Source organism: Triticum aestivum, chromosome 6A (assembly GCF_018294505.1).
Source record: "Triticum aestivum cultivar Chinese Spring chromosome 6A, IWGSC CS RefSeq v2.1, whole genome shotgun sequence".
Lineage (NCBI taxonomy): Eukaryota > Viridiplantae > Streptophyta > Magnoliopsida > Poales > Poaceae > Triticum > Triticum aestivum.
Genome location: NC_057809.1, coordinates 603,163,338 through 603,235,426, shown reverse-complemented (window position 1 = coordinate 603,235,426; position 72,089 = coordinate 603,163,338). Strand labels below are relative to the sequence as shown.

Sequence of the window (72,089 nt, the reverse complement as noted above, 5' to 3'; positions counted from 1 at the left end):
TCCTCCAAGTCCGGCAAAGCGTCAGGCCACTCCTCCTCCAAGTCCGGCACAGCTTCAGGCCACTCCTCCTCCAAGTCCGGCACAACTTCAGGCCACTCCTCCTCCAACTCAGCCACGTCAGCCGTCTTTGCCGCCTCAGCAATCATGGAAGAGAGCCGCCTCAGCTATGGTGCGTAGCGGTACAAGTCGAGGTAGTACTGGAGGTACAGGCGGAGGCAAGCGATTTCAATATGGTCCAAGCCTCGCGCCTCTTCCGCAGAGGCCTTACGACAAGTCCGAGGAGGAAAACATAGCCATATCGAAGGCCTAGGTGGAAGCCCATTTTGCACCGAAACCGCCACCGCCGCCAAGGGAAAAAGTGCCTGTGGAAAAGATTGACCACTTCATTCGTATGGCTAGAGCATCAGCTCCCAAGCCTGTTGACACAGACTATGAGCGCCACATCAAGAAGTTAAATCGAGCACGTCTACAGAAAGAGGCAAGCTCGAGCTCGAGCAAATCAGCTGGCAAAAGGAGCGGTAAAACCGTTCCCCAGCTGGGAGAACATGCGGCGCAATCAATCCCCCCGCTTGTTGTGCCAACAACACATGAGAGTAGGCGCGCCCAATATTATTGTGGGCAAACCGTTAACATTCCCGGGGTGGGCGTGTTGGGGAACGTAGCAGAAATTCAAAATTTTCCTACGTGTCACCAAGATCTATCTATGGAGAGACCAGCAACGAGTAGAAAGAGAGTGCATCTACATACCCTTGTAGATTGCTAAGCGGAAGCGTTCAAGTGAACGGGGTTGATGGAGTCGTACTCGTCGTGATTCAAATCACCGATGATCCTAGTGCCGAACGGACGGCACCTCCGCGTTCAACACACGTACAGCTCGACGATGTCTCCCACGCCTTGATCCAGCAAGGAGAGAGGGAGAGGTTGAGGAAGACTCCATCCAGCAGCAGCACAACGGCGTGGTGGTGAAGGAGGAGCGTGGCAATCCTGCAGGGCTTCGCCAAGCACCTACGGGAGAGGAGGAGGTGTCACGGGAGGGAGGGAGGCGCCAAGGGCTCAGGTCTGGATGCCCTCCCTCCCCTCCACTATATATAGGTGCAAGGGAGAGGGGGGAGGCGCAGCCTTGCCCCTTACTCCAAGAAAGGTGTGCGGCCAAGAGGGGGGGGAGGAGTCCATCCTCCCCAAGGCACCTCGGAGGTGCCTTCCCCCTTGAGGACTCTTCCCTCTAGGGTTCCCTAGGCGCATGGGCCTCTTGGGGCTGGTGCCCTTGGCCCATGTAGGCCAAGGCGCACCCCCTACAGCCCATGTGGCCCCCCGGGGCAGGTGGCCCCACCCGGTGGGCCCCCGGGACCCTTCCGGTGGTCCCGGTACAATACCGATGACCCCGAAACTTGTCCCGATGGCCGAAACAGGACTTCCTATATATAAATCTTTACCTCCGGACCATTCCGGAACTCCTCGTGACGTCCGGGATCTCATCCGGGACTCCGAACAACATTCGGTAACCACATACAAGCTTCCTTTATAACCCTAGCGTCATCGAACCTTAAGTGTGTAGACCCTACGGGTTCGGGAGACATGCAGACATGACCGAGACGTTCTCCGGTCAATAACCAACAGCGGGATCTGGATACCCATGTTGGCTCCCACATGTTCCACGATGATCTCATCGGATGAACCACGATGTCAAGGACTCAATCGATCCCGTATACAATTCCCTTTGTCTAGCGGTATTTTACTTGCCCGAGATTCGATCGTCGGTATACCGATACCTTGTTCAATCTCGTTACCGGCAAGTCACTTTACTCGTTCCGTAACACATCATCCCGTGATCAACTCCTTGGTCACATTGCGCATATGATGATGTCCTACCGAGTGGGCCCAGAGATACCTCTCCGTTTACACGGAGTGACAAATCCCAGTCTCGATCCGCATAAAACAATAGATACTTTCGGAGATACCTGTAGTGCACCTTTATAGTCACCCAGTTACGTTGTGACGTTTGATACACCCAAAGCACTCCTACGGTATCCAGGAGTTACACGCTCTCATGGTCAAAGGAAGAGATACTTGACATTGGCAAAGCTCTAGCAAACGAACTACACGATCTTTGTGCTATGCTTAGGATTGGGTCTTGTCCATCACATCATTCTCCTAATGATGTGATCCCGTTATCAACGACATCCAATGTCCATAGCCAGGAAACCATGACTATCTGTTGATCACAACGAGCTAGTCAACTAGAGGCTCACTAGGGACATATTGTGGTCTATGTATTCACACGTGTATTACGATTTCCGGATAATACAGTTATAGCATGAATAAAAGACAATTATCATGAACAAGGAAATATAATAATAATACTTTTATTATTGCCTCTAGGGCATATTTCCAACAGTCTCCCACTTGCACTAGAGTCAATAATCTAGTTCACATCGCCATGTGATTAACACTCACAGGTCACATCGCCATGTGACTAATACCCAAGAGTTTACTAGAGTCAGTAGTCTAGTTCACATCACTATGTGATTAACACTCAATGAGTTTTATGTTTGATCATGTTGCTTGTGAGAGAGGTTTTAGTCAACGGGTCTGAACCTTTCAGATCCGTGTGTGCTTTACAAATCTCTATGTCATCTCCTAGATGCAGCTACCACGCTCTATTTGGAGCTATTCCAAACAACTGTTCTACTTGGAGCTATTCTAAATTATTGCTCCATTATATGTATCCGGTCTCTCTACTCAGAGCTATCCGGATAGGTGTCAAGCTTGCATCGATCGTAACCTTTACGACGAACTCTTTTACCACCTCCATAATCGAGAAAATTCCTTAGTCCACTAGTTACTAAGGATAACTTTGACCGCTGTCCTGTGAGCCATTCTTGGATCACTCTTGTACCCCTTGACTGACTCATGGCAAGGCACACTTCAGGTGCGGTACACAGCATAGCATACTGAAGAGCCTACGTCTTAAGCATAGGGGACGACCTTCGTCCTTTCTCTCTATTCTGCCGTGGTCGAGCTTTAAGTCTTAACTTCGTACCTTACAACTCAGGCAAGAACTCCTTCTTTGACTGGTCCATCTTGAACACCTTCAAGATCATGTCAAGGTATGTGCTCATTTGAAAGTATTATTAAGCATTTTGATCTATCCTTATAGATCTTGATGCTCAATGTTCAAGTAGCTTAATCCAGGCTTTCCATTGAAAAACACTTTCAAAATAACCCTATATGCTTTCCAGAAATTCTACGTCATTTCTGATCAACAATATGTCAACAACATATACTCATCAGAAATTCTATAGTGCTCCCACTCACTTCTTTGGAAATACAAGTTTCTCATAAACTTTGTACAAACCCAAAATTTTGATCATCATCAAAGCATACATTCCAACTCCGAGATGCTCACTCCAGTCCTTAGAAGGATTGCTGGAGCTTTGCATACTTATTAGCATCTTTCGGGATTGACAAAACCTTCCGGTTGTATCACATACAACCTTTCCTCATTAAAATCGTCGAGGAAACAATGTTTTGACATCCTATCTGCAAGATTTCATAAATAATGCAGTAATCGCTAATATAATTCCAACAGACTCTTAGCATCGCTACGAGTGAGAAAATCTCATCGTAGTCAACTCCTTGAACTTGTCGGAAAACATCTTAACGACAAGTCGAGCTTTCTTAATGGTGACATTTACCATCATTGTCCGTCTTCCTTTTGAAATCCATCTGTACTCATTAGCCTTACGACCATCGAGCCGTTCTGCCAAAGTCTACACTTTGTTTTCATACATGGATCCTCTCTCGGATTTTATGGCCTCAAGCCATTTATCGGAATCCGGGCCCACCATCGCTTCTCCATAGCTCGTAGGTTCATTGTTGTCTAGCAACATGACCTTCAAGACAGGATTACGTACCACTCTGAAGTAGTACGCATCCTTGTCATCCTACGAGGTTTGGGAGTGACTTGATCCGAAGTTTCATGATCAATATCATAAGCTTCCACTTCAATTGGTGTAGGTGCCACAGGAACAACTCCCTGTGCCCTGTCACACACTAGTTGAAGAGACGGTTCAATAACCTCATCAAGTCTCCACCATCCTCCCACTCAATTCTTTCGAGAGAAACTTTTCCTCGAGAAAGGACCCGATTCTAGAAACAATCCATATTGCTTTCGGATCTGAATTAGGAGGTATACCCAACTGTTTTGGGTTTCCTATGAAGATGCATTTTATCCGCTTTGGGTTCGAGCTTATCAACCTGAAACTTTTTCATATAAGCGTCGCAGCCCCAAACTTTTAAGAAACGACAACTTAGGTTTCTCTAAACCATAATTCATACGGTGTCATCTCATCGGAATTACGTGGTGCCCTATTTAAAGTGAATGTGGTTGTCTCTAATGCCTAACCCATGAACGATAGTGGTAATTCGATAAGAGACATCATGGTACGCACCATATCCAATAGGGTGCAACTATGATGTTCGGACACACCATCACATTATGGTGTTCCAGGCGGTATTAATTGCGAAACAATTTCCACAATGTCTTAATTGTGTGCCAAAACTCGTAACTCAGATATTCATCTCTATGATCATATCATAGACATTTTATCCTCTTGTCACAATGATCTGCTACTTCACTCTGAAATTACTTGAACCATTCAATAATTCAGACTTGTGTTTCATCAAGTAAATATACTCAACATTTACTCGAATCATCTGTGAAGTAAGAACATAATGATATTCACTGCATGCCTCAGCACTCATTCGACTGCACACATCAAAATGTGTTACTTCCAACAAGTTGCTATCTTGTTCCATCTTACTGAAAATGAGGCTTTTCAGTCATCTTGCCCATGTGGTATGATTTGCATATCTCAAGTGATTCAAAATCAAGTGAGTCCGAACGATCCATTTGCATGGAGTTTCTTCATGCATATACACCAATAGACATGGTTCGCATGTCTCAAACTTTTCAAAAACGAGTGAGTCCAAAGATCCATCAACATGGAGCTTCTTCATGCGTTTTATACCATTATGACTTACATGGCAGTGCCACAAGTAAGTGGTACTATCATTACTATCTTATATCTTTTGGCATGAAAATGTGTATCACTACGACCGAGATTCAATAAACCATTCCTTTAGGTGCAAGACCATTGAAGGTATTATTCAAAAATAGAGTAACCATTATTCTCCTTAAATGAATAACCGTATTGCGATAGACATAATCCAATCATGTCTATGCTCAACGCAAACACCAATCTCGGTGGTAGAGGGAGCGTGCGATGCTTGATCATATCAACCTTGGAAACACTTCCAACATATATCGTCAGCTCACCTTTAGCTAGTCTCCGTTTATTCCGTAGCTTTTATTTCGAGTTACTAACACTTAGCAACCGAACCGGTATCCAATACCCTGGTGCTACTAGGAGTACTAGTAAAGTACACATTAACATAATGTATATCCAATATACTTCTATCGACCTTGCCAGCCTTCTCATCTACCAAGTATCTAGGGTAATGCTGCTCCAGTGGTTGTTCCCCTTATTACAGAAGCACTTAGTCTCGGGTTTGGGTTCAACCTTGGGTTTCTTCACTAGAGCAGCAGCTGAATTGCCGTTTCATGAAGTATCCCTTTGTTCCCTTGCCCTTCTTGAAACTAGTGGTTTCACCAACCATCAACAATTGATGCTCCTTCTTGATTTCTACTTTCGCGGTGTCAAACATCATGAATATTTCAAGGATCATCATATCTATCCCTGATATGTTATAGTTCATCACGAAGCTCTAGCAGCTTGGTGGCAATGACTTTGGGGAAACATCACTATCTCATCTGGAGGATCAACTCCCACTCGATTCAAGTGATTGTTGTGCTCAGACAATCTGAGCACAAGCTCAACGATTGAGCTTTTCTCCCTTAGTTTGCAGGCTAAGAAAATCGTCGGAGGTCTTATACCTCTTGACGTGGGCACGAGCCTGAAATCCCAATTTCAGCCCTCGAAACATCTCATATGTTCCGCGACGTTTCGAAAACGTCTTTGGTGCCTCTACTTAAACCATTTAATTGAACTATCACGTAGTTATCAAAACGTGTATGTCCGATGTTCGCAACATCGACAAACGACGTTGGGGTTCAGCACACTGAGCGGTGCATTAAGGACATAAGCTTTCTACTGATCGCATAATCGCTACTATCAACTTTCAACTATATTTTCTCTAGGAACATATCTAAACAGTGGAACTAAAGCGCGAGCTACGACATAATTTGCAAAAGGTCTTTTGACTATGTTCAGGATAATTAAGTTCATCTTATGAACTCCCACTTAGATAGACATCCCTCTGGTCATCTAAGTGATCACATGATCCGAGTCAACTAGGCCGTGTCCGATCATCACGTGAGACGGACTAGTCATCATCGGTGAACATCTTCATGTTGATCGTATCTACCATACGACTCATGCTCGACCTTTCGGTCTCCGTGTTCCGAGGCCATGTCTGCACATGCTAGGCTCGTCAAGTTAACCCTAAGTGTTTTCGCTGTGTAAAACTGTCTTACACCCGTTGTATGTGAACGTAAGAATCCATCACACCCGATCATCACGTGGTGCTTAGAAGCGACGAACTGTAGCAACGGTGCACAGTTAGGGGAGAACACTTCTTGAAATTTTGTAAGGGATCATCTTATTTACTACCGTCGTCCTAAGTAAACAAGATGCATAAACATGATAAACATCACATGCAATCAAATAGTGACATGATATGGCCAATATCATTTTGCTCCTTTTGATCTTCATCTTCGGGGCTCCATGATCATCATCGTCACCGGCATGACACCATGATCTCCATCATCATGATCTCCATCATCGTGTCTTCATGAAGTTGTCACGCCAACGACTACTTCTACTTCTATGGCTAACGCGTTTAGCAATAAAGTAAAGTAAGTTTACATGGCGTTCTTCAATGACACGCAGGTCATACAAAAATAAAGACAACTCCTATGGCTCCTGCCGGTTGTCATACTCATCGACATGCAAGTCGTGAATCCTATTACAAGAACATGATCAATCTCATACATCACATATCATTCATCACATTCTTCTTGGCCATATCACATCACATAGCATACCCTGCAAAAACAAGTTAGACGTCCTCTAATTGTTGTTGCATGTTTTACGTGGCTGCTATGGGTTTCTAGCAAGAACGTTTCTTACCTACGCAAGACCACAACGTGATATGCCAATTGCTATTTACCCTTCATAAGGACCCTTTTCATCGAATCCGTTCCGACTAAAGTGGGAGAGACTGGCACCCGCTAGCCACCTTATGCACCAAGTGCATGTCAATCGGTGGAACCTGTCTCACGTAAGAGTACGTGTAAGGTCGGTCCGGGCCGCTTCATCCCACAATACCGTCGAAACAAGATTGGACTAGTAACGGTAAGCATATTGAACAACATCAACGCCCACAACTACTTTGTGTTCTACTCGTGCAAAGAATCTACGCAATAGACCTAGCTCATGATGCCACTGTTGGGGAACGTAGCAGAAATTCAAAATTTTCCTACGTGTCACCAAGATCTATCTATGGAGAGACCAGCAACGAGTAGAAAGGAGAGTGCATCTACATACCCTTGTAGATCGCTAAGCGGAAGCGTTCAAGTGAACGGGGTTGATGGAGTCGTACTCGTCGTGATTCAGATCACCGATGATCCTAGTGCCGAACGGACGGCACCTCCGCGTTCAACACACGTACAGCTCGACGATGTCTCCCACGCCTTGATCCAGCAAGGAGAGAGGGAGAGGTTGAGGAAGACTCCATCCAGCAGCAGCACAACGGCGTGGTGGTGATGGAGGAGCGTGGCAATCCTGCAGGGCTTCGCCAAGCACCTACGGGAGAGGAGGAGGTGTCACGGGAGGGAGGGAGGCGCCAAGGGCTCAGGTCTGGATGCCCTCCCTCCCCTCCACTATATATAGGGGCAGGGGAGAGGGGGGAGGCGCAGCCTTGCCCCTTACTCCAAGAAAGGGGTGCGGCCAAGAGGGGGGGAGGAGTCCATCCTCCCCAAGGCACCTCGGAGGTGCCTTCCCCCTTGAGGACTCTTCCCTCTAGGGTTCCCTAGGCGCATGGGCCTCTTGGGGCTGGTGCCCTTGGCCCATGTAGGCCAAGGCGCACCCCCTACAGCCCATGTGGCCCCCCGGGGCAGGTGGCCCCACCCGGTGGGCCCCCGGGACCCTTCCGGTGGTCCCGGTACAATACCGATGACCCCGAAACTTGTCCCGATGGCCGAAACAGGACTTCCTATATATAAATCTTTACCTCCGGACCATTCCGGAACTCCTCGTGACGTCCGGGATCTCATCCGGGACTCCGAACAACATTCGGTAACCACATACAAGCTTCCTTTATAACCCTAGCGTCATCGAACCTTAAGTGTGTAGACCCTACGGGTTCGGGAGACATGCAGACATGACCGAGACGTTCTCCGGTCAATAACCAACAGCGGGATCTGGATACCCATGTTGGCTCCCACATGTTCCACGATGATCTCATCGGATGAACCACGATGTCAAGGACTCAATCGATCCCGTATACAATTCCCTTTGTCTAGCGGTATTTTACTTGCCCGAGATTCGATCGTCGGTATACCGATACCTTGTTCAATCTCGTTACCGGCAAGTCACTTTACTCGTTCCGTAACACATCATCCCGTGATCAACTCCTTGGTCACATTGCGCATATGATGATGTCCTACCGAGTGGGCCCAGAGATACCTCTCCGTTTACACGGAGTGACAAATCCCAGTCTCGATCCGCATAAAACAATAGATACTTTCGGAGATACCTGTAGTGCACCTTTATAGTCACCCAGTTACGTTGTGACGTTTGATACACCCAAAGCACTCCTACGGTATCCAGGAGTTACACGCTCTCATGGTCAAAGGAAGAGATACTTGACATTGGCAAAGCTCTAGCAAACGAACTACACGATCTTTGTGCTATGCTTAGGATTGGGTCTTGTCCATCACATCATTCTCCTAATGATGTGATCCCATTATCAACGACATCCAATGTCCATAGCCAGGAAACCATGACTATCTGTTGATCACAACGAGCTAGTCAACTAGAGGCTCACTAGGGACATATTGTGGTCTATGTATTCACACGTGTATTACGATTTCCGGATAATACAGTTATAGCATGAATAAAAGACAATTATCATGAACAAGGAAATATAATAATAATACTTTTATTATTGCCTCTAGGGCATATTTCCAACAGGGCGATGTGGTAATAACCGAGGAGCATATTGCGCAGGCTGAATCGATCGGGATCACTGTTGGACAACTCCTCGATATCGAGCCCATGTCTCTGACTAGAGAGGAGGAAATAAAACGGAAATATGCCCGGGGCCAACCTTTGGTCGAGCCAGAGGAGGTCAATAAGCTCCCGACGAGAATGTATGAATTGCATCAATGGTACATGGACATTACCAAGAATTCCAATCGAGAGTCCCTCATGGTTAATGTCACCAAGGATCATTACTACCATGAGAAAGCTGTGACCGTTGAGTATTCAGAACTATTTCAGCTATACAATAAAGATGCAGTCGACAAATCTATCGTCAGTTGCTATTGTTTGTAAGTGATTTCTTTCTGTAATTTAAGTGTCAAGCTAGCTGTAGTGATCATTTTGATCAATCATTACCTGTAATTATCCTCACTATATTCTTTTCTGTGGTATTATGCAGGATGAAGATTTATGAAATGAAAAAAGGTGGACGCTATGGCATTGGGTTCGTTGACCCAAATACCATTAATGAATACACATGGAAAATAGATCCATATCACGAAAAAAGTGTAGAGGAAAGCATGCTACAGTTCTTCAAGGAACTCAAATACAATGAAGATATACTACTTCCTTACAACTTCCAGTGAGTCACACTGTCTTGTACTACAAATTATGTTTTTCCCTACTAGCTAGCTACATGTTTTTGCTTACATATGCCCGCTTAATTAAGACATGCAAACGTGTGTGCATGCAGATTTCACTGGATCTTGTTAATCATTAAAGTTGATGAAGGAACAGTTGAAGTACTAGACTCACTACTTAAGAAAGCAAGTGACTACACCATCGTGAAGGGGATAGTCAACAGGTAATTTCAATCATTATTAACTATATCTCGGCCTATTTAATTAGTTCGTCATTTCCTGATAACAACTATCTAATAACCCATTTATTCATTTTCTTTGTCGGCGGGCAGGGCTTGGGCAAAGTTCATCAGGGCCACTCCAGGCCCATGGAAACAAAATCTGAAATGGTATCGACCCAAGGTAAGTAATTAAGTAGTACTAGCTAGCTGCCATCTCTTTAATTATCATGCTTGATTAATTATTATCTGATCAAATTCCATTCTCGTAAAGGCCCTGAAGCAGGCGCCGGGGAATGATCTATGTGCATACTACGTCTGCGAGAACATTCGCATGATGACGTCTGAAAGGAGCAAATCTCAAAGACAGGAGTGGGTACGATATCGATTGTCAGAACACTATTCACAATTTTTACACCATTATCGATATCTAGTCACACAACTAATACACATGCATATTGATCTCCTTCTTAACAGTTCAAAGAGGTGCGGGACAAGCTCCTAGCACAGGACCGCATAGAAGCAATTCAAGAGGAAATAGCGGGATTTTTGCTTCACCAGGTCATAGATCCCAAAGGAGAATACTATTACCCGTTACCGCCCCCATGAACCACTTCCAATTGTTATCGTGCTCCGAAGGCACCAATTAGCTAGGCTAATGCCACTGGCTCCGAAGGCACCAATTAGGAGAAATTGTATATATATATATACACACATGTGTGTATATATGTGTGAATTAATTAATGATGGTTGTGAGACATTCGAAGGTCCACAAGGACACGTTACGCACCAGAGTGGTACGGCAACCCTGTCCTGGAAATCATGTTCTTGGACAATGGTGAACCTTCGAACTATGAAGAAGCGATGGCGGGCCCAGATTCCGACAAATGGCTGGAAGCCATGAAATCCGAGATAGGATCCATGTATGAAAACGAAGTATGGACTTTGACTGACTTTCCCATTGATCGGCGAGCCATAGAAAATAAATGGATCTTTAAGAAGAAGACAGACGCAGATGGTAATGTGACCATCTATAAAGCTCGGCTTGTCGCTAAGGGTTATCGACAAGTTCAAGGGGTTGACTACGATGAGACTTTCTCACCCGTAGTGAAGCTGAAGCCCGTCCGAATCATGTTAGCAATTGCCGCATTCTATGATTATGAGATATGGAAAATGGACGTCAAAACGGCATTCCTTAATGGTTTCCTTAAGGAAGAATTGTATATGATGCAGCCGGAAGGTTTTGTCGATCCTAAGAATGCTGACAAGGTGTGCAAGCTCCAACGCTCAATCTATGGGCTGGTGCAAGCATCTCGGAGTTGGAACATTCGTTTTGATGAGATGATCAAAGCGTTTGGGTTTACGCAGACTTATGGAGAAGCCTGCGTTTACAAGAAAGTGAGTGGGAGCTCCATAGCATTTCTCATATTGTATGTGGATGACATACTATTGATGGGAAATGATATGGAATTCTTGGAAAGCATAAAGGCCTACTTGAACAAGTGTTTTTCAATGAAGGACCTTGGAGAAGCTGCTTATATATTAGGCATCAAGATCTATAGAGATAGATCGAGACGCCTCATTGGTCTTTCACAAAGTACATACCTTGACAAGATATTGAAGAAGTTCAATATGGATCAGTCCAAGAAGGGGTTCTTGCCTGTATTGCAAGGTGTGAGATTGAGCACAACTCAATGCCCGACCACGGCAGAAGATAGAGAAAAGATGAGTGTCGTCCCCTATGCCTTGGCCATAGGGTCTATCATGTATGCCATGCTGAAAGATCGTGGATGTCTCCTAGAGGGGGGGGGGGTGAATAGGCGCTTTAAAATAATTATGGTTTAGGCTTGAACAAATGCAGAATAAACCTAGCGGTTAATTTGCCAAGCATAAAACCTAAAACAACTAGGCTCACCTATGTGCACCAACAACTTATGCTAAGCAAGATAAGCAACTATGTGATAGCAAGATATATGACAAAGAACAGTATGGCTATCACAAAGTAAAGTGCATAAGTAAAGGGCTCGGGTAAGAGATAACCGAGGCACACAGAGACAACGATGTATCCCAAAGTTCACACCCTTGCGGATGCTAATCTCCGTTTGGAGCGGTGTGGAGGCACAATGCTCCCCAAGAAGCCACTAGGGCCACCGTAATCTCCTCACGCCCTCGCACAATGCAAGATGCCGTGATTCCACTAAGGGACCCTTGAGGGCGGTCACCGAACCCGTACAAATGGCAACCCTTGGGGGCGGTCACCGAACCCGTACACTTTGGCAACCCTTGGGAGAGGTCACCAGTACCCGTCAAATTGCTCGGGGCGATCTCCACAACCTAATTGGAGACCCCGACGCTTGCTCGGAGCTTTACACCATAATGATTGAGCTCCGAACACCACCAACCGTCTAGGGCGCCCAAGCACCCAAGAGGAACAAGCTCAAGGGTACCAAGCACCCAAGAGTAATAAGCTTCTCAACTTGTAACTTCCACGTATCACCGTGGAGAACTCAAACCGATGCACCAAATGCAATGGCAAGGGCACACGGAGGGCCCAAGTCCTTCTCTCTCAAATCCCACCAAAGCAACTAATGCTAGGGAGGAAAATGAGAGGAAGAACAAGAAAGAGAACACAAAGAACTCCAAGATCTAGATCCAAGGGGTTCCCCTCACATAGAGGAGAAAGTGATTGGTGGAAATGTGGATCTAGATCTTCTCTCTCTTTTCCCTCAAAAACTAGCAAGAATCCATTGAGGGATTGAGAGTTAGCAAGCTCGAAGAAGGTCAACAATGGGGGAAGAACACGAGCTCAACGGATAAGGTTGAATGGGGAAGAAGACCCCCTTTTATAGAAGCACCCAAATCCAACCGTTATGTGCTCAGTCCGCGCACGAGCGGTACTACCGCCCGGGAGGTAGAACACGGAGAGCGGAGCGAAACAGAGTGCGTGGCGGAGCTGTATGAGCGGCACTACCGCTGGAGCCAGCGGTACTACCATTGGCCGCAGCGGTAGTGCCGCTTGGGACAACGGTACTACCGCTTGTGGCGATAAGCGGTACTGCCGCTCCGGCCCGGCGGTACTACCGCTGGGACCGCGCACAACGCCTACCACAAGCACAAGGAGAAGGAATAGAGAGGAGGGTCATTGAGCGGCACTAGGGGTGGTGGTAGCCGCGGTACTACTGCACATGAGCGGTACTACCGCTCCTACTGCCGTTGAACCTGACACGAGGAAACCACGTCTCGAATCGAGGCGGTACTAGCGTGGAACCGGAGCCATACTACCGCTTATGCCCATGGGTGGTACTACCGCTGTGGGACAGCGGTACTACCGCTTGTGGCGATAATCGGTACTGCCACTCCGGCCTAGCAGTACTACCGCTGGCGCCATCCTTAAGCCACTTCCACGAAAGCAAGTAAACTCCACGGAAAACCAGAACTGCCATAACTTCTGCATATGAGCTCCGAATTGAGCAAACTCAAGCTTGTTAGATACAAGACGACGAGTAGCATCACAACAGCGATCGAGAAGGTATGCCAACAAATAGAGGAGTGAAACCTCCAACCGAGAAGAACCGGCAAAACCTCCAACATCGAAAACATCATAGAAGATGCATGTGAACTCCGTTTTCGATGAACTCGAGCTTGTCACCAAGATGACCATAAGCTCCAAAACTCACAAAGAGAAGAACAAAATAAGAACCAATAAAGATGATGCAAGGATGCAATGGTTTGAGCTCTCAACGAACGATATGATCAAGCTACTCATCGAGAGCCCCCCTTGATAGTACGACAATCGATCCTATAACCCGGTCTCCTAGCTACCATCATGAGACCGGTAAAATAGAAAACCTACCAAGGGCAAACCTTTGCCTTGCACATGGTCCACTTGAGCTAGATGATGACGATCTTGACTCCCTCAAGTTGGACCACCTTTCTTGATTAGGTTGACTCGATGAAGACTAGTTGATTGCTCCCCCATACTCCACTATGGGTGAGCCACTCTTCCGCACATCTTCACAAGTCCATTGTCACCACAAAGGATGCCAAGCTTCAAGCATTTGATCTCTTCGTGATGCTCCACTTGAACTTGCACACCGCAACCTTTCTTGATTGTGTTGACTTGATGAAGACTAGTTGATTGCTCCCCCATACTCCACTATGGGTGAGCCACTCTTCCGCACATCTTCACAAGTCCATTGTCACCACAAAGGACGCCAAGCTTCAAGCATTTGATCTCTTCGTGATGCTCCACTTGAACTTGCACACCGCAACCTAACCCCACAAAGAACCCTCACGAAGACCATGTGTTAGTACACAAAGCGTAATTGACAATGCTTACCATACCATGGGATCACTTGATCCCTCTCGGTACATCTTCTACGCTTTGTGGGTTGATCAACTTGATTCACTCTTTGACTTAGTCTTGATCAACCTCTCACAAGACCAATCTTTAGGTAATTCCTTGAATAGCACCTTGGTCGACACAAACTCTCCTTGAAACCAACACATGTACTCCAAGAAAAGCCTATGGACAAAACCTTCAAATATAACTCAAGGCAACCATTAGTCCATAGAGATTGTCATCAATTACCAAAACCAAACATGGGGGCACCGCATGTTCTTTCACATGCTGTGTACCAGACCTGATGTAAACCTTGCCGTAAGTTTGGTAGGAAGGTACCAAAGTAATCCCGGCATGGAACACTGGACAGCGGTCAAGAATATCCTGAAGTACTTGAAAAGGACTAAGGATATGTTTCTCGTCTATGGAGGTGACGAAGAGCTCGTCGTAAAGGGTCACGTCGATGCTAGCTTCGACACAGATCTGGATGACTCTAAGTCACAAACCGGATACGTGTATATTTTGAATGGTGGGGCAGTCAGCTGGTGCAGTTGCAAGCAAAGCGTCATGGCGGGATGTACATGTGAAGCAGAGTACATGGCAGCCTCGGAGGCAACACAAGAAGCAATCTGGGTGAAGGAGTTCATTACCGACCTAGGAGTTATTCCCAATGCGTCGGACCCGATGACTCTCTTCTGTGACAACACTGGAGCTATTGCCCTTGCCAAGGAGCCCAGGTTTCATAGGAAGACCAGGCATATCAAGCGTCGCTTCAACTCCATTCGTGAAAATGTTCAAAATGGAGACATAGATATTTGCAAAGTGCATACGGACCTGAATGTCGCAGATCCGTTGACTAAACCTCTTCCTCGAGCAAAACATGATCAACACCAGAACTCTATGGGTGTTCGATTCATCACAATGTAACTAGATTATTGACTCTAGTGCAAGTGGGAGACTGTTGGAAATATGCCCTAGAGGCAATAATAAAATGGTTATTATTATATTTCCGTGTTCATGATAATTGTCTATTGTTCATGCTATAATTGTGTTATCCGGAAATCGTAATACATGTGTGAATATATAGACCACAACATGTCCCTACTGAGCCTCTAGTTGACTAGCTCGTTGATCAACATATAGTCATGGTTTCCTAACTATGGACATTAGATGTCATTGATAACGGGATCACATCATTAGAAGAATGATGTGATGGACAAGATCCAATCTTAAGCATAGCACAAGATCGTGTAGTTCGTCTGCTAGAGCTTTTCTAATGTCAAGTATCATTTCCTTAGACCATGAGATCGTGTAACTCCCGGATGCCGTAGGAGTGCTTTGGGTGTACCAAACATCACAATGTTTGGGTGACTATAAAGGTATACTACAGGTATCCCCGAAAGTATCTGTTGGGTTGACACGGATCGAGACTGGGATTTGTCACTCCGTATGACGGAGAGGTATCTCTGGGCCCACTCGGTAATGCAGCATCATAATGAGCTCAATGTGACCAAGTGTTTGGTCACGGGATCATGCATTACGGTACGAGTAAAGTGACTTGCCGGCAACGAGATTGAACGAGGTATTGGGATACTGACGATCGAATCTCAGGCAAGTAACATACCGATTGACAAAGGGAATTGGATACGGGATTGATTGAATCCTTGACATCGTGGTTCATCCGATGAGATCATCGTGGAACATGTGGGAGCCAACATGGGTATCCAGATCCCGTTGTTGGTTATTGACCGGAGAGTCTTCTCGGTCATGTCTGCATGTCTCCCGAACCCGTAGGGTCTACACACTTAAGGTTCGGTGACGCTAGGGTTGTAGAGATATTAGTATGCGGTAACCTCGAAAGTTGTTCGGAGTCCCGGATGAGATCTCGGACGTCACGAGGAGTTCCGGAATGGTCCGGAGGTGAAGATTTATATATAGGAAGTCCACTTTTGGCCATCGGGAAGGTTTCGGGGGTAATCGGTATTGTACCGGGACCACCGGAAGGGTCCCGGGGGTCCACTGGGTGGGGCCACCTATACCGGAGGGCCCCATGGGCTGAAGTGGGAGGGGAACCAGCCCCTGGTGGGCTGGTGCGCCCCCCATGGGCCTCCCCCTGCGCCTAGGTGTAAGATCGTGGATGTCGCCTAGAGGGGGGGGGGTGAATAGGCGTTTTAAAATAATTACGATTTAGGCTTGAACAAATGCGGAATAAACCTAGCGGTTAATTTGTCAAGCACAAAACCTAAAACAACTAGGCTCACCTATGTGCACCAACAACTTATGCTAAGCAAGATAAGCAACTATGTGATAGCAAGATATATGACAAGAAACAATATGGCTATCACAAAGTAAAGTGCATAAGTAAAGAGCTCGGGTAAGAGATAACCGAGGCACGCGGAGATGATGATGTATCCCGAAGTTCACACCCTTGCGGATGCTAATCTCCGTTTGGAGCGGTGTGGAGGCACAATGCTCCCCAAGAAGCCACTAGGGCCACCGTAATCTCCTCACGCCCTCGCACAATGCAAGATGTCGTGATTCCACTAAGGGACCCTTGAGGGCGGTCACCGAACCCGTACAAATGGCAACCCTTGGGGGCGGTCACCGAACCCGTACACTTTGGCAACCCTTGGGGGCGGTCACCGATACCCGTCAAATTGCTCGGGGCGATCTCCACAACCTAATTGGAGACCCCGACGCTTGCCCGGAGCTTTACACCACAATGATTGAGCTCCGAACAACACCAACCGTCTAGGGCGCCAAGGCACCCAAGAGGAACAAGCTCTAGGGTGCCCAAACACCCAAGAGTAATAAGCTTCTCAAACTTCACTTCCACATATCACCGTGGAGAACTCAAACCGATGCACCAAATGCAATGGCAAGGGCACACGGAGTGCCCAAGTCCTTCTCTCTCAAATCCCACCGGAGCAACTAATGCTAGGGAGGAAAATGAGAGGAAGAACAAGAAGGAGAACACCAAGAACTCCAAGATCTAGATCCAAGGGGTTCCCCTCACATAGAGGAGAAAGTGATTGGTGGAAATGTGGATCTAGATCTCCTCTCTCTTTTCCCTCAAAAACTAGCAAGAATCCATGGAGGGATTGAGAGTTAGCAAGCTCAAAGAAGGTCAACAATGGGGGAAGAACACGGGCTCAAAAGGTTAGGTTCAATGGGGAAGAAGACCCCCTTTTATAGGAGGGGGAAAATCCAACCGTTATGTGCTCAGCCCGCACATGAGCGGTACTACCGCTCCTGGTCCCGGTACAACAGGGACTCACAGTATACGTGCAGAACCCTACTAGGCGGTACAACCGGGCGACCAGGCGGTAGCACCGGTTGAGAAGAACAACCGGACCAACCGCCCAGCCACCGCTCAACCACCGCATAGGAACAAAAGGGAGTCACCCCTGAGTGCGGTAGTCGAACGGTACCGGGCCAGTGTAACCGCATGGCCTTGAGCGCTCGGGCGGCTAAGTCCTGAGCGGTCGAACCGCTCCGGACACCGGTGGTACCGGTACGACCGGACCAACCGGGCCACCACCGCCCGAGTACCGCATCAAAACAGAGGCCTGACCGGTACTTGGGCGGTGCCTGGCCGGAACAACCACCCAAGTCTTTGCTGAGCAAGTTGGCGGTACCACCGCCCGGAAGCAGCGGTACAACGGCTGAGAGCTCCAAGCGGTACTACCGCTGGGACCAGACAAAAACCACTCTCAAGAAAACCAGAACTGCCATAACTTCTGCATATGAGCTCCGAATTGAGCAAACTCAAGCTTGTTGGAAACAAGACGACGAGTAGCATCAAAACAGCGATCGAGAAGGTATGCCAACAAATAGAGGAGTGAAACCTCCAACCGAGAAGAACCGGCAAAACCTCCAACATCGAAAACATCATAGAAGATGCAAGTGAACTCCGTTTTCGATGAACTCGAGCTTGTCATCAAGATGACCATAAGCTCTAAGACTCACAAAGAGAACCATCAAGAACCAAGAAAGATGATGCAAGGATGCAATGGTTTGAGCTCTCTACGAACGATACGATCAAGCTACTCATCGAGAGCCCCCCTTGATAGTACGACAATCGATCCTATAACCCGGTCTCCCAACTACCATCATGAGATCGGTAAAATAGAAAACCTATCAAGGGAAAACCTTTGCCTTGCACATGGTCCACTTGAGCTAGATGATGACAATCTTGACTCCCTCAAGTTGGACCACCTTTCTTGATTGTGTTGACTCGATGAAGACTAGTTGATTGCTCCCCCATACTCCACTATGGGTGAGCCACTCTTCCGCACATCTTCATAAGTCCATTATCACCACAAAGGACGGCAAGATTCAAGCATTTGATCTCTTCGTGATGCTCCACTTGAACTTGCACACCGCAACCTAACCCCACAAAGAACTCTCACGAAGACCATGGGTTAGTACACAAAGCGTAATTGACAATTCTTACCATACCATGGGATCACTTGATCCCTCTCGGTACATCTTCTGCGCTTTGTGAGTTGATCAACTTGATTCACTCTTGACTTAGTCTTGATCATCCTTGAACCTTTCCAATTCTCTTCATTTGAATGATGTCTTGAAGGTAGACATGAATGATCACACAATCTTCTTCTTCAAGACATGCTTGCAATAAGCTCAACTCTCACATGACCAATCTTTGGATAATTCCTTGAATAACACCTTGGTCGACACAAACTCTCCTTGAAACCAACACATGTACTCCAAGAAAAGTCTATGGACAAAACCTTCAAATATAACTCAAGGCAACCATTAGTCCATAGAGATTGTCATCAATTACCAAAACCAAACATGGGGGCACCGCATGTTCTTTCACTAGGGTTGGAAACCCTAGGGGTGGGGGGCGCCCCACTTGGCTTGGGGGGCAAGTCCCCCCTTGGCCGCCGCCCCCCCTTGGAGATTCCATCTCCTAGGGCCGGCCCCCCTAGGGGCCCTATATATAGTGGGGGGAGGGAGGGCAGCCGCACCAAGTCCCTGGCCCCTCCCTCTCCCCTCGTAACACCTCTCTCTCTCTCTCTCTCTCTCTCTCTCTCTCTCGTTGGAGCTTGGTGAAGCCCTGCCGAGATCACCGCTGCTTCCACCACCACGCCGTCGTGCTGCTGGATCTCCATCAACCTCTCCTTCCCTTGCTGGATCAAGAAGGAGGAGACGTCTTCCCAACCATACGTGTGTTGAACGCGGAGGTGCCGTCCGTTCGGCGCTCGGTCATCGGTGATTTGGATCACGACGAGTACGACTCCATCAACCCCATTCTCTTGAACGCTTCCGCTCGCGATCTATAAGGGTATGTAGATGCACTCCCTTCTCCCTCGTTGCTAGATGACTCCATAGATTGATCTTGGTGGTGCGTAGAAAATTTTAAAATTCTGCTACGTTCACCAACAGTAGGTCCTATGAGGTACATTATTTATTATGTGGTACAATGTGTTAGAGTTGATGATGAGGAGTAGTTGTGATTATGACTAGTGACCAACTTGCTATGTGATGTCTCATTGATGAAAATTATGATCATGAGGAGGTGTTATATGACAATGATGTATTATGATGATAAGTTGTTAATGATATGATGATGATGATGACGATGATATTTATTATACCATTGGGTGAAAGAACCGCGGACTAGTTTCAAGTGGATGTCCATCCACTTGAAACTAGTCCACAGTTCTTTCACCCAGTGATGTAATAACTCATTATGATGTAAAAACAATCTCTAAATTGTTGTTGTATGAAAACTTGTATAAAGGTGTATGAATAAAACATGAAATAAAAAAGAAATAAAATATGAAATAATAGTAGTAGCACGTGCAGGGAGAAGCGCTACTAGTAATTACCAGCAGCATTGTTTGGAGAAAACGCTACTACTAAGTCGATATAGCAGTAGCGTAGGTTAACCCACGCTACTACTAACCTTTAGCTGTAGCGCCATACCAGTAGAGCACCATCCCGCGCTACTAATAGGCCTAAAACCCGCGCTGCTGCTAGGCTTTTCCCTAGTAGTGTTTCATCACTTGCACCATGACTGCTTCCAATGTCATGAAGCTTTTGAAAAGCTTATCGGCATCGTAGTTCTCAAACTCCTCCTCTACACCCTGTACCAATTCCTGAATATTCATAGGTGCTCTGCAATCGGTTAGGGATTGGGGAGAGCAGTGGAAACAAAGATCTAACACATTGAGCTTAGGATTGTTTGGTGGTTGTTGCAATAGTCGAATATCCAGATCTGTCTGTGCCACGGCTTCTGCAAAACCAGCATCATCAGGGAGGACATGTGGTGCTACATTATCTTGTTGAATGGAGATCGTTGTGTCCTCGTCACCGCCAGGCCATTTTTCTTGAATGGCAGGGATTACTTTATTGATCATATAATCTCTGCACACAGGTCTAGTAACTTTGACCGGCCTCAACACTATTGTCCCCCTATCTCTGTTTTGGCTTGTTCGTTGTGCCTCGGTCTCTACCATGAACGGCCAAATGCCAAGTTTTCCATCAAATGTCATCTCTCCATCTTCATTGTAGCGAGGTTTGGCCACAGCTGTTAGGAACATTAACTTCCTAATGCTATGAGTATTGTGCACAGTTCGATTTGGTTCCTCTTCTCCAGGCAGTACGTAGTAGCTACTCTTCACTCGGGTCATGTCATACCACTTCTCATCTATATGGACCATATTTGTCATTGGTTTGAATCTAGTCCAAGGACTTCATATCCATCTTTCATCCATCATGGATAGGCAGAACTTTAGTCTCGCTATCTTGTTCTGTGGCTTGAGGGTGGGTTTGATGGTGCTTGTGATGTGTTTCAGCTCTTGCAATTGAAATCTGTCATGTAGGGTTGATCGGGGCACACCTAAACACCTTGCTAGAGAACGGATTGTTCTTCTTTTGTTCAAAGGGATTATGGTTGTTCTCGACATATCTAGTTCTTTTCTCTTCCTACCACTTTTGTTCTTCTTGCTTGAAACATCAACTTCTTGGCCTGCTGCAAGTTGTTGTTTGGCTAGATTCCATATTCTTGTAACTGTTCGCAGGTTAACATTTAGCATAGTCGCAATGAGCACCTTGTCATACACATGAACTTGTCCATCTCTAAGCTCGATTACTCGCAGAGCAAAGTAAACACCATGTCTCTCCTTGTCTGTCAAGTCCTTCCCTCTTGGATTGCCATGTGCATCAGCTTCTTGCACTTTTGCATCTACTTGTGCCTATTGAGCTTCTTCCACTAATGCATCTTCTTGTGCCTCTTGAGCTTCTTGCACTTCTGCATCTTCTTGTGCCTCTTGAGCTTCTTCCTCTTCAGGAAACCAGTTCAATTCAATGTCTTCATCCTCGTCTTCCGGGATCAAGTTCAAATCAATAGTGCCACCTTGCTGAGCTTGTTCTTCTTATTGAGCTTCATCCTCCTCTTTCGGGATCAAATTCAAATCAATAGTGCCACCTTGATGAGCTTGTTCTTCTTGTTGAGCTTCATCCACTTCTTCCGAGATCAAGTTCAAATCCATAGTTGTGTTCTCCTGTCTGATCTCATACCAAGAGTATACAAAAGATGAATGATTAGCACATAATCATAACAAGAAAACCATGAAGAATCCTAGACAAAAAGCAAAGAAACCAAGAAAGGAAAAAGTAGATATTAGAAGTTCTCCTTGTTCATTTGGTAACTAGAGGAACATGAAGGCCCTCCTATTCAAGTAAAGCAAGAAGAATCTAACTTAATTCAAATAATGCCAACTTAATTCCTATTGTCATGTCTTTTTTTATTATATCTTTTTCCTTTTTTACACTTGACTGCATTTCAATACACTGAATTTGAGTACTTATAGAAAATTGCTGCTATTGTCAAATTACTCTCTCCATGGTAATTATTTCACTATCCTAATGCTTTATAAAAGCAGAGAAGATTTTTTTTTGACATTGTTGATTGCTTTTGCTTTTGAGTGCAAATTTGTACCAGCAGGTTCATGGGGAGTTTTAACTAGGTATCACCAGCTGGTGTTTAATTTGGTTCAGATTTTTCAGACTAAAAACCCTGATATATAGTACAATATGGAAACATATCTTGCTTAATTATATTGGTGGTGATCATGTACTGGTATGTTTTCTGAATCTCCTTGACAGTAGTAGGTAGTTTCCTGTTAAGCTGCAATTAACAGGCCTTTAGCAGCAATCCTTTTCACATATTCTACTATATATACTACTCCCTCTGTAATTAAACTAACATAATACTCCAGGTATATGTGAATTTTCTCTTGGGCATGCAGGCCTAATATGGACATTAATTAATTTTATTAACCTATATAAACAAACATTAAGTAACAAACACATTAACAATACACCAAGAAGAGAATGAACCCATACTTGTTTCTCTGAATTAAACTGAATGTCACTGAATTGAAATTGCAGTTCAACAGCAGCAGGAATGGATACAACAGCAACAATACCTTCTTCAGAGAGGATCGGGCAGCAACACGAGCTCCACCGAAGAGCATGGAGCGTGGGCGAGCGTGCACGCGCACGCGCACGAGCGTGGTCGACACTTGGGTGCCGGAGCCGCTGGTGTTTGTTCACCGGAGGAACCACGTGACGAGCTCCAGCGGCGGCGAGCGGCGGCCGACGACGACCAGGCCAAATACCAAGCGATCGAGAGGGGGAAAGTGGTCTGGAGGACCGGAAGATGACCCTGATTCCTTAAAACGGCTCGGGGAAGCCAGGGAAGGCGCGACGGCGTCGACCTTGTGTGGGGAAGCGACGGCCGGAGTGGGAGGAGACGGGGCAGATTTCGTCGATCCACGGCTTCCCAGCAAGCCTGGCTCGATGATGGAGTACCTCTCGGTGAGGCGTTCCTGGTCTGCTCGGGGAGGATGCGGTCCAGCTGTGGGCGGCGATGGTTGAGCTGCGCGGGTGGGCGGCGGTGGTTGCCTCCTTCGCACGTGGGCGGTGGCTGTGGCGTAGTTGGGAGGCGCACGTGGTGGGCGGCGCTGGACCTGCCGGTGCCTCGCGACGGCGGGCGACGGCGTCTCACGGTGGTGTCGAGGGGAAGGAGAAGGATCTGTTTGCGACTGATTTAAAAGCCCAAGGGGGTTTTTGTAAAAAAAAATTGAACTAGGCGTGGACAACTTTTCCCGGACGGAGGGAGTATCTCTCTTCCACAAATGTTTTGCATAGTCTGTCAATTCAGTGCCGAAGAAGTAAGCCTTGTCAGCGGATTTGGTGGTATGCCGCCAGTCCAAATTCTGAACCCAAAGCAAATCTAAAACCCAGATAAATCTGGTTTGTGGAGAATGACGGGATGCTGCGTGCACCTGTTTTCGGCGGCCGGCACCGGTGCCATAGAAGAGGCAGTATGCACCCTTGGAGCCAAGACCCTTCTAGGTGGCGAGGCATATAGAAGGCGGCAGCACGGCGGGAGGCGCGGAGGCGGAAGCAAAGCAAAGGAGGCACATATAACCCACAAACACAGAAAAAAGACATAGGGCACGACACAATAATGGGCCAAAAAACGCCCCAGCGTGCGATAGGGAAGACGAAGGACACAACAACTACACGGGACAACCAACACGCAGCGATGCAGGAAAGCATATAGTCTCGCTAAACATGCTCTCGACATGTCTTCGTGATGCCATTTGTGGCTCCTAAATACTCGGACCTAAACTGCATCCCTATGAACTTGTTGCATGATCAATAAAATGGAGTGTGTTTAGACTAAAAAAATGAATTTTATGGCCCGTGGCTTGCAATTTAGATGTGACATTTAGTAAATCCTTACCAATCGAAAACTCTCACACTATCGCACCACTTGATTCCCCCTCATGGACGGAGCTAGAGGCGCGATTTTTCCTATCCCTATTTTTCTATCGTGTGGGATGATAAGAAAATTTCAATTCAGAAGTTCACTATTTTGCTTCTTTTTTAAGTTCACGTCGATTAGAAAAGAAAAAGAATTGTTCCTAGAAAAAAGAATGTTGGAGTGAATTTTAACTAAGATGCAGTTAGTACTGACAAGCGAGTGAAAAGAAACAATATGGATGGCAGCATAATCTTTGGATTGATCCACCTTCACCATCGACACTGGCACAATTTTGGTCTCATATGAATTTCATTAACTTGTTGTTTTTATTATCCTTGTCAGATGGTTCATTTTGGTGACTCTGTGTGCATCTTAACTATTTATGCTGAGGCCGAGTGTCACTTAGTATACTTTGTATCCACTCGATGCTATATTTTAAGTTAATAAAACCCCCTGCATTGAAAAAATAGTGGCAAGCGAGTGGAACAATAGTTTCCCTCAAAAGAAATGTGAAGCAGTTTCATTCGATATGTTGTGGACTAGATGATGAAGAAACCAACAAGCAACAAGGGTGGGTTGTGTTGTCGTACTGTGCCCAACGGAGTTGTACAAAGTCTTCTGATTCATAGTGTCTCTAGCTAGCACTGAAGATCAAAATGAATCAGCTTTGTTGGAGTATAATGTCCGGCCCTCTCTCATAGTTCGGTCTGACCAGTGAACTGATTAGATGCACAAACTTGGGGTTTAAAACCCAGTAAACGCAATAAATAATTACGGCTTGCCCCCACTTCCGTTTCGGACTTTTGGATGAGTTGGTTGGAGCATGAATTCAATAACCTCAACAACAACAGGAGGGGTCAGCAAAACAATTGCTAGATCATCTGACCAACAGCATCCTCACCATTTCACCCAAGCATCATTATGTAACTCATACATTTAACTTACTACAGTCTATTGGCTTTTATGCATCTTATCTATCTGTGTAGAGGCTACGTGTCGCTCAATATGCTTTGTATCTGCTCGATGCTACATACATTTTGAGTTAATAAAACACCCTTGATTGAAAAAGTAGGCTTTGTTTCCGCTCAATGCTACATGTCTGAGTTAATAAAACCCCCTTCATTGCAAAAGTAGTGGCAAGTGAGTGGAACAATAGTCTCCCTGAAAAGAAATCTGAAGCAGTTTCATTCGATATATTGTGGATTAGATGATGAAGAAACCAGCAAGCAGCAAGCAGCAAGCGTAGGTTGTGTTGCCGTAGCATGCCCTACGGAGTTGTACAAAGTCTTCTGATTCATATGGTCTCTAGCTAGCACTAAAGATCAAAATGAATCAGCTCAGCAACTTGCTTCCAGCAACAACAGAGGGGTCAGCAAAACAATGCTAGATCATCTGACCAACAGCATCCCCTCCATTTCACCCAAGCATAATTATGTAACTCATACATTTAATTTACTACAGCCATACAATTCAATTGATCAGTTCACCAAAGCTTTGCGGCCACTACAATTTTTGGCCCTATTTAACTTAGCAGAACACATATACACACATCAGCATTCGTCACCCCGTCTCTTATATGCAACTGTGGAACCGAATGAACAGATGACCCTTCGCCGCGCACCTCGTGGAACCCGACAGAAGCTCGCCGACACCGCTCATCAGACATAGTAGGCCAGCAGGGCGGCCAGCGCGGTCCAGAACACCAAGAGCTCGAGCGTCCACGGTTGCTTCATCGGAGGGCTCGCGTTAGGCAGCCATGGATAGGCGTCGGGAGGCGGCATGACGCAGTTGTCGCCGTTGAAGTAGACACGCCGCGGAAAGGCCCACCCTTTCTCGAAGGTGAAGGTCTCCGGGTCCTTCTGCAGAAGTATCTCCGTCTGCGCGTTTCCGAACGGACCGGCTTGGTTGAGCAGATCATTGTAGAACTTCATTCCCCAGAACATCGCGCTGTCGTCTGAAACACAGAGAGGGAGCAATTAAACTCCATCATCAGACAGGAGGGTTTCGGCTCAGAAACCAGTTAAACACAGACGGCTCACAAGGCGACTAATTAACTTACTTATGCGGCCTCCGTACGGGGAGAGCGGCTTGTAGTTGAAGCTGAAGAGCTTTGTGATGTTGTTGAAGTTGGGATGCTGGACAACCAGGTTCCAATCTGTGTAATTCATGCGGTAGTTGAAGTTTGTGATGGTTACTTTGACTCTCCAGTAGTCCTTGTAGTTGAGCTTCACATGCCAGTGCACTTTTACCGGGCACATGTGGGAAGTGCACTGGACAAGAGGCTGGCCGGTGTACTTGCCAGGGCCATCGATGGCGGATTGTAAATAAGGTGAGTTGGGACTGCAAAGTGCATAGGATTCATAAGGAATTTTGCGGAAAATTAAAACCTTAACAGGCGGTAAAGAGTGAACAATTTTGCTAACTCACTTTACACAGCTCCCTGGATGAGTGTTATTGTTTTGGCAGCCGCAAGAGCATGTTGGGCAGCCCACAATAGTGTTGTTATAAAACGACGAGAGAGCTACGCAGCAGGTTGGGGTCTTCTGAGCAAGAAACTGGGAGTAGGTGCAGGTTACATTCCATGTCACTGTGAATAGAGAATTTCTTGGTTAGAACCCCACTAATAAATATAAAGAAAATCAACAGCAACAATGCCCCGTTTTTAATAAAAATGGGGAGGGGGGAAACCCCTCTTGATAAATAAAAATTAACAGCAACAAAACATAAAAAACATATGTGGAACCAATCCGATGCTTCCTGCATTAGACATGCAATATTTGCAAGAGAACAAAACTGGCTAAAATAGGTAAGTAAATATGAGCTGACTTCGATCCTAGGTGATGAACATGAACTCATGTCCCTTAGAGAATGTATCACTTCTCATTTGAATGGTTTGAATCCTTTTACTAATCCTACACATATTACTATAACATAGCATTCATTCATGACTATTAAGGAGCAGAAACATGCTAAACTAGTAGTAAGTGCTGAAGCAATTGATAGATAGCAAGCGGCGAGGGGCAATAGGTGGGCAACTTACTAAGAGCTTGGGTCGTCCTGCGCCCGTCACCGATGAGAAACTTGGTGGGCCTCACAACAGTAGCACGGCCGCATGTGTAGCCCGGGCCCGGGGTCTTAAGAGTGAAGTTTCTGGGCAGCTTAACCGTCTTATTGGTAGTCCCAGAAAGGCCTACACTGATCTGGAAGGAGGAGGCGGCATTTGCCGGGTCCTGGTTAAACGTGCTTATAACCCCTCCCTTGCAGCAGTTGCCGACTTGGTCTTTGTACGGCGTCCCCGGGAGAAGATCGATGATGGTGGGATCTCTCTTGCAGCAATGGGGAGGGTTGGTCTTGAACTTGGAGCAGTCGCCCTGCTCGGTGGTCTGAGCCCCCACCATGGACCAGATGACCTCCTTCTTGGCCCAGGTCCACCCCAGCTGCCACCCGGGCGCAGATATGTGCCGGAACTGCTGGTAGTTGTATATTGTGACCATTGCCTGTGCATGACAAGTTTGGAAGAAGAAGAAAATCATGACACACACAGGTACAGGGTGAGCAGATATGAATGCACAATCACTTTTGAGTCGAGTAGTCCACTATATATATTGCTTGTAGCAGAGTTTGTTTGTATGTAGCCGGTCACTGGCCATGCTACTTACTTGTTGAGGTCATCAAAACCTCGGTAAAAATCAATGCTGGCCTAATTCATAGTTTGGGATGAGAGACAGACAGATGTTGAAGTGCTACTCACAACATAACCATCAGGAGTCCACTCTTTAAGATCCCATTTTATGGTGATGTTCCCGTTCGGATCTAGCGAATCGTACGCCTCTGCGAGAACAAGAAGGAAGTAAGAGGGTTAATTGGCACGTCAGATGCACAACGAACACATGCTTGTTCCAATCTGCAGGAATGTATCCTGCAAATCAGGTTCTTTTTACCAGCACAACAAACGCAGTTGACTGAGACGTTCTAGCTAACTAACTAAGTAACTGTCTGTAATTCACTTCAGTTGCGAACACATCGGCGCGAGGATGTTTCAACCAACTAATTCGCTTAAGAATCAGCTTGAAGCTCAAGACAGTAGTAGCAGGGTCTATCTATTCTACAGTGCGGCTCAAGTTGTTTTAATCTAGCAGCACAGCAGACACACTTGACTGAGATGTTTTTACTAACTAACTACTAGTGTATTTCGCTTCAGCTGTGAACAGATCAGAGCTCGGCGCAAGGATGTTTTTACTAACTAACCAATCCACTTAAGAGTCAGCTTGAAGCTTGAAGCTCAAGATAGTGTGGAAGCAAGCTTGAAGCTCAAGACAGCAGCAGCGTGCAAGAAACGAGCTGAATTGGTAACCCAGCGGGACAGACACCGACAGGACCGACGAGACGGGGGCAGCAGGCATCCACCCACCCATCCGCACGCGCGCGAGCAGAACCGAATCAGAGGACGGAGGAGGGGAGCCGCACCTGTGGCGGCCGGCGCGGAGAGGAGCAGCGCCGCCGCGAGCAGCAGGGCGCAGCCAGAAAGCGCCGCCATTTCGTGCCCCGCCCACACTCTCTCTGCTCCACAGGCCACTGCTCCAGTCGGAGCGGACGGAGGTGGGGGGAGGTGGAGATCTGGGGCGGGAGGCGGACAGCGGGCAGAGGGCAGGTGGTGGGCTGCGACGAGACACGGAGGCGCACCGTGACTTCCGTCCGTCCGGTGGGGGTGGGGGTGGGAATAGGAGTGAGCGGTACTTAATCGCGTTGAGGGGCGGGCAGACGGTGACGGCACACCCTCGCCACAGCCTGTTTCTGACCGGAACGCTCTTTCCAGAAAGGGTTCCAAGGAAGGTCCCGAAGGGCCTAGAAGCTGGTGCGCAACGACCCCAGGAGGAAATTAGTTAGGCTGGTGTATATTTAGCCTGTTTTAAATTGTTGTCGGTGACAAAAACAGGTACAGTATAAATTTTTCGACCTAATTTGATCCAGCTTTAAAAGAGAGTACACCCGTCTAGAGCGTCTCCAACACCGGCCCTCGAAACCGGCATAGCATTTGCCCCCGTACGTCGACATGGGCCGGCCATCCAATGCTTGCCCCAAAACCTCCGCCCTGAAACAAACACGGGGAAAGTGTAGACCCGTGAGATGAAAGATGGGTGGGTATTTATTACCCCCTCCCAAAATGACTGTTGCGACCTTAGGGACCCGTGAGCATTGGGTTAAGGACCCTATAGGCACATGGACACATGAGAGATGGATGCTACACCCATGTGCAGGGGTCAGGGACCCCGTGGGCATAGGGTTAAGGACCCTATGGGCACATGGGCACATGAGAGATGAATGCTACACCTATGTGCAGGGGGTCAGGGACCCGTGGACATGTGATGTCTAGAGAGAAAAATGGCCTCAACCCCATGTGTACGAGGTCAAAAGGGTCTGAGGCACGAGTTACTCAGAGATGTTTCTTGGACCCCTTGAACATGGCATCCTCGACCTCATGACACAGAAGTCCCATAAATGAAATAGACTCACTTTGAAAAATGAATTATTCCAACCTCGCCTAGGTATGTTTGAAAATGAAAAATGTTTTCTAAAATTTTCTCAAATGAGATAAGAAAAAATCCAAAGCAGATGATATCTTATTGCAAGTGTGGCCTTAGGAATCTAAAAGAGGTTGCTCTGAAGAGATAGATGTGTCCCGGCCTCTATTGTTCTCTTGTAGCACCAATCACAAATGGTAAGGGTCTAACCATATTTTTAGTGTTAGGAATGGGAAAGCTTGGTGTGTATGTTTCATTGTTTTGCATGATCCCAAACTTTCATGGGAAAATTTAGATATGTAAAGAAAAATCAGAAACACAACACATATTTCTACAAACACTAAAACTTTCAGATTCAAATTCGGAATACAAATAAAAATAATAGACAAATCCAGATGTAAATAATGTCGTTTTTGACTATTGAAGCTATTCATGTTGGATTTGTCTTTTTTCCTCTCTTTGTCTATTTCTAATTTCAATTTGAACTTTTTTGAAGTCATAGACATGAGTTGTGAACATTCACAATAAATCTAGAATTATTTGGAACTGCTAAATTTGCCTTTTCAAATTGGGATTATGGGAGCATTTGAGTGATGGTATCGTCTATTTGTAGCTCCCCACCCCATCTAATATTCAGTTTATTTGAGTGGTGGTATCATATATTCACCCCCTCTGCCCCTCCCCTCTGCACCATCTCAAAGAAAGTTATAACCCATTAAAATATATTTTTAGCGAGTTAACCACTTCTCACCATCTCATATAATTGCATATAACTCTATAAACACTTTACCATGCCTTTAGAACCACCCCACTTGTCCCTATATTTGGAACCCAACGGGTTTTGGCAGACCCAAATTTCAGCGTCGAACTGCCGCCATCACCTAGACCGTCTTCTTCTCCGGGCCAGGCCACAGATCCTTCGGAGTCGATGTCGCCGACGCATTCCAGCAAGGACCAGACAATCCGATTACATGTGTAGATGCAATTTTCTTGTTCCGACGACCAGTAGCGGATCTAGCCCAATAGGTCAGGGTGAGCCAACAATATAACTGTTCATATAAAATACTTTTCTTAATATTTTTTTACCTTTTTTACTATGCTATAAAGCTATTCAAAAAATCCCAGGGTGGGCATGGCCCACCCTGTCCACCCTCTACCTCCGCCACTGCCGACGACTACTAAGAACTCCAGTTGCAATAACATAGGCACGCCATCAGCATGTGCAAAAACGAGAGGATAGAGAAATGTCAATGGACTGTATTTTTATTTTCTTTCACAGTTTTTTCTTATAATCTCGATATAGAACCTTGCTCTTTCCCAACCCCAAAAAAAACGGTGTACATATTTCACATAAGCAATTCTTTTTGGATATGTTTTTCTTTCAAAAAGGGGCTACGTGTAGCCCAGGGACCAATCTTTTTTTTCTTCCTTTTTTAGAATATAAGATAACTTTTTGCAGAAAGTAATAGTAGAATCTTTTTTAGGATAAGTGGATAGTAGTGGACGATGGTGCATAAATATACACACACCCAGACCCATTTTAGTAAGCCGTGCACAGGTAGGTGTGCTGCCAAGAAGTTGTTGCTACAATCCATGGGCACTGACATGAGCAAAAGAAGTGAGCAAACGGTTGTCGGTGTCGGTGGACAAAAAAACAGGTCCCTATCACATAGATTTCTGAATTCCCAAAACTAACTTGGATCCTGCTTATAAGAACAGAAATAAATTTAGATACAAAAATAATCTGCTGCCTTGGTCTGCACCACACGGTGGAGAAAATGACGCAACTGCTGCGGTGAGCTTCAGACAAGGATTGCACTTAATTAGATACCTTAAAATCACTGGGCTGATCTGATGGTACACGGAAAATCGCCCAACAAAGCGGTTTTCAGCTGACCAAATCATCAGGAATATAAACTAATGGGAGATTTGTGTTAGGCTGAACCAAAACTACATGCAGCGGAAATTAGAAATTCCAACCTGAAGATACCACAGACAGAAACATCGCACTCTTCCGGACAGTACCTCCATGGCGGTTTTTCTGCCAGTGGCTATGCAGGAAGGACAACAGAGCACACTGCTCCTCCGTGATGGCGCCCGCCCTTGTCGCTGACAGAGATACCGTCCAAGAACTTGCCGGCATCCTTGTTCTTGGAACGGCGACATTGCCATGGAACAGCAAGCAGAGGGGAACCTTGCATCGGCAACTCGAAACAATTTGCAAACTTGTAATGCAACTCCCGGCTGTGCAAAGGGCCTGATCCGGATAATTCAAGTGGAACAAATCAAATGCAGGTGCAAAAACCAAAAAAATTGGAAGACATGCCACAAACCAGCCCATGAGGCCCTAATCCAAGCCAGCCTAGGTCGCAGATAACCGTTGCCGTCTTCCTTCCTTCGCCCCTCTCTTCTCCGAAATCATTCTGGGAAGCTTACGCACCCCGGTCGCGTTATCTTGGCCGCCCGTACGTGCAGGGATCCGTGCCGTCGTCAGCCGTAAAACAGGTCACGGGCATTGCGGCAGTGCAATTACCCTTCACAGGTCTGTGATCATCCTAGTTCTAGTAGGCTATTGTGCATGAAGTCTAGCTGGGCACTATAGTTAAAAGACATGCGCATATGGGCAAAGTCAACAATAACACAGCTTCACATGCTCGTGACATGGTTTTGAACTTCACTCCGTTTTTGGGATACGCGGCTGGGAGAGGGTTCGCTGGCACTGCCTTGTGACCATAACTCATGTACTATGCACATGTTTTAGGACATGGATGAAGTACACGATAAAAAGTCACGGTTCATATACAATGTACATGATTTGGTAAGGCCAAGACACTGAAAACATGAACGATGCACGGGTTCGACCAAGTCAAACCATTAGGTCAACTCCAATGCCGTGCCTCAAATCATTCACAAATGTTCGGACTTCATAGCTCGGACATTTTTCACCATTCAACGTCGTGGGACAAACGTCCGTTGCATTGTTCGAATGTTCGAAATCTCACAAACTGGGTACAGTAGCAACCACATACACGGAGGCGAGCACGGGACGCCATGTATACAACGGCTAAAATACACGAGTCGACATGGACGTCGGCACGGTAGTGACGACGGACGTCAAGACGAGCATGACGCCTTGGATACAATGGTTAGAATACACGAGTCAACATAGACGTCGGCACGGTAGCAACAACGGACGTCAAAGCGAGCATGGCGCCATGAATACACCACTTAAGGTACGCGACTTGACACGGACGTCGGGACGGTAGCAACGGAGACGAGCACATGACGCCATGACAACACTTAGGGTGCACGACTCGACGCGAACGTCTGGATGGTAGCAACAACGGACGCGGAGACGAGCACGTGACACTACGAATACAACACTTAGGGTACACGACTCGACGCAAACGTCGGGACGGTAGCCGGAGACAAGTACGTACGTCATGAATACAACGGTTAGGGTACGCGAGTCAACGCGGACGTCTGCACGGTAACGACGACGATGGACGCAAAGACAAGCACGGTACACCACAGATACAATGGTTAGGGTAGGCAAGTCCACGCGGATGTCTGCTCGATCATTGTCCGCGGGCATATCTAGACGTGTCTATGTACGTATAGGGGTCCGGATTTTACAAATATGGTTGTCTAGAAGCTCCAAGCGCTCATATTTTGTCAGGGACATCCGGACGTGCTTCGCACATGTCAAACACATACTTTTTTTTTCTACGATAGCTGGCTGGATGATTTTTTTTCTTGCATTGACGCAGGAAAGTAGAGGGAACAGTGCCAGATTTTACTCCATTTAGACAGTGTGAGCCGTGAGACAGTCTCGTGAGCATCTCATCGATCTTCGGGCGACAGAAAGAACCTAGGGGACCTGTTCATTCAGTCCTATCCACCAGCCTGCCAACCCACTGTACGAGTCAGGTCATGACTCTCTCTTAACTTTCGGGATGGGACTAAATTTTAATCTCACTCACTTCACTCACATGTGTGCATGAATGGGCCAAGAGAATTTCAGAATTTTAGTTGAGCATTGGGCCAAAGGCCTTCTAGCAAAATTCCAACATCTGGCACGCTGGAATATCAGCGAAGCTCGTTTTGCAAGCGAGCTGCCGCCGCGACGGTGTCGTGCGTGGTTTGGCGGATGGGCGGCGACGCGCACCTCCACGACCAAAATCCCGACCGGCGACGCCTCAGTTGCGACCCTCCTCCGCTCCCGCTTTGAAGCCGACGGTATCGACGCGCTCAAGCGCCTCCTCCGGTAGGTTCGCTTCACAAATTCTCCTGGACCAGATCCTGGCAAAGTTGGAAGTCTGAATCTAGTTGAATTTTGAAGAATGTTACTTTTGATGCAATTGGAATGTGGCTTTCCAATTGCAGAATGTTACTTTTGATGCAATTGGAATGTGGCGTTGGAACCTGGTACTTAAGTGATTGTAGATTTGTTTTTATATTACTGCAGGCGCTAAAATGCTATGACATGGATTGGTCAGGGATTCTGCAGTGTTTGCTTCAAATTTGTCTTTGGGGATCCTGGGTAGCGTGGATTAAGTTCAGGCTGATAATATGCCCTGCACCCAGACTGAAACTAATGTTTTTTTTTTTTTTGCGAATAACTGAAACTAATGTTGAGGAGCTTGTGACATTATGTTAAACAGCATGTTGTTTTGGCTTACGTGCTTGCTTCTCTATCAGTTTGGCTTACGTGCTTATGTAGTTCGGTGAACATTTTTAGTTTTACTGCTAATTGGTATGACATGGATAAGCAAATGTTAAACTAGCTTAAATTCAGCGGGATCATTAGTTTTTTGTCATCTTCATTGGGTTCTGTTGTTAGATTATACTACTCGGTTATGCTTCTTGCACGCGGGAAATGATGTTCATTATTATTTGATGCATTTTTTTGTGCTAATGCGGGTGTTATGCTCCTAGCACATGTGGAATGATGTTCATTACTGTTTTGCTATTATATAGAATGAGGACGGGTCCGAGGTTGTAGTATTTGACGCTGTTCGGGCTCGCGGAACTCGTGTGCCGTACCTCAGAGCTGCCTCCGGACAACCGTGTCTCATGTGTGATATTGTTGAACTGGTGTCCGGTGAGATCTCACTGCAACTTCCTTTTTTATTGCTAAATGACTTCAGCTCTGTGTGTTTTTTCTTGACCAAGACCTTTACTTGCAGACTTAGTTGCTCTATGCTGTGGAATGCTCAAACCGGAGTGAACAAGAGGACTAATGTGATTACCATCATTGAGGATGCTATTGCTAGTTGGCATGGTTGGTTTTTTTCGTTTCAGATGTTGCACAGCCTGTCCAGGTATGCCTTAGTCTTGCTCACTATGAACATCAGTTATTATTGTCTTACACTTTCTGTTATTGTTTGTCTGTGTGCAACTCCTTCGTGAGTTATCGGTGGCTTAGCAAAATATGGCTTTACTCGGATTCCCCTTCAGGACATCAAAACGATGATGCAAAATCGAGTCTCAGATGCATTTGCATCTTTTCTTCTTTAGTTCGCTGTATTTCTTTGTTTTGATTATAACCGTACTTCAATCCATTGCCATCACATTGGGTGGTATACCAATTGATCCCCATATTAGTGGTTTGCACTAATTGGTGCCTAGCAATCTACTGTTATCAGTGTGCAAAGTTATCCTGACTTCAGTGTCTAGCACCTCCTGCTGCTGGGACGCCACGGACGGTGCCCCCAAGCTCGGCGTCCCCTGCTGCACCGCGTTTGCCTGGGGAGTGGGGTGTCACGAGCGAGCTACTCGCCCAGGGAGCACTCGCTGGAGCTGGTCTGGGCAATGGCAGCCGTGCCGGCAGCAGTTGCACGGAGCGTCTTGGAGGATGTGGGCGATCGCCGGTCCGTGTTGGTATCGGGAGCACGTTGTTACGCTCTTCTCTCCGTCTTAATCATCAATCCGTTTCGAGTTCACGAAATGGTAATGGGACAGTCTTCACTGCTCTGAACTTGCCAACATTGTTCAAGTGTTCGTTCTCCAGCCTGCAGTCCAGTCAACCCGAGTTATAACCAAAATGTTAAACTGAAGATATTTCCAGCTTTATACTAATCTCAAATACCTGTAGAAGTTCCAGTGCCCACGTCGGATTATTTCCAAGGAGGCAAGGGAGAAATCCAGTAGGCGAGTCTCGTTCTTGCTAACACGGATCTTCATCACACTTTCAGTCCATGCTAGCCGAAGCACTAGATTTAGCATCTGCATTTACGAAAGGATTAGTGCTCCTGAAGCCTATCTTTTCTGTGTCAATGCTGCACTATAAATCAGTTGAACAAAGTAAAATACCATAGAAATGTAGTAAGTGAACTTGTTCTTCAGGATGAGATCATCCCGGAGCCATAGGTTCTTAGATTTGGGAGTGAAAAAGCCCCAATCCTTGACAAAGTCCCAGTAGAGCTGGTAGACGGTGGCGCCTGAGGACGAGATGAGGACCATCCACATCCAGAATGGCGTCGGTGTGACATTGTACTTGAACCTGACGGCAGCCGCCACCATCGCGGACACGTACTTCCCGGCGTTGGCGAGCTGATTTATGTCATGTTCCTCTATGTACCTTCTTAAACACTTCAAAAGGAAAATGGCCACAAAGTTCAGTTTGAAACTTATTTTGACAACTTGAGATCTTACTGTTGTTGGTATGTCGATTCATACCTGCATAGCTCTCCAATAGTAAGGGAGAAAAGAGATGACATAGGCCAGGTGTTTGTACTGCTGGCTGGTAGTACAAGTCTCATATGGGTTAGCCCTAAAGCTTCCTGCCATGAAGTAGCACGCCGCAAACTCCACGTGTCTTAACAATGGGATCTGGAACATATACAAGTTTAGCTTATAAGAACTTGCATTTTAAGAACCCTAGGTTGTATGATAATTGTGGAAGCGTAATTGTTACCTGGCTAGTTAACTGATCAGCCATGAAGAAATCGGCCATCAGAACCTGGAACACAAGGCAGACCTACCATCAAACATATGTTCATGACAATTCGTTGACTAAAAAATGGTAGATGTCTCCTTACCTTGTAGAACGGCGAGAATATGATGCTGCACATTATGCGCATGAAGCAGTAGCGCGTCGAGCTGTAGAACACGTTGAACGGACAGAATAAAAGTCCGATCGACAACTGAAAGTAGGTAGATTCAGAATTTTGAGGACTGACATCAGTTGCAAGCTGCAGCATAACTCGATTTTGGATCCAAATATATGCTCTGTGTTTCTTACCACTACGAGCCCCCCTGGCACGGCGTTGGCGTAGGAAGCACCGGCGTTCCTGAGGAAGAGGTTGATGACCAGCGCGGCGACCACGGTGCACATGATGGAGGCGGACATGAGAAAGGCGTCCCGGTGCGTGAGGGCCGTGTTGGGCGCGAAGTCGAAGATGAAGTTCTGGTTGATCCTGGTGCTCTTCCACATGAAGAGGTTGCACCCGTGGAGGAAGCAGTGCAGGCTGATGAGTGCGAACATGCTGCACAAGGGCAAAGGAACAGCCATCTATTGTCATGTCGAGGTAAAATTGCATCTAATTATCAACTATTCAATGGAGATATAAAAGAATAAATGAAATATTGAACTCCTGCTGAGAACAAAGCTCCTAAGTCTGGTCAGAACCTTGGGTTTAGAGGTTACCTGAAAACATGGTAGACTACCTCCATGTAGGCCGTATTTCCCGCAGAGGCAAAAATGCCGGAAACATGGGCCAAGATGGCGTATATGATGAACAGACTCACAAATGTGCCCGTGAACAAGCCTGAAAACAAACACGAAACGAAGAACCACAGAGTTAGAAATTTGAACTGAAAATACATGGTAGAATTGTGATGTCTGAATTCTGCGAGCCTACCTACGAGGAAGGTGATCATGTGTGTGTTCTTGGGCTGCTGCGGGTTGAGGTACTTCATCGCCACCATCCTGTCGTTCCCCGCAAAGTGGTTCAGGAAGAGCGACTCCACCTCGTCAGACAGCTGAAGCACCTGTTCAAAAATTTCATAGTATGTATGTAGACTCATTAGTTCATTCGGTTCGTCTGCCTTACAAGTCTGAAACTCTTGTAAGTTGATGATACCTTGTCGGACGTGCTGAACGACGATATCTTCACCTTCTGCGAGAACAAATCCGTCGCTCGCTGTTGCTCCGACACCTGAGTTGCCGACAGCGAAACAAATCAGTTTTAATCATGTTCATGTATGTCAATTCTATCACCAGTCCTTTTTTTCAGAGCTAGGTTAGTGCAAATTGCAGTAGTATGCCAATTCAGTAAATCACTAGCTGTGTGTGCTACTTGATTATAGTTGATACTACATAATGACCACCAGTATATTCTCGGGTGAATTCCATATATGCCACTCAAAACTTGCCCGTATTCCCATCTGCCATTGGAAATTTCCCTCTCAAAAGTGTTAGAAATTCTCGGGTGAATTCCATATATGCCACTCAAAAGTGTTAGAAATTCGGAATTTGCAATTACGGAGATTTATTTTGAAATTCAAAAAAACTTGTTCGAATTTCAAATCTGCTCGGATGCTACAGTATATCGTCGCTACAGTACGGACGCCCCGCAATTCGAGATTGGCCAAATTTGTTCGGAGTGCTACAGTATGTCGCCGCTACAGTACCAGGGGCAAAGTCGTATTTTCACATGCCACTTGACAGTCAACTAACAGTCAAACTGGCCATAATGGCATATCTGTACACGGTGCAAATTCTCAATGGCATATTTGGGTGAGGGAAATTTCCAATGGCAGATGAGGGTACGGGCAAGTTTTGAGTGGCATATATGGAATTCACCCTATATTCTCCTCTGAAAGAAGTGCTAATGCAACGTCCTTAATCATGTGGTTTTTTTTTATAGAAAAACAGGGAGCACCTCTCCGATTTCATTGCTGAGAACGAAACCAAGCATCATGTGGTTTAAATGACTCTACATGTACATTTATATATATGTTGCTAGTGGGCAAAGTACCTTGACGAATTTCTTGAGAATCTTGGTGAAGGCCTTTACATTCAGAGAACTGCACCCATCCATCCATCATCCATGCAACAGAAAAAGCACAACAAATCCGTCAGAGATGTCACAATTCTCACGGCGAAAGCAAAGGCAATTTTAATCAACTGAATGAGTCGTGCATGGCGCATGGCGATGGCGGCCGGAGTGTGCACCTGAACTTCTTGAGCAGCTCGAGGCCGCGGTAGAGCGCCATGAAGGCGTCGCGGATGTTCTTCTCGGCGTGCTGCACCTTCTTGCGGTGGACGAAGGCGGCGGCGGGGTCGGCGCCGTCCTTGCGCAGCACGTTCACCAGCTCCTCCCACACCTTGAGCGCCGCCCGCCCCGGGTTGCTCGCCGGTATGTCGATGCGCACCGTCGACGGCAGCTGCAGCCTCCCGCCCCTGCCGCTGCCCTCCTTCTTGGCGTCCTTCTTCCCCGGCAGCCCCACGAAGCTGACGCCGTTGCGCTCCAGCGCCGCCATCACCTCGTCCGCCACCGCCGCGCCCTCCGTCATCTGCGCCTGCTGCTGCTCCACGCTCCCATCTGCACCGTGCCATGCGTGTCAGTGTCAGAGACTCCTCCTCCTCCGATCGATCGATCGAGATGGTGCTCACGTGCCATATTGCCATGCACACGCGTAAAGGATGCATGATCGAGAGGCCGGTAGTGGGGTTCATGTGCTGGGACGTGACGCGGGTTGGTTGGGTGTCGTACGTCGACACCAACGGACGTGCGTGCGCGCGCACCGGTCTGGACTATGGACACCTACCTGACATGGACTGCGGCGTGGCGAGGCCCGAGAGGAGGTAGCGGCCGGAGTTGCTGAGCGCCGGCGAGGGCGGCGCCACCGCCGGTACCGAGCGGCCGCGGCCAGAGCCCCGGGCGCGGCGGGTGGCGGCGTGGTCGGCCAGGATGCGCTTGACGTCGGCGAGGATGCGGAGCTGGTCGATGAGCGCCTCGCCGCGGCCGAGCAGCTCCGCCTCCTGCGCCGCGTAGAAGGTGCTCACCTTCTCCAGCTCCTCGTCCGCCTTCTCCAGAAACTCCCGCTCCTGCACACGTCAAACACGTCAGTTAGTACATGAATGATTCAGTTGCAGATGCATCCACGAAATGCATGCATGCATGCATCAGCTTACATGCTTGTCCGTGGATCGCACGAGCTCGCCGGAATCCCCGCTCTCCTCGTCATCCTGCATGCCAAAATGCACATCATCAGTACCCTGCACGCACGTAGCCAGATCAACTCGTATCGCCTGACGCGCGCAAGCACGCACCATGGAGGCCTGCACCCTGGGCGCGAACCGGGCGGCGAGGGCGCGGACGGGGTCGAGCACGGAGAAGCCAGCGCCATAGCCGGCGCTCTCGACGCCGGCGGCGAGGGCGGCAGTCTCCGGCGAGGAGTCTCCTGCGCTGCTGCTGTCGTCGGCGTCGCGCCGTTCGACCTTGATCCTCTTGATGAGCTTCTTGAGGCCCCTGTAGTCGACGAAGGCGGGCTTCCACTCGGGGATGATGCTGGCATCGTACTCCCGCGAGAACTTCACCATGTCCTCCGCCTCCTATATACCACGTACTCCAGCACTCCACTATGACGAGGCCGATCGATGGTCGGGGGTTGAAGCGGGTTGCTTCTTGTCCGAGCCGATCGAGCTTACATGCGGAGGACAAGAGGAGGAGGGAGGCCGGAGGGGGACACGGACAGGCAGGAGTCATGGCACAAGCAACCGTGCTTATATAGACCGAGGGACACACACCATCGGAGAAGCTACGTCCGATACTCTTTCTTTCCCTTCTCCCCTTTTCCCGCCGCACTCACGAATGAACGGACACCAAACTGGGAGGCGATGAGGGATCCATCGCTAGTGCTGCGAAAAAGGAAGAAGATACTGAAAAAAAGTATTAGGTCGGACGAATTAAAAGGAGGAACTAATCGTAAAGGAGTGCCGAAAAAGTGGACGAAATTCATAGTGGACACAATCACAATGCAGTACACGATTAGTTTGTGTAATTGTGTAGCTGCTCGATCTGTAACTGGTTGCAATTGGCATGCGTCGCCCGCTTTAGGTCTCCTGTTAATTGTTTTTTGAGCTAGCTTGGGGTGGCCGCGACGGTGCTCCCATCTTTTGGGCGAAAAGGCAGGGAGATCACGAGCGATTCCGGGAGCCAAGCAACATGCGTGCTCGCTTGCTTGAGCGACCCGCTCACGCGCACTCTGCCATGCACTCACCCGGCGCCCGGCCTGAAAACGCGAACCAACTCATCGATTACAGCTGGTTCATTAGTTAGATTCATACGTACGGTATGTATGATCAGTGCGTCGTGTCACTGCCATATCATGCATTGGCACTTGTCAAGATCATCATCACGGCCGGGCGGGTATGTGTATGCGTTTGTAGGGTAAGTGTATGTGCATGTGTGTGGGTATCTGTGTTAAAAAAAAAGCTCGCATGCATGTAATTGTGTTGATAATGTTGTTCATGTCATTGCATTATCATACAATTACTTCAATAGGTTGTTTTTAAATTGTCCAGTGAAAAAAATGGGATAATAAATAACTTTGCTCTCTCTCTCTCTCTTTGCATCTGAAGTTTGTGCAAGTATTGTCAGCGCAAATTCATAGAACTTCATTCTCTTCTCATTTATTCTCTGCCACATCATCATAAACTTTATACGTGTTAAATTTTTGATGAGTGGAACCGATGACTTTCTGATCTGAGCAACGAGACGAGCAACCGTTCTAAAGGATGACAAGATCTTGTTGAGTGGAGTTTACTGTCTGATCTGAGCAACGACACGACCGATCGTTCAAAAGGGTGACAAGATCTTGTTGAGTGGAGCTGAAACTAAATCGATTACGTCATGGGCAAGTACAAGTACATCGTTGACCTAGCTACCACGCCTCGTCTCTTCCTTGTGTTTTGCTATTGACGTATGACGGTAGTGCCTCCATTAGGGAATCACAACGTGTAGCCAAATAGCATTGCCATATAGGGATTTGGCTTTGGCACTAGTGTCTACCCTTGCACAACCTAGTGCCAAAGCTAAAAATACGGGAATGGAGAAGTTACCACAATGCTTTTTTTTGAGCAATTGCTCCAATGCCAATTTGGATTGGGCAATTAAAAAGTATTGATTTGGGCCTTACCTAAGAATTAGAGGCCATGTGCAAAATTAAAACCAGACCCTATATATAATATAGGTTAATTTTAAAAAAATTGCAGGTTAATATAATTGCCCAGCAATTTATATATAATCAAAAAGTGAATCTTAAAGTTTGAATGCCTTTGATTTTCGCAGGAAAGTGACACCTCCTTTTGTGTTTTCTAGAAATCTGGTAGTAATATGCTTATCTCCACTCCCAAATATCAAAAATAATATGGAGGTGAATTTCTCTATATTTTGCACTATTCCCTAAAAAGTAGTTGCATCATTGCAAAAATTGTGCCAATAGCTTTGACATGGCAAAAATTAGTTTTTTATAATTACCTACTCTTTGTCCAAACAAAGATTAGTAGCCAAAGTTGCTCGTTGCAAACCATGCAAAATCCAAAAAATATATTACCTGTTTTGAAATTTAAAAGTACATAATCTCAGATTGTTTCTTCATAAGCATTCCCCTTTAAAATATTGTTTTCAACCGCTAAAATCACTTTGTTGGACAATAGCATTTACAAGGGGCACCGTATCATGTGAAAATGGTTGTTCAATGAAAATCTAGAAACTTTACCTCCTAGCCATCAGATCTAAAATGGACGGATTACGTGAGAGGTGGGATTCCCCTTAGCCACTTAAATGTCTTTCACTGAAAAACCCCTCACATGTCTTAGTCTACTTGTACGACTTTATGCCCTACCGATCTAATTCCTGATAAAACAAATCACCGCCGACCTCGACCAGCACTTTCTGCGAGCGCGCGGGGGGGGGGGGGGGGGGGCGGCAATGACCGTGGCTACGGACAACAGCTTCAGCATGAGACAGCCAACGCGCAGAGCTGATTTCGACTTTGTAAATATGGTTGGTAGGAAAGTGAGATTGGACCACTATTGCTCGGATTGCAGATGATACTCCCTTCAGTTTCGGTACAATTAGCGACTGCGAGCTCCTGAGGAAAGAACGCATGTCAGTTGAAAGGAAATATAGCCTCTCCCGTTAGCTCGGTGATTTGTTTTACGAGGGATTAGATCGGACGGGAGGTAGGGGATGAAGTCATACAAGCAGATTAAGGCATGTGAGGGGGGTTTCTGTGAAAGGCGTTTAAGTGGCCAAGGGGAATCCCACCTCTCACATAATCCGTTCATTTTAGATCCGATGGTTATGATGTAAAGTTTCCAAATTTTCACTGAACGGCTGTTTTCACTTGATACGTTGCCTTTACAAGGGTTGACAATGTGGATGCAGTTTTTGCAAGATTATTATTAACCGATTTGTTTTTTGCGGGGAAATAACCGATTCATTTTGGAAACTGCATCAATTGATAATAATCAATTAATAATAATCTTTCTGACCCCTTGTAAAGCAAAATCCGTCATGCATGCATGGTCAAGCTCTGCCACCGAGGCAGAGTCCGTCCCAGTGCGTGCCATTTCTTTTGAGAGTCGGCACAATTTTTAAGCCTCAAACTTTGATCATGCAGCGAATCAACTTGTGGTTGAGTTGGTTAGGTGGACAGTGATATCCTCAACCCACCAGGGTTCAAATCCTGGTGCTCGCATTATTCCTGGATTTATTTCAGGATTTCCGGCAATGCGCTTTCAGTGGGAGGAGACGTTCCCGTCGACGACGAGGCGCTTACGATGACTTCGTATATGAGCGCTTGTGTCTGTACTGATACTCAAAAAAAAAACCTTTGATCATGCATGTACTACTCTCACCGTGTGAAGAAAACGAGACGACCGGCTGCTGAGCGGCAACACTAGCCAGCTTTCCCGTGTGCATGTACGGTGTCGTCTCCGACGTAGACGACCACATATATTGAATATATGTTGCACTCGGTGGGACGTGACGGCGGCCGGAACGAAAAAGCGTCAAGGGGCTAGCTAGCATGCACACCCGAGTGAACTTGGTCGTGGCGTGCACCGGGCCGGCGATCCCTTGTTCCGGGCGGTGGGCAATCGAGAGAGGTGGCGCAACGGAAAGCTTGTCTGGTCTGGCCGGACGGTCGGCGACGGCACCGTCAAGAAAAAGCGGCCGGAGACGGCGTCGTGCGTGGCACGCGTCAGTTAATTTGTTCTCTTCGCGGGTATCCATCGAGTAACGCTACACTTACGGACAGAATTGGTTACAGGTATACCTGGCCATGGACAGCCCGGCCTGGTCGGCCCGACCCGACCCGACCCGATCTTATTCATGGGCCGGGCTCGGGCCTAGGTTTTGAGCCCGAAGCCCGGACCTGTCGATTTCGCCATTTAAGGAAAAGGCCCGGCTCATGGTCCAAGGCCCGACAGGCTTTTAGTATGATGGGCCAGGCTTGGGCCCGACTTTTAGGCCCAACGGTCGGGCCGGGCCAGGGTTGGGCCTGGGTTTTTTGCGTCGGGCTTTGGTTGGCCCGGCCCGGCCCGAGGAATGGCCAGGTATAGTTACAGGAAGGATACGGGCTGATGTGGAGAAATATCAAGGGTTAGTTTAGATTTATGGTGGCCCATAGTGGAAATCAAGGTGGGGCAGAGGATTAATAGAAAGGGGACACGTACGTCAGTAATCTTCTTTCCGTGATAACTCGCCCGTAGGTCTAGTATTTTCGGGTATCCATCCTTGTCATCAGGTTGTTGCTTATTCCCCTCGACTCCAAAAATACTAGTACGACGTTTATAGTCTCAAAGTACACGTTTCAAATGCATTTTTTGCTGTCATTTCTGTAACGAATATCTTTGTTCTAACTATTTTATGACAACTTTAATACTTTCTCAAATGAAGCTACAAAATAGCTTCTTTGGTAATTATTTGTCAAACATATCCAAAAGCTTCTTTTTGCGACGGAAGCATTTGGATTCTTCCTTGCGGGGAAGCAACATTTGGAATTTCTCTTACAAACATTCTAATTTAGCGGTATACTTACTAGTTGTACCAGTGATGATCTGGCTGCAACCGTAGCCACAACCAACTCGTGTCGTCTCTGTATATGTGCGTACGTGTCATGTGACAGGCGACGTCATGTGTTAATATCATATGTACTCTCTCTGTAAATTAATATAAAAGTGTTTAGATCACTAAAATACATATTTGTTGTGCATAAGTCATCTAGTCAAGGCTAATTTGATCCGAAGAAATTTATAGGATATTTCTAAGGATTGAAATCCTTAGAATTTTTTTCACATTGGTCTTTTGATTTATAGGATTGGATCCTATAGGAATTTCTCCTATGAAATATTTTCTACTACATTTTGTAGACGGAACTACTCTGCCGCAGACACCTCGTGCCCGATTTTCAGACGACACTTGATGCTGCGGCCGCGTGACACTTTAATAATCTCAATCACATGTAATGAAATGACTATTATATTTCACCGTCCGCCTTAGCTTTGGAAGATGCACACATCCGCACACTAAGGGCTTCTTTGATTCAAAGGATTTTTATAGGGATTTTGAAGGATTGGTATCCTTAAGATTTTTTTTCTACATTAATAGTTTGATTTGTAGGATTGAATCCTATAGGACTTTTCCTCCTGAGGAATCCTTTGTACTACATTCCATAGGAATTTTAGTATCCACTCAAACCTTTTGATTTTTTTTCTGTGATGCAATCAAACAAATCTGTATGATTCAAATGGACATGACATTGCAATCATATGTTTTTCATATTCATGTGTTTTGGGAATCCTACGAATCAATGAGACCCTGAAGGTATGAAACCGTGCTTTGGCTGATTGAGTGCGATACTTGACAACATCAACATGAGAGCAGGTGTCATGCCCTAGAAACTCCTCTTTTGTCATGTCTAGCATGCTTTCTGTAATGTTTTTCCTCTCTTTTTTAGTTCCCCAAGATGAATATCTGTTGGCAGTCGAGCCAGTGTGCACGGGCACTACACATGATTATGATATTTTGCTAAAAAAGAATATTCTCTTCTTGGTATGTTCCACTTCTCCATATAAATCCACACGACCACATGAACCGTGTAAAAATATAACTAAAAGTATGTGAATCTTGTTTGAGCTGATTGAGCACGAGGACCGAAAACGCAAGAATATGTGCATATAAAACTTCTCTTTCTTCATGCATCCTGTAATCTTTTTCCCACTTTTGAGTCATACCAAGATTAAAATCAATTGGTACTCGAGCCAGCGTGCACAACATATGATTGTGGCATTTTGGTAGAATTAATATTCTCTTCTTGGTATACTTCATGAGGAAATCAGGTACCTTCCGGCTCTGCATATAGAAATGCGCACAATTGCATGAACAGTGTAGAAATATAACTGAAAGTGTGGAATCTTGCTTTCGCTGTTTGAGCACGATGATAACAAACGTAAGAACATGTGTCGGGCTATTGGAACTTCTTCTTCGTCACGTCTAGTATGCATTCTGGATCTTTTCCCTCTCTTTTTGAGTCCTGCCAAGATAAAAATCAGTTTGCAATCTGAGTCAAAGTGTGCACGGGTAGAACACATGATTGTGGTATTTTGGCAGAATATTCTCTTCTTGATCCGTTTCAGGAGGATACCATGTCACTGAGCACAAACCATAAAGCCTCATGACGATGCTTGTAGGGATATCTTGATTAAACTTGAACATATACCACCTGGCATGCAAGACACTGGCCGAAGCAGAGAGAGAGAGAGAGAGAGAGAGAGAGAGAGAGAGAGAGAGAGAGAGAGAGAGAGAGAGAGAGAGAGAGAGAGAGAGAGAGAGAGAAATGGTTGGTTAATTCATGCACCATTACTCATTAGTAGTGTGTGGGCTGTGCTGATTTCAACTCATGTACGTGTGACCATGTGTTAGCTGGTACTATGGATAGAATTAGTGTAACAAAACAAATAGGTAACTTACGGAAACTAAAGGCGTGTTTGGTTGCACATCGTTTGAGTCTGAAGTGGCATAAGACATGAGGATCTTAGCCCTTTTTTCTTGAACCGAAAAATATGCCTTTAGCAACTACCGCAGATCTTTTAGATAGCATGCAAAACTTCTCAGTGGGAGCATACTTGTAGTATGAGCTAGAATAGGATAAAACCGCACCCACAATCTCTAGTGAGGGATTGTGATCGACTTTAGCTAGTCCTGGACGCCCTGGTGTCTACCGCGCGTCGGCTCTCTGACCGCTCGCATGTTTCGTAGCTTGCCCCTGGAGGCCTTTTTGTTTCTTCTTCTTTCATTTGGGTGTCTTTGTGTTGTGGCCCAAGCATTTCTCTTTTATGACTGTGCTTGAGATGTGGTTGTATGGACATATGCTTTATCTATAAAGCGGGGAGAAAGCCTGTTTCGAGAACAATCTCTAGCGAGGAGCATGTTGGAGGGTTTGTGACGTCGGTGCACCTACAGTAGTAGGTCATCGATACACTTGTCGAAGGGTTGTATTGTGTGTTTCTTCTTCTTGGTTCAACACAGGGGGACAGAGCCACCTCAGTGTATACCACGATCTCTGATCCACTGGTGGCACGTGGTTCCATCTTTATTCGACCTCTGATCCACTGGTGGCGTGTGGTTCCATCTTTATTCGGGTCTCTGATGATGAATGTTATGTTCGACGTCTAATAAGTTAAGCACACCCTCTACCTAGATTGTTAAAAAATGGGTCTAAGCAACTCAACAATCTTAGATATACTAGTATTTTGTCAATTTGAGCCGATTAGCGAAACAAAAAACTGAACCTGTAAAGAGTTTGTTTGTACAATTAGAAAACATTCTTGATAGGAACCATCCTACCTACCACCGACATTGTCGAGCAACTTTGTTCTATGATTTCAATTCCCAGAATAGAAAGAACATTGGAATCCTACATTGTACAACTATCTCCTAAGGCATGCTCTTATTGGTTCATGCTTCACAAGAAGAAGAAAAAGCCAAACTAAAATTCGAACCTCTTACAGGATCATGCCTACACAACATCATGAAAAGGCAACTGGAAAGCACCTTCCTCTTATTGGTATTTAACCTCTTGTTAGTGGTTCATCCCTACATAGGTAACAAAAGTCAAATTCAAATGGCAGCCTCTTACTGGTTCATGCGTACCTACACAATTAACAAAGTCCGATTGGGTTTTAACTCTTACTTGATGTGTTAGTGTACGTTGCATATTTCGGGTAAGTGTTGCTCAATTTTCGCCATGTCACTAGATAATTTTGATGCATTGTGAGATTTGAACAAGTATACAAGCTTCGTCTACACAACTGGTTTGTTCTTCCCCAGTGACATGAGAGATTAGCTCAGCAACATTTCAAGTATGTGTAAACTTGGAAGACAATGCAAAATGCGAGGCTGACACACCCTGACAAGCAGTAGGGTGTAGAACGCTTGTTGGTGAGACAAAACAACATTGTTTTCAAATGACGCGATCTTTTCTTGTCATGTTACCAGGGAGTTTGTCTAGTGACAACCAAAATTTGGTTTAATTTGATTTGTTGAAAATGTGCTATCCTTTTAGTAAGACCCCTTTCAGTATGGAAAGATCCTTTTTACGCATAGAAAGATTCCCTCTACGTATGAAAAGGTTCCATCAAAGATTGCTCAAGTGAAGAGCATTTTTTTTGTTGTGGTACTTGCTAGTTTGTCTAATGACAACCAAAAGTTGGTTTAAATTTGATTTGTTGACAATGCACTATCCTTTTAGTAAGATTCCCTTTGCATATGGAAAGATCCCCTTTACAAATGGAAAGATTTCATCTATACTCAAGTGAAGAGCAACGGTGTAACATGAGGACGACAAAGAAAATTACAAAACTAATAATGTGTGTCCTATAACAAAAGACAAGTAGACAGTATGAATGGTGTTAGGACACTACTGTACTATTTATCTAGGCGCACAGCCGTGTCATGGCAGGTGGGGGAAGGGTGGTGGCGTAAACTAGACCAACAGGGGGAGGAGGCCCTGTGGCTTTCTCATTAAGAAGAGTGTGACACACATATGCAAACTGTAGGATTCGAACACGCGTGGGCAGGGAGGCGCCACTGCGCTCCGACCACCGGGTGTAGTTTTGGTCTTTGGTTCCGATGAGAGACATTGATCACGCCTTAAGACCGCTCGGTGGAGAGCGCCGGCAGCCCCTCTTTGTGCTGCCCGAGGTCTCCATCCTTGGAAGGCAGCGAATTTGGCTTGCTCCAGAGCTGGCGGGAAACATCCAGCTATGGGTGTGCATCACACCCATCAGTTATAAGATGCATCTGTCTTGTGTGGTGGCGGCGGCTTCACATAGCTTTTGCTAGCTTCTGAGGAAGGTCGAAGGGTTGACGAGGTCATGCTCAGGCATTGGCGGACTCGGCGACCGACATGGTTCAATGGGTTTGGAGATGCGATTTTACAGGCTAAAGCCTTGTGTTGGCTTGTCGGCACCAATGACGACGACGCTTAGGGGGCATCCTTTCTTCTTGAAGGCGTTGTCGTGAATCTTATGCATCTCTTCCTTCCCATGGGTGCTCCGAGCGAAAGTCTCATATCCTGCATCCGAATAGGATGACGACGGTGTCATTGATGTCCTTACCTCCTTAGGGGCATTGTCTTGGAGCCAAATGATCTATTATTGGATGTTTGACGCCTCGGTTGGAGCCTGGTTGGTTGGTATGAAGTCCATGGGTGGTGGCAGAGGAAGTGCTTTGCATCTCCGTGACAAGATAAGTTCTTAGGTCCAGCCCGCATCAATGGTTGACCCCTTTCAGGGATGTTTTTATCAGCATCGAGGTCTCAGTGATCTATGTCCTTCAGTGGCGTATGAGGTTCTCGTTGCCTCACATGGTGCCTGGGTTTGCTCATTTGGTGATGGTTGTAGAATTCGAGGCCAAGAGGGTGTGCGGTGGTCATCTCGGTAGAGCATTGCCCGTCAGCGCCAGATCTTGGTGTCGCGATGGGGCCTAGAGGGTCGAGGGTGGCTGTGACTCTCCTAGCTCTTCAAGGTGTATTAATGATCACTGGGAAAGCTAGTGACATTTTCTCCTTGTTTTCCGGACATGAGGGTTCTTTTCAACCAATCCAACAATATTCCTTCCTATTCTTCTCGGTTTATTTCCCTGATGGTGGTTGCCAAATATAAGGCTTAGGGGTGTCGCTAGGCATACCTCGTTTCTGGTTTTCTTTCTATGCTCCCCTTGTTCTTTCTTGTATGTGTGTCTTGTTCTAAGTTTTGTAACCAACGTGCTCTATTTAGTGAAAATGATCCGTGCTGGCTAAAGCTTATCGTGGCTGCCTCAAGTTTAACTGTCTTTTGCTCACATTATACTCGCATGTTATAGAACATGTGCACCACCTAAACTTAGTAAGTGACGCGGATCAAAGATCTCGATAGATTTGCATCAGAAGGCACTACTGAAAGGATGTGCGAAAAGAAAAAGGAACGTGCGGCATTTCAGAATTTTATCTGCATAAATGCGCATGGATCTGGGAGAGTTTCATACATTTCTGCAAGCAGCTATGAGCAAATAAAAAACGACTTGAAGATGATAACAGGACGAATTCATCCTTTTGCCAGCTTTGTCAAACCACCGGTTTGTTCACACCATAAGTTGCTGGTACAACCAAATTGAGACGGAATGTTCAAATTTTGCATATTCGCTAATCAAGTGAATTACGTATCATTAGTTCCTAACTTAACATGAAGGGTTTACGAACGAGTGATGCCATTGCTATATCTATCTGTGCTTTAATTAGGAAAAGCTGGAAGTGATAGGTATTGTGTCGTGTACAAGAAAGAAATTTTAGCTGGGACCAAACTAGTGATTCAGGCTTTTTTAGCAATTGTACTAAATTTTTGGCGTACTCTTTTTTTTTCTGCAAAAGGCGTGTAAATGCGACTGAAATGGTAACTGAATTTGGCTTTTTCGTTCGAGAAAAGAAGATCGCGTGAGTGGGGTTTCCCTAATCCAAGGCTATCATTCTTTGGCACATTTGCCTACTTTCGGCCACATTCCTTTTATGTTTGCTTTAAGATCACTTATTTTTCTAAAGTTTTTCTAAACGCATGGCGAAAGCTCTGCCTATCCATATCATAGTATTACAAACATAGCCTTATGTCCCAATGAACATGACTTGGAAATAAAACCACTGCACATATATATAACATGAGTGGAGCGAATTGCCGCTCATAAGAGTTGATGGTAATTTTATTTTCCAGGAAAAAATAGTGGAAGATGATGCACAGTTGATACATTTAATTTGGTGTGAGCTATAAAAAAATCATGGACTTTCCGGTAGCTTACTTTTCTTTGCGGGATAGCACATAAACATATTTCATCATGAAGATTAACAGAGATGCAACCATCCCTATTTACGTGTGTTTTTCAGTTTTCTTTTGAAACTTCAAAATCTGATTATTTTATTTTTCTTTTCAAAAGTCTACATGGAGCCTGTGATTCAAAAGAAATCTCCGCATATGTCCCACTGCACATGTATATGATATATCAACCAAATTTATTTTAGATAACAATACCTTCGTAACTTAATATAAGACATTTTTGGACTTTATGACGGTGTCCAAAAATGTCTTATATTTCGATAGGGGGTAGTACAAAAGTAGCTCTTGTGGCTTGTGTGCTTAAAAATGCACACATCCAGTTATTACAAAGTAGGCGTTGATATTTTTTTAGAAAATAAAACGGTAGATGATGATGCATAAATGTATATGCACCAAAACCCCATTAAGTGGGATGTGCACAGGTACGTGTGCGCAGAGATACTACCAATCAATAAATGGTTGCTGCAAAGCATGGAAAATAATCGACAGTGGACATGCATAAGCAGGTCTCTGTCACATAGATTTCTGAATTTCCAAACTTACTTTTGACCCTCCATGCTTTAAAAGAAACCCATTTTGATCACAAATAATCTGCTGATTTGATCTGCACGGTGGAGAAAATACACTGCAAAATTTAAATTTTGCAAGCCGCTGTGGTGAGTTTCAGACAGGGATTGGACTTGATTAGCTCCCCTAATTAATTGAGTGGGCAAGATTAGCCTTGGGTGGAGGCTGACGTCTCCCAACCTAGGAGGTGCCGTTTGCCTCTGCTCCTCACATTTTTGCTGATCTGATGGAACACGGAAAAGGGGCCCAACAGAGAGGTTTTCAGCTGTAAAGATGAGCACGAAAAAAGCTGCTTAATTTTTATATTTTGTATTTTTGGTGGAAATTTAGTTATTGCTATGCGGCGACGTGGACCGATGGTCAGATTTGCGACGGATGTGTCCATGCCTTGAGATGGAGGCCAAGATTTTGCCGGAAACGCTTTGGTCATTTGCAGTGTGCTGACCCTGGGGGATCTTGTCCTAGGCGACTGAAACTGTTGGTGACATATCATATATCCATATATAATATTTTGAACATTTGAGTATTATTTTTCAGGAAAAAAGGAGCTCATGCACTAAAGCAGTTGACCTTTTTTATATACAATGATCAAGAGAAAGTTGCTGAGCTTATTTATGCACGTACCAGTTGGAGAAAACAAAATTGAGTTGATGGTAGTCATACAATCCAGATGAAAAGATGCACACTCCTTAGTCATCCGGTCTCTGTTTTTTGCTATGATTTCTTCAGAGTAGCCATGGGTTTCATGGTCTGGAACATAATTTCTTCCTCTGATCATAATTCAGCATGTTTCATTTAGAGGAAAGCTGCATTCCATGCAGTGATAAAGCTACCATGCAGAATTTCCACCTGTCAGGTAAGCATGGCATCCATCTGGTACTCTCATAAGAATACACCACTATCTGACACGTAATATTGCATTGAGACCATCCCAATAATTAATCATGCAGCAGTGAACACACTTTCTTCAGAAAGATAAGAATGCAGTGCACTTCTGCTGCTTTTTGAATTTCGTTGCATCCCAATCCATTTCACACAGTTGCACCCACAAACACAAACCATTTGCTGACTGAACCCACTGTCGTATTGCCCTCATCCAAGCTGAATCACCGGGTCAATGGATCCACCGAGGCGCCAGTGACGCTCTTGCGCCTCGCGTACAGTCGACTGACCCGGTGCCGACTTGGATCCCAAAGGAGCCTTACCACTCCACCTCAAGTGGGGAGCAAGCTGAAATGCAGTGAGCTCATGCACACTACCACCCTGATTCAGATCCTGTGATGTGTTGCACTCACCCGGCACTGCGTTGTGCCATCTTTTCCTTGAGAACGCTGTTACATTGTCCATTTCAGGGTCCATCCATCTATCTTCTGAAGCAGTGGCTGAATGGATGGTTGAGCAGGGACCAGTGCGTCGCCCTTGGCAAATTGACCTCTGGGATAACATGGAATAGTTTGGACAAAATCTGAGTGCATACATAAATGCTATACTATTCCTTTCTCTATTGAGAAATAGCATGCTTGATATTCTTTTCGTATCATCTATGATGTAGGTTTGATATCCACTGAATCTTAGCTAAAATTTGGCAAAAAAAAGAATCTTCAGTTAAATGATCAAAGCTTAAATTTTAAGCAAAGATCAGTAAACTTACATAAAGTTATGTTCTCAACCTTAGAGATGACTCAATAGTCATAGTTTCACTATCTTTTTTTTTAGAAAAGGAGGATGACCCCCGCCTCTGCATCAATGGATAAAAAATTTCTGGTAAGATCTTCAGCAAATCAATTAGCTAACAACTAAAGAGGAAAACGTTCAGGTTATTCCAGATGCAGGAAATGTGTGCCTGTCAATCTGTTTTGCATGCAGTAGCTGCTACTGTCATGATACTATAGAAGTTATGTAATTGGATCTCTCGTGTACCACTCATCCGCATTGTGTGTGCCACTGAAAATTCAGTAAGTGCGTCCGCATTTTTCAGTATGTTGGACCTCCAAGATAATAATTAATATATGCACAGCCTTCAGTGGATACCAGATCAAAAGAAATGGACCTGATTTGATACCACAAGTACTGTTCTCCTACTTAGTCCATAAGTTTCAGAGGCTAAAGGATAGCATCTATGTTGCTCCTACAGACAAGCAAACAAATTATGCCACACCATATATATTTGCGAGCTTTCTTATGGTACCCTATATTGCTGCTTTTCAGGTTGCTAACATGAATCTGTCTCTGTACACCGGAAGATATTCAGACAAGACCTATCCTCCGGTGTTCCTCATTCCATCGATGAGGTAGCACCACGTTGATCCCAGCTCCAACGAAGAAATCTGCTTCAGTGGCCATGATGAAAGTGACGAGGGGATTGTTCGTGCAGGTCTCAGACTAACTTCATACATCGCCATGGTCACCCTAGGATAAGACGGCATATGCACAATTTCGGCTACACATTCTAATTGACCCGGTACAAAATCCAGTCTCGGAAAATTCAAGATTCCAACCGAAAATACACTGCAGATATAAACAAATGTTGCTTCCCGACAGTACCCACATGGTGGGTTTTCACTACTCGCTATGCAAGGAAACAGAGCTCGCTGCTCCTCCTTGATGGCACCCGCCATTGCCTTTGACATCCTTGTTCCTGACGTAGCATCTCTGCGGAACTGCAAGTAGAGGGAAACTCTTGCAGCAGTAAACTGGCAACAATAACTTTTAATGCAACTATGCAAGCCTCGGCTATGCAAAGGGCATGTTCTGGATAATTAAAGTGGAACGGAACAAATGAACTGAAAGAACAAAAAAAAAAGGAAGACAAAATAACAGTTGCGGATGGAAACCATTACACCGAAACAAGACCATTTTTCACCAGAATCAGTGATTTTGTCTTTTTTTTGGTTCTTTCAGTTCATTTGTTCCGTTCCACTTAATTTGACCTGACGACAAGGCTTCGTTTTGGGCATTTTTGAGTGTGGGATGAGTAGTGGAGGGGAAAGTGAGGGATGTTAGTTGGGTAGGACAAAACTGAGCAAAACTAAGAAACCAGGGGCATGAAAAAAAAATTCCTTTTGTATATGTAGAATAAATTCCATGCATTTTCTCGGTGCATTTGCATTTACGTGATTACTAGTGGCTTGGAATGCTCATCCGTCGTCAAAATAAATAAAATATATGAATATATGTCTTCACTCGTTGACTATTAATTTGGTACATCTCATCAAATCAAATAAATACAATTTATTGATGACTATTAATTTGGCACATCTCACCAAATCAAATAAACAGAACATATTGATGACTATTAATTTGGTACATGTCACCGAATCAAATAAACATAATTTCTTGATTACTGTTAATGTGCTACATCTTACCAGATAAAATAAATAGATGACTATTAATTTGGTACATCTCACCAAATAAAATAAATAATTATAATAAAATTATATATTAATTTACATAGTTGCTATTAATTTGGCAAATCTCACAAAATCCATAGTTTAATGTGGTAGATGCACTATAAAATAGGCTTGCCATTTCGTTTGTTCTTTCTTAGAACTTACATATCACACAATAATCTGCAACTCGCTCCTTTAGCACAAACACTAGTTAAAATGAGGACTACCCAGATGTTGCTTCTGTCCCTGGTCTTTCTCATGCTAGCATCAGGTACTCATTTGTTCATGCAATGCATTTGTTCGGAATCTCTAAACAAATAATGGTCTTCTTGTGACCGTCCCTTTTCTTAATCGTGAAATTTTGCAGATGTGGTAGTGGAGGCATCAATGGATGATAGCATGAAACTCTACACATGTGTGCAAAAAATTATCCCATCAACAAAGCCATGTGATAGCAAAACTTGCGAAAAAAAATGTGTGAAACGTACAAGGCAAACCAAATCTAGCATGTGTGTTCTTGAGGGGTGCCAGTGCACGTTATGCATAGATCCGGCTCCAACCATCCATGATAATGAACAAATGGGTACCAATTAGCTAATATAGGATAGTGTGTTAAGCAAATAAAGTGATGAAATCACAAATGGTGTAGTAGCAAGGTTGTACACTCATAAGCCATATGAAGAGTCATGAATTTGGTCTTGCTTCTTGAATTATCTGAAATTATGAAGTAGATATAAAATTTGTATCCTTGAAAAATGTTTTTGTTTTGTTTGTATTAATTGTTATGTGGCTTGCATGTGGATGGTAAATGAGTGTCGTTCCTTTCCTAAAGGTGTTGATGTTGAAGAACCTTGTTATTCTTGTGGTGTCACTACTAGGGAAAATCTTATAGGCAGACGCTTACTAGTAGCGCGGGTTTATACCCCTCGCTACTGCTACTTCCTAGTAGCGCGGGTTTTTACCCCTTGCTAATACTAAGTTGATAGTAGTAGCACGGATTTTTACCCCTCGCTGCTACTAAGCAGTCTCTACCGTGCCCCCCACCCCCGGACATGCCATAGTAGTAGCGAGGGGTATGAACCCGTGCTACTACTAAGTTGATAGTAGTAGCGCGGGTTTATACCCCTCGCTACAACTAAGTAAAAGGTAGGTGAAGTCCTCATATCCTCGGCCGAATCCCTCCTCTCTCCCACACTCTCCCATTCCCCTTCTCCTCCCACCCGTGATTCCCATCCTCACCCACCGTCGCCGCCGATCTCACACCTCGGCGCCATCCCCAAATTCGGTAACCTCCTCTCCCATCGTAGCCCCCTCCCTGGCCCCTCCTTCGTCCTTCTCCGCTGCTGGAAGGAGAGGGAAACCAACAGAGCATCGTCCATGGCGGCGGCCAGATCCACCATGGATGTAGCCACTTACACCTACTCGCCGGGATAAGGCCTCCTGAGGACATGCGAGCACCATGGTCAAGGGTCCTACGACAAGCAGAAGCAGGTCACCGGGCTTCATCTAGGTTTCGAGCGTCGGCTCCAACTTCGGCGGCCACTAGTGAGTTCCTCCTCCTACTCCTGTCTATCTGTCTCTTCCTCATTCAAATAATTTTCTCTTCTTTTGTAGCAGCATAAGATGAGAGGTGCGGGAACGAGTTGGGTGGGGAGCCACCATCACCATGGACAACTTCATCCCCTCCAGGACCAGCAACAGCCATGGTTGGAGAGGACGATGACGCCCAGCAGCAGCAACCATGGATGTAATTTTTTTAATTCCCAATTAGTTAGTAGTAGCGCGGGGCACTGACCCGCTCTATAGCTAAGTAGTAGTAGCACGGGCGTCAACCACGCTACTACTATCAGAAGTAGCAGTAGCGAGGGTTATACACGCGTTACTGCTACAAGTTAGCCGTGACGCCATATCAGTAGCGCGGGCGCCCGCGCTACTGATACACCCAAAACCCGCGCTATTGCTAGGCTTTTCCTTAATATTGTGTCAAGCTTGGTGCGCATATGGTCGTTATTGTAGTTTATTGACTGTTGTTTTGATCGCTTCAATATATTTTTATTCTTTTCTTGCTTAGGCATAGCTTTGATATTGTATGACTTTACTCTTTGCCGGCGTTTTTTGTGTCTGCGCATTGGTGTTGCATGTGTGCATCTTACTTATGTAGAGTCCAGGTGTGTGTTTCATTTTGAGTAGATAAAATCCAACCTTTGTATCAAAGAAAACAACAGTGTGAGGTTTTTAGCTGTAAAGAGGAACATGAAAAAGTAGGTTGCTTTCTCCCAATTTTGTTTTTATATTTCTTCAGCTGTAAAGAGGAACATGAAATTTATTTTGTTTTGACCCTTTTTTTTGGGGGGGGGGGGGGGGGGGTCTTGTCCTAGGCGATTGAAACTGTTGTGGTATGCATGCTTTGTCAGCAGCATGCATCCAACCATTTATCACCATGACATACCCCATCCGTTTATAATGCGTCTATATACATCTGAACCAGAAAAAATAACATCTGAACCAGAATAAACACATTATAATGCGTCTATATACATCTGAACCAGAAAAAATAACATCTTATAACAGTGAACAGAGGAAGTATCATATATCCATATCTCATATTTTGGTCATATATGCAAATTCAAATAAACTTTTTTTTCCGAGTGTTTCTTAAGCACACGGTAAAATATATCTTTGCAGAGTGTACGTAGAAAAAACTTGACAAAGTTGTTTTTGCCGAGTGTACGTAGATAAACTGTTTACTGAGTGCATTTTTGCCTTTAACAAGGGAGTACATGACATTCGGTAAAGAAAATGATTCTGATATATAGTGCTAGTTATTATTTAATAGAAATTCCTGCCACTACTCGATTGGAAGGAGGAATCACATGCTGCAAGTCTTGGGTATCACAAGTAAACTCGAGTTTAACAGAAACTAGAAGGGCTGGGTGAGCTTTGGTGCGCCATTGGTGTTGTTGGGTTTCTCCAAAAAATAATTACTCAGTTTCAAAATATAAGATGTGTTACTTTTTTGAAAAGTCAAACATTTTAAGTTTGATCAAATTTGTAGAGAAAAATATTAAAATCCGTAATATGAAATCGATTTCTAAAATTCATCATGAATGAATTCCCATACTTTTTTTGTTTAATAGTGTGGATGTTGATATTTTTGAAGGAAATATGCCCTAGAGCAATAATGAAGTTGTTATTTATATTTCTTTATATCATGATAAATGTTTATTATTCATGCTAGAATTGTATTAACCGGAAACTTAGTACATGTGTGAATACATAGACAAACAGAGTGTCACTGCTTATTTGATTAACGGGATCACATCATTAGAGAATGATGTGATTGACTTGACCCATCCGTTAGCTTAGCACGATGATCGTTTAGTTTGTTGCTATTGCTTTCTCCATAACTATACATGTTCCTATGACTATGAGATCATGCAACTTCCGAATACCGGAGGAACACTTTGTGTGCTACCAAACGTCACAACGTAACTGGGTGATTATAAAGGTGCTCTACAGGTGTCTCCGATAGTGTTTATTGAGTTGGCATGGATCAAGATTAGGATTTTTCACTCCGTTTGTCGGAGAGGTATCTCTTGGCCCTCTCGGTAATGTACATCACTATAAGCCTTGCAAGCAATGTAGCTAATGAGTTAGTTACGGGATGTAGCATTAAGGAACAAGTAAAGAGACTTGCCGGTAACGAGATTGAACTAGGTATTGAGATACCGACGATCGAATCTCGGGCAAGTAACATACCGATGACAAAGGGAACAACGTATACCGTTATGCGCTTTGACCGATAAAGATCTTTGTAAAATATGTAGGAGCCGATATAAACATCCAGGTTCCGCTATTGGTTATTGACCGGAGACATGTCTCAGTCATGTCTACATAGTTCTCGAACCCGTAGGGTCCGAACACTTAACGTTCGGTGACGATCGATATTATGAGTTTATGTGTTTTGATGTACCGAAGGTAGTTCGGAGTCTCGGATTTGATCACAGACATGACGATGAGTCTCGGAATGGTCGAGACGTAAATATCGATATATTGGAAGCCTATATTTGGACATCGTAATGGTTCCGAGTGATTCAGGCATTTTTCCGAAGTACAGGGAGGTTACCGGAACCCCCCGGGGAGTATATGGGCCTTATTGGGCCTTAGTGGAATAGAGGAGAGGGAAGGGAAAAGAGGGAGGGGCGCCCCCAAGCCCAATCCGAATTGGGAAGGGGGCCGGCCCCCCTTCCTTCCTCCCTCTCTCCTCCTTCCTTCCTCTCCTACTCCTATTTGGAGGGGGGGGGGGGAAATCCTACTCCCGGAGGGAGTAGGACTCCCCTAGGGCGCGCCATAGAGAGGGCCAGCCCTCCCCCTCCTCCACTCCTTTATATACGGGGGATGGGGGCATCCCATGGACACACAAGTTGATCATTGATCTTTTAGCCGTGTACGGTGCCCCCCTTCACCATAATCCACATCGGTTATATCGTAGCGGTGCTTAGGCGAAGCCTTGTTCCGGTAGCATCATCATCATCATCATCATCACGCCGTCGTGCTAACGAAACTCTCCCTCAAAGCTCTACTGGATCGTGAGTTCGTGGGACGTCACCGAGCTGAACGTGTGCAGATCGCGGAGGTGCCGTACCTTCGGTGCTAGATCGGTCGATCGTGAGGACGTACGACTACATCAACCGCGTTGTCATAACGCTTTCGCTTATAGTCTACGAGGGTACGTAGACGATACTCTCCCCTCTCGTTGTTGTGTATCACCATGATCTTGCGTGTGCGTAGGAATTTTTTTGAAATTACTACGTTCCCCAACAATTTTTGCTCTGAACTTGGTCAGAGTTGAACAAATTTGACTTTCTACAAAACTAATACCCTTTATATTTTGACCAATGAAATATCAGTTTGGCGGGTGGGTATATGATAGAGTGTGTTTTAGTTTTATTTACAATGTGATTATTTGGTGGGGCTTTCATGGTGTGATTCTGTGTTATCTGCTAACCAACCTACATATACGTGGGTAAATTTCGGTGGTCACATGTACTACTATATTGGTGCTACAATATCACATGGTGACGCTTATTTTTTTAGGTGGTGCGAGGGTGCGTGAGATTGATATGTTTTAGGCCGGTTGCTGCTGATTGATTTGAAAAATCATTGGCCCGATCAAAATCATAAACCAAATCTAAAATTGAATACCTCAATTGAATGAAAGAGCTTTAAAATTAAGAAACATAATGAATTAAAAGAATTGAATGAAAGAGCTTGAGAGAGTGTTGAGCTGGTGAAAATAGGTTGACCCAATACTAAATTGAATACCTCAATTAATAATTGAGGCCTTAAAAATTAGAAAGTATAATGTATAGTATAAAAGAATTGAATGAGAGTGATTTGAGTCAAAATCGGATGACTCAATTTTAATTAGAGACATCAATTGAATGCGGGCTCTTTAAAACTAGAGAGGTCAATGTTATAGAGGATTATAGACATAAGCCAGTTTAGTAAACTCGAGTTTCTTTGGAATTATAGACATGGGCCAGTTTAGTAAACTCGTGTTTAACCAAAACTCAACTCCAAAACAGCCGAAGCCACTGTCTCGCATGTTATGCAGTCCCATTGCTCTAGTTTCTAGCCAACTACTAGTAGTTTCTAGCCGGCCATGCAGTGTTAGTCTCGTTCAGAATTTCACGTAGCCTTTTAGTAGTTTCCCATTGCTCATGTTATGCAGTCACATTGCCTTTTTCTTTTTCTTTGATCTTCAAATCCTCCTCATGTTATTCTTCTGTTGCTTTCTGCTAAATCTAATGGATCTTTCAGAAAACAATTTCAACTAGCTTTCAATGGACGTAGTTTTTCTATTAGCTATCCAAACCACCACGATCGGATCGTGGGATGGCATGCGCCGCTTTACCCGTTCAGACCTCGTCTTTCGGTTGTGATCAAACAGCTCCACGGATTACCACGACCTGACCTGGCGTGGTAAACACTTGGGCAAAGGCATGGGAGTTTGCATAAGAATGTTTATGAAAGGATTAGGCATAGGAAGTAGATTTTTACTCCCATTTCCTTGTTTGGCATATGATGGGAATTGGCGTGGGATAAAACTCTTCTCACGAATTAACAGGGTACCCCTGGGAAGAAATCAGTGGGAATTGGCTTCCCCAACTCCCAGTCTCCTTCCCACTTAAACTCTCATTCCCTCTAATCAAACAGTGGATTTTTAATCTCCTTACCCCTCAACTCCCATTTCCCATCTCTAATTCCCCTGAACCAAACACGTTGTGAGTTCACAACCTACAGCCAGCCCTCGATCGACCTCACCTGCTTTGCCCGCCGCCCCGACATGAGTGATCAGGAGGGCGGCATCATGGAGATCGACGACCTCCTCTCCGAGGTCCTGCTCCGCCTCCCGCCGGAGCCGTGCTCCCTCCCGCGTGCCTCCCTCGTCTCCACGCGCTGGCGCCGCCTCTCCCGTGACCTCGCCTTCCTCCGTCGCTTTCGCGCCCGCCACCGCCGCCACGCGCCCCTCCTAGGCACCTTCTTCACCGACTACTCCGGCAGCACCAACCGCCACAGCCACGTCTCCTTCGCCCCTACGCTCGATCCCCCCAACCGCGTCCGCTTCTCCTTCCCGGCCTTCCAGTACCCCTGCATGGTCCTCGACTGCCTCCACGGCCTCCTTGTTAGATGGTCAACCTCTCTCTCTCTCTCCTCTCCTGCATGCGCACGACTGCTTGATCCCACGATTTCATGCACGTCGCCATACCCGGCGCCTCGCGCCCCTATTGTAACCTCTGTAACTCATGCATACATTGAGATCAATACGATCGACAGCACTTCAAGGGTGCCATTGCCATTCATTCACCTATTCACATGGTATCAGACGTTGAGTTCCTTCCTCGCCTGTAAGCCTCTCTCGTCTCCACTCTCCTGCCGCGCGCATGGCGACGCCGCCGCAGCCACGTCCCCCTCCTCCACCTCCTCCTCCATCTCCTCCTCCACCCCCATCTACCCATGGCACCGGCGGCTCTCCTACGACGCCGTCGCGCACCGGCAGCAACCAAGCTCCCATCCCCATCCAACCCCTTCTCACACCCTCCGCGTTCAACCGCGGTGCGCTGTTCGTTCCTGACCCCGGCGCCTCCTCCTCCATGGCGGCCCCCTGTTGGAAATATGCCCTACAGGCAATAATAAAAGCATTATTATTATATTTCCTTGTTCATGATAATTGTCTTTATTCATGCTATAATTGTGTTATCCGGAAATCGTAATACATGTGTGAATAATAGACACCAACATGTCTCTAGTAAGCCTCTAGTTGACTAGCTCGTTGATCAACAGATAGTCATGGTTTCCTGACTATGGACATTGGATGTCATTGATAACGAGATCACATCATTAGGAGAATGATGTGATGGACAAGACCCAATCCTAAACATAGCACAAGATCGTGTAGTTCGTTTTGCTAGAGTTTTCCAATGTCAAGTATCTTTTCCTTAGACCATGAGATCGTGTAACTCTCGGATACCGTAGGAGTGCTTTGGGTGTACCAAACGTCACAACGTAACTGGGTGACTATAAAGGTATACTATGGGTATCTCCGAAAGTGTCTGTTGGGTTGACACGGATCAAGACTGGGATTTGTCACTCCGTATGACGGAGAGGTATCACTGGGCCCACTCGGTAATGCATCATCATAATGAGCTCAAAGTGACCAAGTGTTTGGTCACGGGATCATGCATTACGGTACGAGTAAAGTGACTTGCCGGTAACGAGATTGAACGAGGTATTGGGATACCGACGATCAGATCTCGGGCAAGTAACATACCGATTGACAAAGGGAATTGTATACGGAGTTGCTTGAATCCTCGACATCGTGGTTCATCCGATGAGATCATTGAGGAGAATGTGGGAGCCAACATGGGTATCCAGATCCCGTTGTTGGTTATTGACCGGAGAGCGATCTCGGTCATGTCTACATGTCTCCCGAACCCGTAGGGTCTACACACTTAAGGTTCGGTGACGCTAGGGTTGTAGGGATATGTATATGCAGTAACCCGAATGTTGTTCGGAGTCCCGGATGAGATCCCAGACGTCACGAGGAGTTCCGGAATGGTCCGGAGGTAAAGAATTATATATAGGAAGTGCTATTTCGGGCATCGGGACAAGTTTCGGGGTCACCGGTATTGTACCGGGACCACCGGAAGGGTCCCGGGGGTCCATCGGGTGGGGCCACCTATCTCGGAGGGCCCCATGGGCTGAAGTGGGAAGGGATCCAGCCCAAAGTGGGCTGGGGCGCCACTTACCCCTAGGGCCCATGCGCCTAGGGTGGGGGAAAACCCTAAAGGAAGAGTCCTAGGAGGGGAAGGCACCTCCTAGGTGCCTTGGGGAGGAGGGATTCCTCCCCTTGGCCGCACCCCCCTAGGAGATTAGATCTCCTAGGGCCGGCGCCCCCCCTTGGCCCTCCTATATATAGTGGGGAGATGGAGGACTTCTTACCTTGATCTTTGGTGCCTCCCTCTCCCTCTCCAACACCTCCTCCTCCTCCATAGTGCTTGGCGAAGCCCTGCCGGAGTACTGCAGATCCACCACCACCACGCCATCGTGCTGCTGCTGGAGCCATCTTCCTCAACCTCTCCTTCCCTCTTGCTGGATCAAGAAGAAGGAGACGTCACGTTGACCGTACGTGTGTTGAACGCGGAGGTGCCGTCCGTTCGGCGCTAGGATCTCCGGTGATTTGGATCACGTCGAGTACGCCTTCCTCATCCCCGTTCTTTGAACGCTTCCGCGCGTGATCTACAAAGGTATGTAGATGCAATCCAATCACTCGTTGCTAGATGAACTCCTAGATGGATCTTGGTGAAACCGTAGGAAATTTTTTGTTTTCTGCAACGTTCCCCAATAGTGGCATCATGAGCTAGGTCTTTGCATAGTTCTGTTGCACGAGTAGAACACAATTTGTTGTGGGCGTTGATGTTGTCAACTTTCTTGCCGCTACTAGTCTTATCTTGCTTCAACGATATTGTGGGATGAAGCGGCCCGGACCAACCTTACACGTACTCTTACGTGAGACCGGTTCCACCGACTAACATGCACAAGTTGCATAAGGTGGCTGGCGGGTGTCTGTCTCTCCCACTTTAGTTGGAGCGGATTCGATGAAAAGGGTCCTTATGAAGGGTAAATAGAAGTTGATAAATCACTTTGTGGCTTTCACGTAGGTAAGAAAACGTTCTTGCTAGAACCCTACTTCAGCCACGTAAAACTTGCAACAACAATTAGAGGACGTCTAACTTGTTTTTGCAGCAAGTGCTTTGTGATATGATATGGCCAAAGTTGTGATGAATGATGAATGATCTATATGTAATGTATGAGATGTTCATGCTATTGTAATAGGAATCACGACTTGCATGTCGATGAGTATGACAACCGGCAAGAGCCATAGGAGTTGTCTTTATTTTTTGTATGACCTGCGTGTCATTAAGAAACGCCATGTAAATTACTTTTCTTTATTGCTAAACGCGTTAGCCATAGTAGTAGAAGTAATAGTTGGCGAGCAACTTCATGGAGACACAATGATGGAGATCATGGTGTCATGCCGGTGACAAGATGATCATGGAGCCCCAAGATGGAGATCAAAGGAGCTATGTGATATTGGCCATATCATGTCACTATTATTATTTGATTGCATGTGATGTTTATCATGTTTTTCATCTTGTTTGCTTAGAACGACGATAGTAAATAAGATGATCCCTCATAATAATTTCAAGAAAGTGTTCCCCCTAACTGTGCACCGTTGCGACAGTTCGTTGTTTCGAAGCACCACGTGATGATCGGGTGTGATAGATTCTAACGTTCACATACAACGGGTGTAAGACAGATTTACACATGCAAAACACTTAGGTTGACTTGACGAGCCTAGCATGTACAGACATGGCCTCGGAACACAGAAGACCGAAAGGTCGAGCATGAGTTGTATAGAAGATACGATCAACATGAAGATGTTCACCGACGTTGACTAGTCCGTCTCACGTGATGATCGGACACGGCCTAGTTAACTCGGATCATGTTATACTTAGATGACTGGAGGGATGTCTATCTAAGTGGGAGTTCATTGAATAATTTGATTAGATGAACTTAATTATCATGAACTTAGTCTAAAATCTTTACAATATGTCTTGTAGATCAAATGGCCAACGTAGTCCTCAACTTCAACGCGTTCCTAGAGAAAACCAAGCTGAAAGACGATGGCAGCAACTACACGGACTGGGTCGGAACCTGAGGATCATCCTCATAGCTGCCAAGAAAGATTATGTCCTACAAGCACCGCTAGGTGACGCACATGTTCTCCCTGCAGAACAAGACGTTATGAACGCTTGGCAGGCACGTACCGATGACTACTCCCTTGTTCAGTGCGGCATGCTTTACAGCTTAGAGCCGGGGCTCCAAAAGAGTTTTGAGAGACACGGAGCATATGAGATGTTCGAGGAGCTGGAAATGGTTTTCCAAGCTCATGCCCGGGTCAAGAGATATCAAGTCTCCGACAAGTTCTTCAGCTGTAAGATGGAGGAAAACAGTTCTGTCAGTGAGCACATACTCACTATGTCTGGGTTGCATAACCGCTTGACTCAGCTGGGAGTTAATCTCCCGGATGACGCGGTCATTGACAGAATCCTCCAGTCGCTTCCACCGAGCTACAAGAGCTTTGTGATGAACTTCAATATGCAGGGGATGGAAAAGACCATTCCTGAAGTATTTGCAATGCTGAAATCAGCAGAGGTAGAAGTCAAAAAGGAACATCAAGTATTGATGGTGAATAAAACCACTAAGTTTAAGAAAGGCAAGGGTAAGAAAACCTTCAAGAAAGACGGCAAGGGAGTTGCTGTGCCCGGCAAGCAAGCTGCCGGGAAGAAGCCAAAGAATGGACCCAAGCCCGAGACTGAGTGCTTTTATTGCAAGGAAAGTGGTCACTGGAAGCGGAACTGCCCCAAATACTTAGCAGACAAGAAGGCTGGCAAAACGAAAGGTATATGTGATATACATGTAATTGATGTGTACCTTACGAGTACTCGTAGTAGCTCCTGGGTATTTGATACCGGTGCGGTTGCTCACATTTATAACTCAAAACAGGAGCTGCGGAATAAACGGAGACTGGCGAAGGACGAGGTGACGATGCGCGTCGGGAATGGTTCCAAGGTCGATGTGATCGCCGTCGGCACGCTACCTCTACATTTACCCACGAGATTAGTTTTGAACCTCAATAATTGTTATTTAGTGCCAAGTTTGAGCATGAACATTGTATCAGGATCTCGTTTAATTCGAGATGGCTACTCATTTAAATCCGAGAATAATGGTTGTTCTATTTATATGAGAGATATGTTTTATGGTCATGCTCCGATGGTGAATGGTTTATTCTTTATGAATCTCGAGCGTAATGCTACACATATTCATAGTGTAAGTACCAAAAGATGTAAGATTGATAATGATAGTCCCACATACTTGTGGCATTGCCCCCTTGGTCACATAGGTGTCAAACGCATGAAGAAGCTCCATGCTGATGGACTTTTAGAGTCTCTTGATTATGAATCATTTGACACATGCGAACCATGCCTCATGGGTAAAATGACCAAGACTCCGTTCTCAGGAACAATGGAGCGAGCAACCAACTTATTGGAAATCATACATACTGATGTGTGCGGTCCAATGAGTGTTGAGGCTCGCGGTGGCTATCGTTATGTTCTCACCCTCACTGATGACTTGAGTAGATATGGGTATGTCTACTTAATGAAACACAAGTCTGAGACCTTTGAAAAGTTCAAAGAATTTCAGAGTGAGGTTGAGAATCAACGTGACAGGAAAATCAAGTTCCTGCGATCAGATCGTGGAGGAGAATACTTGAGTCATGAGTTTGGCACACACTTAAGAAAATGTGGAATAGTTTCACAGCTCACGCCGCCTGGAACACCTCAGCGTAATGGTGTGTCCGAACGTCGTAATCGCACTCTATTAGATATGGTGCGATCTATGATGTCTCTTGCCGATTTACCGCTATCATTTTGGGGGTATGCTTTAGAGACTGCCGCATTCACTTTAAATAGGGCTCCGTCGAAATCCGTTGAGACGACACCGTATGAATTATGGTTTGGGAAGAAACCTAAGCTGTCATTTCTAAAAGTTTGGGGATGCGATGCTTATGTCAAGAAACTTCAACCTGAAAAGCTCAAACCCAAATCGGATAAATGCGTCTTCATACGATACCCTAAAGAAACTATTGGGTATACCTTCTACCTCAGATCCGAAGGCAAGATCTTTGTTGCCAAGAATGGATCCTTTCTGGAGAAAGAGTTTCTCTCGAAAGAAGTAAGTGGGAGGAAAGTAAAACTTGATGAAGTATTACCTCTTGAACCGGAAAATGGCACAACTCAAAAAAATGTTCCTGAGGTGCCTGCACCGACTAGAGAGAAAGTTAGTGATGATGATCAAGATACTTCTGATCAAGCTCCTACTGAAATTCGAAGGTCCACAAGGACACGTTCCGCACCAGAGTGGTACGGCAACCTTGTCTTGGAAATCATGTTGTTAGACAACGGTGAACCTTCGAACTATGAAGAAGCGATGGCGGGCCCGGATTCCGACAAATGGCTAGAAGCCATGAAATCCGAGATAGGATCCATGTATGAAAATGAAGTATGGACTTTGACTGACTTGCCCGTTGAGTGGCGAGCTATAGAAAATAAATGGATCTTTAAGAAGAAGACAGACGCGGATGGTAATGTGACCATCTATAAAGCTCGGCTTGTCGCTAAGGGTTATCGACAAGTTCAAGGGGTTGACTACGATGAGACTTTCTCACCGGTAGCGAAGCTGAAGTCCGTCCGAATCATGTTAGCGATTGCCGCATTCTATGATTATGAAATATGGCAAATGGACGTCAAAACGGCATTCCTTAATGGTTTCCTTAAGGAAGATTTGTATATGATGCAGCTGGAAGGTTTTGTCGATCCTAAGTATGCTGACAAGGTGTGCAAGCTCCAACGCTCGATTTATGGGCTGGTGCAAGCATCTCGGAGTTGGAACATTCGCTTTGATGAGATGATCAAAGCGTTTGGGTTTACGCAGACTTATGGAGAAGCCTGTGTTTACAAGAAAGTGAGTGGGAGCTCTGTAGCATTTCTCATATTATATGTAGATGACATACTTTTGATGGGAATGATATAGAACTCTTGGACAGCATAAAGGCCCACTTGAATAAGAGTTTTTCAATGAAGGACCTTGGAGAAGCTGCTTATATATTAGGCATCAAGATCTACAGAGATAGATCAAGACGCCTCATAGGTCTTTCACAAAGCACATACCTTGATAAAATATTGAAGAAGTTCAATATGGATCAGTCTAAGAAGGGGTTCCTGCCTGTGTTACAAGGTGTGAAATTGAGCTCAACTCAATGTCCGACCACGGCAGAAGATATAGAAGAGATGAGTGTCATCCCCTATGCCTCAGCCATAGGTTCTATTATGTATGCCATGCTGTGTACCAGACCTGATGTAAACCTTGCCGTAAGTTTGGTAGGAAGGTACCAAAGTAATCCCGGCAAGGAACACTGGACAGCGGTCAAAAATATCCTGAAGTACCTGAAAAGGGCTAAGGAAATGTTTCTCGTTTATGGAGGTGACGAAGAGCTCGTCGTAAAAGGTTACGTCGACGCTAGCTTCGACACAGATCTAGATGACTCCAAGTCACAAACCGGATACGTGTATATTTTGAATGGTGGGGCAGTAAGCTGGTGCAGTTGCAAGCAGAGCGTCGTGGCGGGATCTACATGTGAAGCGGAGTACATGGCAACCTCGGAGGCAGCACATGAAGCAATTTGGATGAAGGAGGTCATCACCGACCTAGGAGTCATACCCAATGCGTCGGGGCCGATCAAGCTCTTCTGTGACAACACTGGAGCTATTGCTCTTGCCAAGGAGCCCAGGTTTCACAAGAAGACAAGGCACATCAAGCGTCGCTTCAACTCCATTCGTGAAAATGTTCAAGATGGAGACATAGATATTTGTAAAGTACATACGGACCTGAATGTAGCAGATCCGTTGACTAAACCTCTCCCTAGAGCAAAACATGATCAACACCAGAATTCCATGGGTGTTCGATTCATCACAATGTAACTAGATTATTGACTCTAGTGCAAGTGGGAGACTGTTGGAAATATGCCCTAGAGGCAATAATAAAAGCATTATTATTATATTTCCTTGTTCATGATAATTGTCTTTATTCATGCTATAATTGTGTTATCCGGAAATCGTAATACATGTGTGAATAATAGACACCAACATGTCCCTAGTAAGCCTCTAGTTGACTAGCTCGTTGATCAACAGATAATCATGGTTTCCTGACTATGGACATTGGATGTCATTGATAACGAGATCACATCATTAGGAGAATGATGTGATGGACAAGACCCAATCCTAAACATAGCACAAGATCGTATAGTTCGTTTTGCTAGAGTTTTCCAATGTCAAGTATCTTTTCCTTAGACCATGAGATCGTGTAACTCCCGGATACTGTAGGAGTGCTTTGGGTGTACCAAACGTCACAACGTAACTGGGTGACTATAAAGGTATACTACGGGTATCTCCGAAAGTGTCTGTTGGGTTGACACGGATCAAGAGTGGAATTTGTCACTCCGTATGACGGAGAGGTATCACTGGGCCCACTCGGTAATGCATCATCATAATGAGCTCAAAGTGGCCAAGTGTTTGGTCACGGGATCATGCATTACAGTACGAGTAAAGTGACTTGCCGGTAACGAGATTGAACGAGGTATTGGGATACCGACGATCAGATCTCGGGCAAGTAACATACCGATTGACAAAGGGAATTGTATACGGGGTTTCTTGAATCCTCGACATCGTGGTTCATCCGATGAGATCATCGAGGAGCATGTGGGAGCCAACATGGGTATCCAGATCCCGCTGTTGGTTATTGACCGGATGACCGGAGAGCGATCTCGGTCATGTCTACATGTCTCCCGAACCCGTAGGGTCTACACACTTAAGGTTCGGTGACGCTAGGGTTGTAGGGATATGTATATGCAGTAACCCGAATATTGTTCGGAGTCCCAGATGAGATCCCGGACATCACGAGGAGTTCCGGAATGGTCCGGAGGTAAAGAATTATATATAGGAAGTGCTATTTCGGGCATCGGGACAAGTTTCGGGGTCACCGGTATTGTACCGGGACCACTGGAAGGGTCCCGGGGGTCCATCGGGTGGGGCCACCTATCCCGGAGGGCCCCATGGGCTGAAGTGGGAAGGGATCCAGCCCAAAGTGGGCTGGGGCGCCACTTCCCCCTAGGGCCCATGCGCCTAGGGTGGGGGAAAACTCTAAAGGAAGAGTCCTAGGAGGGGAAGGCACCTCCTAGGTGCCTTGGGGAGGTGGGATTCCTCCCCTTGGCCGCACCCCCCTAGGAGATTAGATCTCCTAGGGCCGGCGCCCCCCCCCCCTTGGCCCTCCTATATATAATGGGGAGATGGAGGACTTCTTACCTTGATCTTTGGTGCCTCCCTCTCCCTCTCCAACACCTCCTCCTCCTCCATAGTGCTTGGCGAAGCCCTGCCGGAGTACTGCAGCTCCACCACCACCACGCCGTCGTGCTGCTGCTGGAGCCATATTCCTCAACCTCTCCTTCCCTCTTGCTGGATCAAGAAGAAGGAGACGTCACGCTGACCGTACGTGTGTTGAACGCGGAGGTGCCGTCCGTTCGGCGCTAGGATCTCCGGTGATTTGGATCACGTCGAGTACGCATTCCTCATCCTCGTTCTTTGAACGCTTCCGCGCGTGATCTACAAAGGTATGTAGATGCAATCCAATCACTCGTTGCTAGATGAACTCCTAGATGGATCTTGGTGAAACCGTAGGAAATTTTTTGTTTTCTGCAACGTTCCCCAACACCCCCAACCCCTCTCCTCTCGTTGTCGTCTTCATCAACCACCACGTCCCGGTTGTCCTTTCACTCAATCCCCCCAACTTTTCCCACTGGCGCACCCTCTTTGAAGTCACGTTTCAGAAGCATGCCGTCACCGCGCACATCTCCAGCCCGCCGCACCCTCGCGATCCGCTCTGGGTCCAGATGATGCCCACATCATCTCATGGCTCTACAACCGTGTCTCTTCGGAGGTCTTCGGGCTCATTCATCAGCTACTCTTACTGGAGAACACAGAGCACCAAGTGGTGTTCCTCTCCATGGAGTTTCGCCGCATCGATCAAGGCGCGTCGTCCATCCTCTCCTACCTCGCACGTCTCAAGGACTGCGCGGACCGTCTCGCCGAGCTTGGAGCCACCGTCACCGACCGGGACCAGGTTCTGAACATGTTCCGCGGACTGCATCCCCTATTTCGGTACGCCGTCCCGATCCTCACAATGCAGACTCCGTTCCCGATGCTGCTCCGTTGTCGGGCGTTCCTGCTCCTCGAGGAGAGTCGCCTCGCCGCCGACACCACCACTGAGACAGCCCTCCACGCCGCTCGCGTCCCCAGCAACACCAACACCGGCGGGGGCGGTGTTGGGCATGGTGGCTGCGTCCGCACCAGTAGTGGGGGCAGTAACCGCTCGCGAGGCCGACGCGGCGGCAACAGTTTCGGCAGGGGCCAGCCCTCCAACTCCGACGGGGGTGGACACCAGGCGCGCCCACCTGCTCCCTCGGCTGCTCCATGGACTAGCATGGTTCATGCCTGGCCCATGCCGTGGCGCCCACATGCACCCGGCGCAGGCATCCTTGGTCCTCGTCCCGGTGGAGGAGCTCCGTTCGCTGGTACGACCACGCATCACCCTGCGAAAAGATGTGGTAGCTCCCGGGGGTCGGGGCACCCTGTTATCCTATCCATCCGACCTCGTTGAGATTCATATGGTCTTCTGTCAAACTACAGAGCATCTG

At 46.0% G+C, this 72,089-nt stretch overlaps 2 protein-coding genes and 1 non-coding gene across 3 annotated transcripts; 1 reads left to right on the top strand and 2 right to left on the bottom strand.

Annotated features, from left to right (window-relative positions):
* Positions 1 to 25,739: 25,739 nt before the first annotated feature.
* On the bottom strand, positions 25,740 to 29,017 carry LOC123128916 (COBRA-like protein 3). The gene is made up of 6 exons (XM_044549030.1): positions 28,761 to 29,017; positions 28,045 to 28,124; positions 27,334 to 27,790; positions 26,721 to 26,880; positions 26,353 to 26,633; positions 25,740 to 26,247 (listed from the first exon to the last, which is right to left on the bottom strand). The coding sequence occupies exons 1-6, from the start codon at positions 28,828 to 28,830 to the stop codon at positions 25,952 to 25,954; spliced, it is 1,344 nt and encodes a 447-aa protein (XP_044404965.1). The 5' UTR covers positions 28,831 to 29,017; the 3' UTR covers positions 25,740 to 25,951.
* Positions 29,018 to 35,240: 6,223 nt separating this feature from the next.
* LOC123132837 (small nucleolar RNA snoR60) lies at positions 35,241 to 35,314 on the top strand. Its single transcript, XR_006465067.1, has one exon. It is a non-coding gene; the product is annotated as a small nucleolar RNA snoR60 (small nucleolar RNA).
* Positions 35,309 to 40,531, bottom strand: LOC123131294 (phosphate transporter PHO1-2). Its single transcript, XM_044550997.1, has 15 exons — positions 40,098 to 40,531; positions 39,960 to 40,013; positions 39,593 to 39,872; positions 38,997 to 39,366; positions 38,800 to 38,848; positions 37,903 to 37,977; positions 37,681 to 37,810; positions 37,467 to 37,587; positions 37,062 to 37,305; positions 36,859 to 36,963; positions 36,735 to 36,779; positions 36,497 to 36,649; positions 36,131 to 36,409; positions 35,907 to 36,043; positions 35,309 to 35,829 (listed from the first exon to the last, which is right to left on the bottom strand). Exons 1-15 carry the CDS (start codon positions 40,365 to 40,367, stop codon positions 35,742 to 35,744), a joined length of 2,400 nt encoding a protein of 799 aa, XP_044406932.1. The 5' UTR covers positions 40,368 to 40,531; the 3' UTR covers positions 35,309 to 35,741.
* Between the last annotated feature and the right edge of the window lie 31,558 nt (positions 40,532 to 72,089).

Bases quoted from the DNA above. Each gene is read 5' to 3' on its own strand.
- LOC123128916 (XM_044549030.1), bottom strand. From the start codon at position 28,830: ATGGCGGCGCTTTCTGGCTGCGCCCTGCTGCTCGCGGCGGCGCTGCTC. The intron at 26,881-27,333 runs GTAAGTTGCCCA...CTCTATTCACAG, and splicing joins CAGGACGACCCAAGCTCTTA to TGACATGGAATGTAACCTGC. The intron at 26,634-26,720 runs GTGAGTTAGCAA...TGCACTTTGCAG, and splicing joins CATCCAGGGAGCTGTGTAAA to TCCCAACTCACCTTATTTAC.
- LOC123131294 (XM_044550997.1), bottom strand. From the start codon at position 40,367: ATGGTGAAGTTCTCGCGGGAGTACGATGCCAGCATCATCCCCGAGTGG. The intron at 39,367-39,592 runs GTAGGTGTCCAT...GGCACGGTGCAG, and splicing joins CACGCCGCAGTCCATGTCAG to ATGGGAGCGTGGAGCAGCAG. The intron at 36,650-36,734 runs GTAACAATTACG...TATATGTTCCAG, and splicing joins CTGATCAGTTAACTAGCCAG to ATCCCATTGTTAAGACACGT.